This window comes from Notamacropus eugenii, chromosome 2 (assembly GCF_028372415.1).
Source record: "Notamacropus eugenii isolate mMacEug1 chromosome 2, mMacEug1.pri_v2, whole genome shotgun sequence".
Taxonomy (NCBI): domain Eukaryota; kingdom Metazoa; phylum Chordata; class Mammalia; order Diprotodontia; family Macropodidae; genus Notamacropus; species Notamacropus eugenii.
Genome location: NC_092873.1, coordinates 217787780 through 217859868, shown reverse-complemented (window position 1 = coordinate 217859868; position 72089 = coordinate 217787780). Strand labels below are relative to the sequence as shown.

Below are 72089 nucleotides of genomic sequence, written 5' to 3'. Positions count from 1 at the left end.
AATGGTAAATATGTTTTATGAAACATCAACCTTGAAACTGGGATTTGGATTGCATGAAGAGGACATGTCTTCATCTCATACTAATTGGCTTCGTCCATTTTTAACTTTTCCCCCTATTTCATCTTCTTCAATCTCAGACCTTAGCTTGTTCAGAAAACAAGTCGATGGTTGAAGAGTGCCCTCTGAAGACTTTCCCAGTGACAATCAGTGTAATTGCTCTTTGAAACCAAGGGTAAAAGAAAGCATAGATAAGAGGGTTCATGGCTGAGTTGTAATAGCCAAACCAAACTAAAATCTCATAAATATGTGTTGGGGTGATGAACCCTAGAAATGCATCAATTATTGATTCAATAAAATAGGGGAACCATGAAATCAGAAATGCTATCACTGCAATACCCAGAGTTTTTGCAGCTTTTCTCTCCCTCTTAGACACTCTGGCTTTGTAACTCTCTGAGGATGATTCAGTTTTGCTGCTCATACTTTCTATCTTTCTAGCCTGTTCTTTAGCTACTAGAAAAATCTTACAGTAAAGAATGACCATGACCAGAGTGGGAATGAAGAACAACAGAAAATCTATCAGTACCCAGGTTTGATTCACAGCAGCCTGACAACCTCCCACACAGGTCAGGGCACTTACTAATTCCTCCAACCCATCATCATTGGCACCTATGTAAAAAAGTGAAAAACTAAATGTAATGGCAAAGAGCCAGGAAAACACAACACATATTCCTGAAACTGAAAGAGTGAATTTGGTTGGATAGACCAGAGGGTCAGTGACAGCAATGTATCTATCAATGGAGATGAAGCTCAAATGAAAAATAGAAGAATAACAAAATGAAAAATCAAAACAAGAGTGGAATTTACAGTAACTCTCCCCAAAATACCAGCAACTCTCCACTGACCTCACCATGCTAAAGGGCATCACAGTGGCTCCCACCAAAAAGTCAGCACAAGCCAAGGAGGCAACGAGAAAGTTGGCTGGAGAGTGCAGCTGCTTGAAGTGAAGGATTGAAATCATCACCAAGAGGTTTCCCAAGACAGCCAGCAGAGCTCCAGAGCCAAAGGCCAGGTAGAGGATGACTCTGGGTGCTGGGGAGTAGGAGGTTTTAATGCAGGACCCATTGATGTTGTCATAGCAGAACTGTACAGCTGCAGGCTGGGACTCATTACTGCTGCTCATCATTCTTCTCTCTCTGCTTATAATTATCTTTGCTTTTCTTCGTAATCACCGAAAATTATTATTGACATTTTCAATATTCCTGAACAGAAAAGAGAAAAGCATGCTTGTACCAAATCAAGTGCTATCCTTCACTGAAATATTTGTAAAAGAAAACACATTGCTGTGAGAGTAGGCAGTACATAGATGCTTAATTCCTTCCCCCTTTCTTACAAACAATAACACCCCCATTGTCTTTAAAACTCAGTTTTTGTCCATTGAACTCAGTAGAATTGTTTCCCTTGATCTAAATTCCACTAAATAAAAAACTTTCAATAATTATACTAAGGATCAGCATCAAGACAGTCAGTGCTTTTCTGTCTCCTAACATTTCCCTCTCACCCTCTCATTCTGCACCTCTGAGAAGCTCCTCTGCAAGGTTCAGTGAGATACTGAAGGACTCCTCAGTTCGAGTCACTTTTTATTACTTCGGGTTTATTTACATGGCCAGTTCTGAATTAATGCAAAAGTATAGCACCCTTTCTGGAACTCAGCCAAAGAGCCAGAAAACTCCTAAGATACAAACCCTCTGGGGTTCTGTGTAAATCAGAAGAAACTTTTTTTCCACAATAATCATCAGTAAGAAATTTATTCTGCTATACTACTGCTTACTCCATAGGAACATAAATAATGCATTTTATTTTGGGAGATTTGCACATTCAGTGACATCTTTTGATTTTATGGGGATTTTTTGATGATTGAATTTATAGTGAATATACTGGTATTTCATGCGTATGTGTGTATAGAAACACACAGATGCAGGTATATACATATATGTGTACAAATATAACTCTATATGTATACATACATACATATATATACACCTACACACATATATACATACATATACATATATACATACATATACATACATACATATATATATATATATGCTGGAAAAAGAAATGGCAAGCCAGTTCAAAATCTTTGCCAAGAATACTTCAAATGGGGTTATGAAGAGTCATACATGGCTGAAATGACACAATTTAAAAAGCTTCTGATTAAAAAGAGCACAGTTTCTAAGTAGCACAGAACTTTCTCAGAACCAATAGAAGGGAAATTATTCAAGGCAGGGTCACTGTGGATGCATCTAGAATGGTGTATCTCAAGCTGACTGGGAAGTGAGTAGTACCTCTGGACATACAGTATTTATAGTTCCAGGTCATTTTCCTTTGTTCTTCTAATATCCAGTAGGGGCATGAACTTATCCTATCAGCCTATTTTTATTTCAAATACCAACAGTGATTCAAGGGCACTGGATGGGTATATTCAGGGTGCTGGGGACACTGTGGACATACAGTGATACTTTTTCAGCTACCCCCACACCCTTGGCAATATCATACCTGACTGCTACCACCTTTAATATTGGAAATAGAGTCACTTTTTCCACCTGACTCTGAAGAGTATTGGAATAATTGTGGAAGACAGCAGGAAGGGAAAAGAAAAGAAATCAAATCAAATCATGAGAAAGAAAAGCTCTCTGGAGTAGGTACTTAATAAATGCTTATTGACTGACTGACTTACTGACTGAAGCTAAACCTGCTTCTTCCAGTCAAATCAGATCATCTGTTCTTGGTCATGCAGTCCCCTTCTAGGATCCAATGTAGAACCTCAGTTCCTACATTCAAAGGGAATAGCAGCAGCTAGGTATAGGTAACTGATAGATTACTGGACGTAAACTGATAGCAAATTCAGGTAGATCTGAGTTCAAATTTTGCAACTTAATAGCTCTGTGACTTTAGGCAACTCACTTAACCATTGTCTGCCTGTATTAGTAAATACACCAACATATACAGGGAGGTCTGCTATCACAGGTTCTTGGATCTGCATTCATAAAAGGAAAGCAACTTTCAAAGGGTTAATTTAATCCAGCACATGTATCATTCCTTTAGCCAAGTACATATATCCTTGAGTTAGTTCAGGGAGTCAGCACTCTGAATTTCAAAGAAAATACAGAGAAATTGTAAGATCAACAGACATGGCTTCCTCTGCCTGAATTCAACAGACAACTGGACCCCAATTGTCTGATCATTGTTACCAGAGAGGGAAGCATGACATCTGGGTGCTCAAAGCCAGATGGCTTCTTAGTGGCTTCCCAGAGTCCTCACCTGGTCAAACAAACACTTCTAGTCAGTAAGCCCCAAAGTCAACAACAGACATGGCTTCCTCTGCCTGACCATAATTTAACAGACAGGTACAGCTGTCTGACTATTGTTACCAGAGAGGGAAGCATGACATCTGGGTTCTCAGAGCCAGGGGCTTCCTTAGTGGTTTGCTAGAGTCCTCATCTGGTACTCAAACTTTCTTACCAAAAACTAAGCCCTAAAGTAAAACCTCAACTCAAAGTCTTTATACCTTTTTTAGAGCCAGAGGATAATCAGTGCCTCATTAACTAAAGACTGGATCTTTCCCACAAATCTTCCCTAATCAAACTCCCCATAATGGGCAGACCCATCAATGGGTGGGGAAGATCTTTAATCACATTAAAATAATTAAAAATACAAGTACATATACCATTCCTAGTTATAGAAACTCTTTTTTTTTGTACTTTACTACTTGTAAAGATTCTTGATTCATAAAGGCAAGATTTAATCACAGGCACTTGATTTGTACTAAAACAAAACCAGCAAAAGATCCTGTTTTGATTGTCATCACACTGCCTAAGTATATAAAAGGAATCTAATACTAATATATATATATATATCTCCCAGCATTGTTTTGAGGATAAAATCATATTTGTAACTGGGTATATAAATGCTACCTGGTTATTATTGTTATTATTATCATTATGGCTCTAATTAAAGTAATTGTGGTTCTCAGCTAACTGAATTCAAGGGGGCAAATTGGTAGGGGTGGGATACTTTCTCTTGATGGATGTCACTATGCCTCCCCTGAAGCAGGGATCACTGGTGAAATCTTGGAATGTAAAAAAGATTTTATATCTCATAATACAAATAATAATATCTAGCACCAATAGGGTGCTTGAAGGTTTGTCAAGCAGTTATCCAGGGTCACACAGCTATTAAGTATCTGTTGTAGGACTGGAATTTGGGTCTTTCTCTCTCCAACTCTATTATTGTCTTGCCAATTACACCAATCAGCTGCCTCTCCCTTGCAAAGGAAGGGTTGGGCCATAAAGCTTGGATCCTAGCAAGAGGATGCATGAGTAAGAACAAATACATAAATTGGATGTTGCCTATGCATCTCAAATTGAGCATCTCAAAGACTGTTTAACACAGACTTCAGTGTCCTTTATCTCAAGCCCACTATCCTCTGAATTTTCCTGTGGCTATTGAAAGCATCTTTCTCCTTCTAGTTACCCAGGTTTACAACCTCAATTTATCAGTAAGAATTTATTAAGTGTCTACTATGTGCCAGGCACTATGGACCTCAGAATTATTTTCAGCTCTTCACTTTCACTCATCCTACATATTCAATGAGTTGATATAATTATCTTCTATTTCTACCACTTTGCCATCTCTCAATTTGACCCACTTTCTATTCACATAGCTGTGTGATAGGTGTGTCCAGGTTTCTGGGGCCACTCTGGACCTATGAGAAGATATCTTCAATTCCCTCACATCTACCCTTGGCAATATCATAACTTATCATCTCGTACCTATTATGATAATGGCTCCAAACTGCTCCACCTGAATCAAGACTTTTCTTTCAAAACAATCAAGACAATCCATTTCCCACATAGTTGTTAAACAGATTTTTCTAAAGCATAGGTCTGACCATGTCTCTTCCTACTCACCATTGCCTCTATGGGCAAATAAAATCTCCTGAGTTTGTATTTTAAACCTTTGTAACAGAACTCCAAACTACTTTTCTAGTTTTGTTTGTTACTATTAGTACTCTATGGTTTAACCAAATGGACTGTTTCCCTTCACTGAAGGCTATATGCTCTTCCTCTTTGCATTTGCATTAACCTCCCTCCATGCCTAAAAGGCAGTTATTCCTCACCTCTTTCTTTAAGAATTTCCTTGTTTCCTTTCAAATTCAGTTCAAGTGTCACTTTCTACATAAAGATTTTCCCAATGCCCCTCAAATGCAAGTGCCCTCCCCTCTAAATTACCTTGTAGTTATTTGCTTTATGTTACTTTATGTGCATGTTGTGTCCCTTGATAGAATAGAACCTTCCTGAGGGCAGAGACTGTTTTAATTTTATCTTTTTATCTCTGACACATTGAGGTAGTACCTGGGACACAGTTTTTAATAAATTCTTGTAGACTGATTACAATCTTAGGTTTTTTTAAATCATCATCACCCTGCTGAAATCCTTTGGAAGGGGAAATGGGAGATTATGGAGTAGTATTGATTTATAAGGCAACAAGAAGCAGGAAGGAAACTTGACAGGTGAACTACTTTAGCCAGATCTTCCCAAGAGTATTAACAAATAAAACTGGGAGGCAACAAATAAAACAAAGGAAAAAAATGGAGAAGAGCTGTCAAGATTTCCATAGACTCATAACTGAGAGGAGAGCCACCATATTTGACCTCTAACATCATAATCTTGACTTTATTTCATTTTTTTTACATAAGAATATTTTAAAAAGGCAATTAAAGAAAAGGATGATATGAAGAGCATCCAGATTAGACCAATTATACACTTAAGAGATTATTGCTGGAGGAAATATAACCTCTAGGATTTGGGAGATTTAAAAAATCAGACTTATTACAAAACAACAAAGTAAAACATATCAGTAACTGCTGAGTTACATACATCCTTTCTAAACTTTTGAAAATGTTTACTACAATAAATTGTGCACATATCAATCAATCAACAAGTATTTATTAATCATATATTTTATGACAGGTCATTCTTGATCAAGGTAAGATAAAAAAATAAGCAACCTATTGCAAATGACATTCTAGAGCAGGCCATGTCTTGAAGTCACACAACTGTATGAACATGAAGAGAATACAAGATCCTACTTTGCAAAAATAAATATTTTATTTTGTAGAACAAAATGACACCTTAAAGTCTTTCCTTCAACCATAGAAATGTTAAAATCATAAAAGATTCTTTTGTTCAGTGGCCCTCTTTAAGACCAAGGAAGATATAAAGCAAGGGAATACATACTCCTCAAAGGCATTTTCCTCTGATATGGATGATGTCTAGTGGAGAGTTCAAATGAAAGATCAGTGCCCTAAAGGTGATAAAATCTACCAAGTGGTCCTATTTGCTGATGGCAGTATAATGACTACAAAAATACCAGAAATATTCAGGTCTTTAATTTAATATTATGTATCAAATAAAATCCATTGGAATCATATTTTTTCAGTGTGTTGTTCACTTGCTAAATCTTTTTGAGTTGTCTTTACAATGTTGTCATTATATAAATTGTTCTTCTGGTTCTGTTCCCTTCACTATGCATCAGTTCATATAAGTGTTCAAGGGCTTCTCTGAGACCATTCCCTTCATCACTTCTTATAGTATATCATTAGTGTTTCATCACACTCATGTACCATAACTTGTTTATCCATTCTTCCAACTGATGGGCAACCTATTAATTTCAAATTCTTTGACATGACAAAAAGAGTTACTATAAATTTTTTATACATATAATTATTTTTCTCTTTTTTTTATCTCTTTGGTCTCTTTTGATCTCTTGTATAACAATAGTAGTGGCATTGGTAGGTTAAAGAATATACACAATTTCATAAATTTGGGGCCATAGTTCCAAATTGACTTGCAAAATGGCTGTACCAGTCATAGCTCCATCAAAAGTGCATTAATGTATTTAATTTCCCACACACTGTGCAACATCTGTCATTTTCCTTTTTTGCCAATTTTGTCAGTCTGATGGAATCTCAAGGGTTACATTAATTTCCATTTCTCCAATCATTAGGTCTTAGTATTTTTTTTTTAATTTAGCTACTGAGAGCTTGAATTTTTTTCCTTTAAGAACTTCCTATTCACACTCTTTGAGTATTAACATTTGGCCAATGGCTCATTCCTATAAATTTGAATCAGTTCCTTATTTTGAAAATCAAAGTCTTACTAGAAGACTTGCTACAAAATTTCCCCTCTGTTATCAGTTTCCCTAGTAATTTTAGTTGCATTTTGACTAATTTTATGTAATCTCAATTTTCTACTTGTTTTCTATATTCCTTTTTATTTTTTCCTAAAGGACTCTTCTCTTATGCATTGATCTGAAAGGTAATTTCATCTAAATTGTTTGTGATAATTTGCTTATTTCAAAGTCATGTATTCATTTGTTCCTTGTTATGTGTCTTGAAATGTTGATCTACACCACCTTCTCTCCTACTGTTTTCCAGTTTTTCCATTAGTTTTTGTCTAATATTGAATTTTTACCCCCTAACTGGGAATTTTAGTTTTATTAAGTACTGGGTTATTTAATTGTCTAGTATTCTGTGTTGTATACCTAATCTGTTCATATTTATTCATAACATTCTTTCTTTGTTTTGACTCACCATCAATTATTCTGAATCAGAGAAGGAATTTATTAGGATTCCTTGTCATACGTGTTTAAGCAGTGCATTTAACATGGGAAGTAATTGATTTTTGAATGTTTGATTGAATTCACTTGCAAATGCATTTGATTCTGTTTCTTTAAGGTACCTGTTTGTGGCTTGTTCAGTCTCTTTTTCTGAGGTTTGGTTATTTAAGTTCTCTATTTCTTCTTCTGTTAATCTGGTCATTTTATGCTTTTATAAATATTTATGTCCTAAATTTAGGTGAGTGGTTTTATTAGCATACTATAAGGCAAATCTTTCAAAATAATTTTCTTTACTTCTTCATTTTTTTATTAATTCACCTTCTTAATTTTGATAGTGATAACTGGCTTTGTATCTCATAAACTTTGCTGTCTGCGCTTTCATTATCTTTAATGCAAGTGTTTGTTGTTTCTCTTTTTTTTCCTTTGATCCATCAATTCTTAGGGATTGTTATTTAATTTTCAATTAATTTCATTTATTTGTTTAGTGCCTTTTAACAGAACATGAGTTTTATTGCATTGTGGTAAGTAAAGAGTATGTTTTGGAGAAAATGTGAAAAAATTGGAACACAAATGCCTTTGTAGTAGAGTTATGAACTAATCCAACCATTCTGGAGAGCAATTTGAAACTGTGCCTAAAGGGCTATAACCTGTGCATACCCTTTGATCCAGCAGTACCACTTCTAGGTCTGTATCCCAAAGAGATCATAAAAAGAGAAAAGAACCTGCATGTACAAAAATATTTATGTCAGGTTTTTTGGGGGGTTTTTTTGTGGTGATCAAGAACTGGAAATTGCGGGGATATTCAGGGAATACCTGAACAGGTTGTGGTATATGAATGCAATGGAATACTGTTGTGCTATAACAAATGATGAGCCGGTGGATTTCAGAAAATTCTGAGAGACTTATATAAACTAATGCTAAGTGAAGAGAGCAGAACCTGGAGAACATTGCCCACAGTAACAGTGACGTTGTGTGATGACCAACTTTGATAAACTTAGTTCTTATCAGCAATTCAGTGGATCTAAGACAATTCCAAAACACTCTTGCTATCCACATCCAAGAAGGAATTATGGAGCCTGAATGTAGATCTAAGCAGATCTGAATGCAGATCTCCTTTTTTGTTGTTTTTTGTTCTGTCTAGAGTTTTTTCTCTTTAGTTCTGATTCTTCTTTCACAGCAGAACCAATATGGAAATATGCTTAATATGATGGTTCATGTTTGGCCCATATTAGACTGCTTGCTGTCTTGCGGAGGTGGGAGGAGAAAGAGGGAGGGAGAAATAAAATGAAACACAAAATCTTATAAAAGTGACTGTTAATAACTATTTTTACATGTAATTGGAAAGAAAATTTTTTTAAAGTTACCAGTCTGTTAAAAAATGTGTTTAATTTTTCTTTATTTGTTAGTGAAGTTTATGCCCTGATCCAAGGGGAATTTTTACAAATATCATGAATAGCTGAGCAATACCTATACTACTTTCTGTTCCTACACAGTAATCACCAGAGGTCTATCATCTCTAAGTTTGCTGAAACATTCTTCAGACCCGGAAATTCTTTCTAGTTGTTTTTGTTTTTGTTTTTTTTTTGGTTATATTCGTCTAGGTCTAAAATGAGTACATAAGTATAGTTTTACTGTTTATTTGTCCCCATAACTCATGTAGCATTTCTTTCAAATATTTAGATGATATTCATTCCATTTAGTATTATTATTATTAATTTATTGTCTTTGGTACCTTTCAGCATAATGAAGTTTCTCTCCTGAATTTCTTTTAATCAGCCTATTTTTTGTTGTTGATTGTATAAGGTCATGACTACTACTCCTACCTTTTTAACTTCATGTGATTCATAATAGAGTTTGCTCCCACACTTTAATTTTAACAAGATGTAAATCTTTATATTTCAACTGTGGTTCTTATATATTGTTGGATTCTCCTTTCTAATTCATTCTGTTCTCTTCTTCTGTTTTATGAGTGAGTTCATCCCATTCCCATTTTGTGATCACTAATTACCTATTTCTCTCCATCCTATATTATTATTATTTTTTCCTACCTTTGCTTCCTGGCCCCTCTTTACAAAGAAGTAGGTGAGAAATGGAAAATATACTTAGCACTAGTGTCTGTGCTAAATTAAATCTGCTTCTACTCCTCTGTCCCTCTTTTCCTTTCCATTAACAGTAAACACATTCTTAACATTTCTCTCCTTTCAAACATCTTTTCATAAGGAGCACTTCATGCTTAGATTTGTATTGCTTATGATTTATTTCTTCCTGAATATATTCCTGAATATACCTTCCCTCTACTGCCCAGCTCCCTTCTCCCTGTTCATTCAATTCCCTGTAGAGTCAAATGCATTTCACCACTGAACACTGTGTTGGTGTATATTCTACCCTACCTTGATTACTTGAAATGAAAGTGAGTTTCCAGCAATGCCAAGAGGAAAAAGAAGTTACATGAAGGATAGATAAGAGTAGTTAGTGTCCCCAAGCAAGGTGATTCCATAGGAAGCTGTTGTTGGAGGGTGTAAGCCTCAACGTCTATCTCAAAGAGCATGTGTCCAAAGAAAGAATGAATTGTGGAGAAGAGACTCATTCATTACTGTTATGGGAGACGTCGTCTCATAGACCAATCTACCTTCATTGCTGACCCTCCAAAAAGCATTTATTAAGCACCAAATGTGTCAGATGTTGTTGGGACTGGGAAATATGAAGAAAGGCAAAAACAAAAATACAAACTAGAGCTTGCTGCTGAATGGTGTGCTCTTTGTTTGCAAATTACATCATACAGAAAAGAATTATGCTAACTAGTTCTGCTTTTCCTTCTAAGAACCTCAGAACAATGACAGCCTAAATCTTCCAGAGCATCTCCACTCTGAATGCCCACCAGATAATGCCCGGGTTTTTTTTTTTTTTTAATTATTTTTCAGAATGATCATATGGTCATAGATTTAGAGTATGATTCAGAGCTGTAAGTGACCTTAGAAATCACTGAGTCCAATCCCCTTGGTGAAGTTGAGTTCAACTTCCCTTTTTGTTATTTATGCTCAAAGTTCAACTTCACTTTTTTGATTATTCATGTTGAATTTTTTTATTCCCTCCAAGTTGCAAAAAATCAAGAAACTAAATCTACATGTCAATCAGATGAGTTATCCCAATTGACCCTTCTAAACAGTGTAAAATTTTTAGCTACTAAACCTTAGCTACATCTTTTAGTATCCCCCAGCAGCAAATGTGAGATTCCTGTACTCCTGCCCCATTTTTCACCCATTAGCCATCACAATAATTGTACCTGAAGAAAGGTGGTTCTCCAATACATTTCTGTACCTCTGCTCACATTTTTCCTTTGGGGGATAGCTTGAAGGACAATATTCTATCACTGTTCCAACATCCTGTCAGTAGGAAACTCTTCGCGACTTTTCACATAGTTGTTCACTACTTTCATGGCCATGTTTGCAATGTGACCTCAACCAACATATCCACATATATACACACACATTTACTCCTTGCATTATGTTTCTCACAGTCAGTGCCTACCTGGTGGCAGAGGTTACTGATTCTGACTTGAAACATACCCTATTGATAGTCAAAGTTGATTACAAGCATGGAAATAGTTAAAACTGTAACCTTGGGGTATTTTGGAGACCAGAAATGAGTTGTGAAGAGCTTTACATGCCAAAAGAGGTTATATTTGATCCTAGAGATAAAAGGGACCTAATGGAATATGCTGCACAGGGAAGAGCTGTCTATATTGACCTGTTCTTTAAGGGAAATAACATTTGCAGCTGTGGGAAGGACAGATAGGAGTAGGGAGTGATGTCAAGCAAGGAGATCATGGAGGAAATCTGTGCAGTAACCCGAGTGAAAATTTATAAGAGCCTGGACTACAGTCAAGGTAGCATGAGTGATGGGGAGAGTTTGGGAGAGATGTGTACACATCCTTCTTTACTTGTCCCTCCTTCACCCAGATACCCTCAGTGGGTCCCCCTGGTTTAATATACAAATTCCAAAGCCTGATATGGAAGATCCTCAATGGTCTAACAACAATAGACATTTCCTTCCTTATCTCAGACCTTTCACCTCAGTATATTTAATCCTAGGATCAGAGACCTAGGGCTGGATAGGACCTCAGGGGTTATTAATTCACAGTTGAGGACAATATCACCTAGAAAACTTTAATGACTTGTTCAAGGTCACACATATCATGATAGAGGCAAGGTTTAATCCCAGATCCCCTGAATCTCAATGCAGGGTTCTTTATTACTGGAGCACACTGCTTCTGACCAGTTCCTGGTCCATTCTTACTTCTTCTGTTTTCCTGTCTTTGCTCATTCTATCCAGTTGTTCTTGGAATGTTTATTTCCCCCCTTTTCAACCTATTGAAGTACTTTCCTTCAAGGACTAATTCAAGCACCATTTTATCCTTCAAGTAATTCCAGACTCCCACTCCCCACCTTCCTGAATGAGACCAATCTCAACACTGTGCCACCCTTGGCCAAACTGCAAAGGTAGGCTGATATAGTGGATAGAGCATTGGACTTGGACTTAGGAAGACTTCAGCCCTAATTCTGGCTCAGGCCTTTACTAGCAGTGGAAAGATATTGAGCAATCACTGGACCTCTCCAGGCCTTAGTGTCTTCCTCCATAAAATAAAACTGTTGGACTAATAATCTATAATTTCTGAATTAAGTATCTTATTCTCATAACTTTTTATCTAGTTCCCTTGCTTTCACTTATTTAATTCTCTATATATTATAGTTGAAGGTGTATATAGCTCCCTCACAGATAGATTAAAAAATACATTTTCAATATACATATATATATGTATGTATTTAAGTGTGTGTATGCCTCTGATACAGTTATTGTTCAATCATTTCCATCTTTTCATGAGGATATTTGGGGTTTTCTTGGTAAAGATACTGGAGTGGTTTCCCATTTCCTTCTCCAGATCATTTTACAGATAAGGAAATTGAGGCACTGGGTCACACAACTAGTAAGTGTCTGACCCTGGATTTGAATTCAAGTCTTCATGACTCCAGACCTGCTCTTCTCTGCACTATATCACCAGCTGTCCTATGTATGTAAATATCAATCTCTCTTTCTAATATTTGTACCTTTGGATTTTGACACAGTGCCTATCAAATAAGTATCTTTTCAAAAGAAGTGTTTGTTAAACTTACAAATGATCTAATATGTTTTCATTGTCATGAATGACAAAAATTTATTGAGCCACAGTACCACATCTACGTGGGCTTGCTGCTAGGGGTTGTTGAATGAAGTCACAGGGGCTAGAAGTTTAATGGGTACACCAGTCTGAATTTAGGGGAACTACCAGCCTGTTCAGATTTAACCAAACTGATTTTTCTACCTGTAAACCAACAACTACAAAAGGAACTTAGGTAATGTGCAAAGCTTGTGAACTTCCACTTTATGTTTTGATTAAATAATTCTTAAATTTGCAAACTTAATGAGTCAATACAGTACAATATGTAATTGTAAGAGAACATTATTTTCCTGGTGCAGGTATTCAACCATGCCTTTTCCAGAGAGAGGCCTATAATCTAAGGGATATATACATAATTAATAGGTCATATGACATTTTCTTCTTTAAAGAGGCATTCAGTATGCCATACGAGGAGAGGAAATAGTCATGGAATGGGTTGGCAAATGAACTCTTCTTTCCTGTACGATTTTCTTAACTTGTATATGTATCCTATGTCCTCTATTTTTAAGTGTATGGGAGGGACCATTTATTATATATCTGTGTATTACTGAGGTTAACAGCCTGAATATCATGGTATCATGCACATAATATGTACTTTGTACTTGTTGAGTGAAAATACTCAGTCTTCAGACTTGCCATAGCAAAACCAAGAAAAACTCTTTAGTAATTTATAACCACATGAACAACAAAAAGCATCAGTAATCAGTTGCAGTTAAGTTTTATTGTATGAAAAGGAAAAACTCTAGAGACACAAAATCAGTCAAGACATTTTGTGAATGAGTTGATAAAAGTGGTTCTGGGAAGCATCAGCAAAGCACAGGGTAGAGGGAAAAGTGATATCAGGTAATACACAATCCCTGTGTCTCAGTCAAGCTGGTGAAGGGGGTATTGATATAACAGCTGGAGAACAGAAATAGTGTCACTAAGACAATCTCTAATAAAAACTGTACCCCATACCTCACACGCTGGAGCTTAGTCTCACTCAGCACCCAATAAAAACTGCTCCACTGGGAGTTTTTTTCGTTAATATCACAGGGAAATACTAAATAGTGCTTTTTCCTTAGGCAGTGAGAGAAAGAGAATCAGGCTCTTCCCAGAGGCTGCCCATGTCTGTGGGTAGTCAGGGACAGCTAGGAAGCAGGGAACACAACGGAATATTGAATAAATAGGGAGGCACAGCATGGTGAGAGCTGAGATGTTTCACAGGATCCTGGGAAATTTTGGAGACAGAAAATGAAATAAAGAAGAACAGTTCAAGAATGCATATCAGGGAAATAAAAGAATAGTGGAATGAAAGAGTGAGAGAGACTCAATAAACCAACATTGTAAAATGTTTAGAGCTGAGGCACTAATAATAATCCTTTGTGATGTGTCAGGAATTTTTTTATAGTAATGTCAGAGAGATATAAAATTGCCAAAAGAGTGAAAAGCACTGACCAGTCTAAAAGAAATAATGATTCTTTTTCATCTCCTCTAAGAAGTTTTGCTACTTTCCATTATTTGGCAATTTTAAATTAATAAAAGAATACTTTAGAAAATTATAAATATCAGGAGAAATGCATGATCAGTGTTCATCATACTAACCTTTATTCACGTTCAGAAAACAAATTCATGGTTGAAGAGCCATTCTGTAAGACTTTGCCAGTGACAATGAGTTTTATAGCTTTACGAAACCAAGGGTAAAAGAAAGCATAAATCAGGGGATTCACAGCTGAGTTATAATAAGCAAACCAACAGCAAATCTCATAGACATAGGCAGGGGTGATGAAGCCAAGAAATGCATCAATTAATGAATCAAGTGAGTAGGGTAACCATGAAATCTGAAACGCAATCACTGCAATGCCCAGGGTTTTGGCTGCTTTTCTCTCCCTCTTGGACACTCTGGCTTTGTACCTCTCTGAGGATGAAGATGCCCCTTTGCTACTTATGTTTTCAATCTTTCTAGCCTGGAATTTAGCTACAAGAAAAATCTTGGAATAAAGAATAATCATAACTAGACTGGGTATGAAAAATAATAAAAAATCAATTATGATCCAGTTTTGATTCACAGCAATCTGACAGCCTCCCACACAGGTGAGAGCACTTACTAATTCCTCCAGCCCATCATCATTGACACCTGTGTAAAAAACAGACCCACTGTAAGATAGCGTGATGATCCAGGAGAAAGCAATGCACAGCCCAGAGACAGAGAGGGTAAACTTGGTTGGATAGACTAGAGGATCTGTAACAGCAATATATCTATCAATAGAGATGAAGCACAGGTGAAAGAGGGAAGTATAACAAAATCCTGCATCAAAAGTGGTATGCAGTTTGCAGTAGCTCTCCCCAAAGTACCAGCAGCTCTCCACTGACCTCACCATGCTGAAGGGCATCACAGTGGCTCCCACCAAAAAGTCAGCACAAGACAAGGAGGCAATGAGAAAGTTGGCTGGAGAGTGCAGCTGCTTGAAGTGAAGGATAGAAGTCATCACCAAGAGGTTTCCCAAGACAGCCAGCACTACCCCAGAGCCAAAGACCAGACAGAGGATGACCCGGGGTCCCAGGGAGTAGGGAGTCTGAATGCAGGACCCATTGATGTTCTCATAGCAGAGCTGTACAGCTGCAGGTTGGGACTCATTGTTACTGCTCATGATACTTCCCTCTGAACCTTGCAGTGTTTAAATTGCTTCTGACTGCACAGAGCCTACCATTGAAATCTCCAATGCTTTTGTAAGAAAATATTAAATTAAGTTGATGTCCATACAAGAGATATCAGTTATATCTTCAAAGCATTATAAATTTTTTTCCAGTTTAGTTCCCAATGATCTTTTTAGAGACAGAAGTCGATATGGCTCTGAGGGTAACATAAGTAACTTGGCAAACAGCAAGCAAGTAATTAGTTTTGACCTGAATATTTGAGAAACATTCTGCTTTGTACCTCTGAGAAACTTCCTTTCGTTAACAGCTAGAAATTGTGATAATACCCATTTCAAGGGGCATCTTTTATTAACATCCCTCTCCCATTGTGTCAGATCCAAGTTATATCCAAACCTCCTGAGCTCTGAGGAAGTCAGGCAAAGACACCTCACACCCCTGAAAGGCCCTTAGAAGAATTCCCAGTAGTGTACAGTGTGAAGTGTGAGAAGAGATTACTTTTTCCTCCTCCAGTAACCATTATTTAGACAGTTATTGTGAATTGAGGCCAGAGGTCTCAATTTAAAAGTATTTTCCTATATCCTGGCCCTCAAAGATGTGGTATGAACTAAAGTGATTTACATCATCTATGATGCTTTAAGTATATAAAAATGTAATTCCTGACAATCTCCAAATATTCTGTCTGTCAATGTCAGTCTCTTCATCTGCCCTATTAACTACAAACCAGTGGTAAACAAGGGCCTAGGAGGTCACAATTTCAATAAAAATTCATAATTTAATATCCAGTATTTTATTGCCATGAGTGCTTCCTTAACTAATCTGTACCTTCCTTGTGAAATTCTTGTACATTTCTCTGAGGTCCAATAATAAGAGAACTAAATATATTCATATGTATTAAATTTGAAGTAGGCATAAAACTAGGTATAAGTTATATTATTAAAATTTATTCAGCACTGAAGTATACAATGAACTTTACAAGTGTTGTCTCATTTGACCCTTTCACTAACCCCAGGTGTTAGGTTCTATTATAATCCCCATTTTTCAGATAAGGATACTGAGGCAGAGAAAGATTAAATAATTTTCCCAAGGCAATATAGCTAATAAGCGTCTGAGATTGAATTTGAACTGAAATCTTCCTGAGACTGGATCTGCACTCAGGTTTATCCAGACTCTTGGTTCAACACCCTACCCACTGTGTAACCTGGCCCCTCTAATTTACTAGGCATGTCACTGTTGTTCTCTGTGTCCTGATTTCCAAGCACTACTGAACTCAACTGTGGTCCACCCAAAACATGAGCCCCTGACTTCCTTACCTAGTTATCTTGAAACCAGGGCAATACTCTGTCACATTAGTTTCTTGGCACTTTACCTATTGTCTTCTCACCTTTCTCACCAGTCACTCTATTATTTTTCAAAGGATTGGCTATCTGTTCAAAGTTTTAAGGGCTATTACTAAAAAATAAAAACGTCAGTATTGCTTTACATGGCAGTTGGTATTGAAACACTATAAAATTACAGTTTCATTTCACTGAGCACCTAGTGGTTCACTATCCTCGGTCGCATTGTCCATTTATATATATATATGGACTGATCCTCCCTCCTACACAATATTGCAGCATGTCATGGGGTACACCACCTTCATTTTTAAGTGAAACTTTCACTCATATTGAAAGAATATCAAGTTTGCATCATGCAGTCTACCAGAGCTCATGTGGAAATTAAGCAGATAATATCTTTTCTGAGAAAGTAAGAGATGTCAGAATCAATTATCTCCAGGCAGCATATTCTGTTCTTTGATTACTTCTCTCATAAGTGGGCACCCAGGTGGTACAGTGGATAGAGCACCAGTGCAGGAGTCAGGAGGACCTGAGTTCAAATCTCACCTCAGACACCTGACACTCACTAGCTGTGTGACCTTGGGCAAGTCACTTAACCCCAACTGCCTCATCCTGGGTCATCTCCAGTCATCCTGATGAATATCTGGTCACTGGATTCAGATGGCTCTGGAGGAGAAGTGAGGCCTGTTCACCCCTCCCTCACTCAAAATTTCATCATTTCTCTAATGGCATGGTCTTCTTCAGCAACAAGGAACTAACACACACACTTCTCTTATAGCATGTTCTGTCTCTCTTGTACTACATGGGAACACCTGTCCTGTTTTGAAATTTTCTCCTATCACTAGCCCTGTGGAGAAAAGGCATGCCACCACCTACCAATTAAATTTTGCCCTTAAAAGTCTTTTAGGCACAGTTCTCACAAGTGACCTATAGTTTAGATATGTAGATCACTGAAATTCATTGTGCATTAAGTGGTATCCAGGAAACAATATTTTACTACTTCTATATTCAATGAATCTTAACTATGGATAAGAGGGATTAAGAGACAGAAATCTTTCACTTATGCAAGGGAGGAAAATTATTAATTTATCTTTATCTAGAAATATAAAATATCAATTATTATTAAAAGTTTGTTATTTAAATTTATATTTTATAGGAAATATATCATGCCACTTCTAAAGCCAGTTTGAAAAGATACATATAAGAAGAACGCAGAATTCTTCAGAAAAGATGGGATGTCATTTGGGATTTGGGGATTATTGTAGTATGTACCAGCTAGAGCTAGATTATTTATTTTATAAAATAAAAGGCATGATTTTATATTTAATTTGTAGGCAGTTTCAGTTTTAGGTAGGTAGTTTTGTAAGTAGTTTTAGTGTCCCCAAGGAATATAATTTTAAATGTCACTGTGAAACATGTTATTTTGAGTATTATCAAGATTTAGGTAAAGTAAGAGAAAATAAAGAAATTTGATATCTGAATTTCATAAATAACAAAAAGTATTTACAATAATCCATAAAGAGAGTGAGTGCAGTAAAAAAAATTGTATTTCAGAAATCCTAACTAAATATTCTAAGTGTTCTAGTGAAGGTAAATCTGTGAATGAATATGGTAAAAAAAAATTTTGTACTGAAAAATTTAAAACTTTTCAGAAGATTTTATTATGAAATATTATTGGGAAAAGAGTTAGTATAAATTGCTACTAATATCAATGGAGAACAAATCACATAGCACACACAATATAAACATCTGTAGAAGAAAATTAAAAGGAATCTCAGTTCTGTCACCCCACCTGCCTATTCAGTCATTCATTTCTAAAATGTTTAAGCCATTAGTATTTGTACCACAATGATCTCCAGATAATGGCAATCCTCCTTCACCATGCTTCCACATTTGATCTATCCATATTAAGAAAGAAAAACAGCTAAGCAAGAAGACAACCAATAAATTAATTATTTCATTTAATACATGCAACATTCCTGGCTAAGAAGAGGAAAGTATATTTAATTATGCACTTCAGGACCATTATTGACTCTTCAATAATTTAGATTTCATGTAAAATGGATAATTTTGATTACATGAAATTGAAAGGTTTTTGTACAAAGAAAGCCAACGCAGCCAACATTGGAAGAGAAGCAGAAAACAGGGAAATAGTTTACAAGTAATGTCTCTGATAAAGGACTCATTACTAAAATATATCAAGACTAAGTCAAATTTATAAAAATACAAGTCATTTCCCAATTGACAATGGGTCAAAGAATATGAACAGGCAGTTTTCAGAGAAAGAAATTAAAGATATCTATAGTCATATGAAAAAATGCTTTAAATCACTATTGATTAGAGAAATGCAATTCAAAATAACTCTGAGGCATCACATCACACCTATCAGATTGACTAACATGACAAAACAGGAAAGTGAAAAATGTTGGAGAAGATGTGGGAAAGTCGGAAGACTAATTCATTGTTGGTAGAGTTGTGAGCTGATCCAGCCATTCTGGAGATCAGTTTGGAATTATGCCCAAATGGCTATAAAATGTGCATAACCTTTGACCCAGCAATACCACTTGTAGGGCTGTATCCCAAAGATATCTTCGAAATGAGAAAATGACCCACATATACAAAAACATTTATAGCAGCTCTGTTTGTGGTGCCAAGATCTGGAAACTGAGGGGATGCCCATTCATTGGGGAATGCAGAATAAGTTGTGGTATATGAATGTAATGGAATTCTATTGTGCTATAAGAAAAGATAAACAGGCAGAATTCAAAAAACCCTGAAGTTACATGAACTGATGCTGAGTGAAGTGAGCAGAACAAGGAGAACTTTGTACACAATAGCAGCCACAGTATGTGATGAATGACTTTGATAGAGTTAGCCCTTCTCAGCAATGTAAGGACCTAAAATAATTCCAATGGACTCATGATAGAAAATGCCATCCACATCAAGAGAAAGAACTATGGAGTCTGAATATAGAGAGAGGCAGACTTTTTTTAAAAAAAATTCAGATTTCAGTTGATTTTAATAATATTTGCATTTATATTATCTTAGATATTATAAAATTAGTCTTCTGGTTTTCTTCATCAAATCATAAGGCCACATCCTCAGAGATTCCATTTTGTCTCTTAGAAAAGATCCAGACTCCTCTGTTTGTAATTTAAAACCCTTGACAACCAAAATCAAGCATACATTTCTAGGCTTTCTATACATTGTTCCTTTGAAGCATACTACAGTCTATCTTTTGTCCTATTTTGTTTTTTTTTTTTGCACAGATGACATTCAACTCTCTCTCCACCTCCTCCCCATACTCTTTACACGCTTTGTCAGAATGTTTGGAATGCATTTTCTCCTTACTTCAACCTCTTAGAATCCCCAGCTGCTTTCAAAATTTATCTTAAGCACCACCTCTGACAAAATCTTTCCTAATATCTCGCAGTTATAAATGCCTCCAGATCTGTAATATTACCCTGAATTTATTTTATTTGTGCATAGGTTCCCAAATTGGATGATGCTGCCCCTGGAGGGCCCTGGAATGATCCAGGGGATGGTAGTAGCCTCAGGTGCAATTAGGAGGAATTGAAAAATAATAAGGGGGTGATGGAACCTTAAGAAAAAAAGAGAAGATAAGAAAATTTTGAAAAAACCTACATTTTAGCCATTGTGTAACTGAGTTAAAGTCAGAGTGATTACAGTTATTTTTCCCAAATAAACACTCAAAATGCAGGTTATAACCTCTTAGTGGCCAGGTCTGCCAACAGGTCTTAACAAACAAGTGTTGGTAGATGAGCATTGTGCATTGTCAGGAAGTCTAGCATGCATTAGCAGGAACATGTGCATGCAATGACTTGTTTATGATACAATAGAATACAATTATCTAACACAATATTGTCTCATCAAAATTTCAATGCAGGAAAGACCTACAAATTTACAATTAATTGTTAAATTTAAGAAGAATCATTTTTAAAAGAAAGACCATATTTTTTTTTTAAATGAAGCAAGCAGTGAGTAATATTTTTAAGGGGGCATTAGGTCAAATAAGTTTGGAAACCTCTGATTTAGAAGATCATAGATTTATGAGATATTTTACAATTCATCTCATTTAGTCTCCTTATTTTATACATGAAGAAACAGATAAGGAGAAGTGAGGTGAATTTCCCAGAATAAAAAAGATTGTAAGGGTTAGAACTCGTATTTGATCTCAGTTCTGTGGACTCCCAAATTCACTTAATTCACTTTTCTTTCCCCTACTTCACATTGCCTTCACATAAGCAGATGGGCTAAACCAGGTTGAGGGTAACAAATAGGCCTCAAACATTGGTGAATTACGGGTGTGTTTACCCTAAACATGTGAAGACTTTCATTCAGAGGAATGGGTGGATGAAAACAATTTGTTCTAACAGCCATGAAAGTGGCAGAAATAGACACTGTGGAGAGCTTAGTCAGAAACTGAAAATGCCAAAGTCACCCGCTGTATCCTGGGTCATCACTTGTCACAACTTTTGTTTTGCCACCAGATTTCCATGACTCTAAAACAGAGAGTGTGACTAATAGCTTTGTGCAACTCTGCCTCACTGAAATCAAGACATCACACTATAATAACTCTGGTCATCTTCAAAAATGAAAGACAAGCAACAGGAAAGGGAGCAATGATGGACAGGGGAAGGGCAAGTCCTTTGTCATCAAAGACCCTCTTTCTATTACTTTTTCTTCCACTTTCTATGACTTTAGGCAAGGCATTGAATGTCTCTGAAACTCAATTTCCCAGTTTAAGCAGCAAAAGACTGAATCAAGTAAGGAGTAAGCTTTGGAGTAGACAGCTCAGTTACCTTCAAAGTACTTAGAAATAATCTCCATAGTATTTAGAAATAGTCTTGCTAGGTGTTACTTTATCATTTAGCATTGTTCAGATTTTTCTTTTTTTTTGTTTTGTGTGACTCTTTCTGATGCCATTTGGGGTTTCCTTTGGAAAGATACTAGAGTGACTTGACATTTTTTCTCCAGATCATTTTACAGATGAGGAAACTGAGGTGAAGAAGGTTAAGTGACTTGCCTAGGGTCAGACAGTTAGTGAGTATCTGAGGCCAGATTTGAACTCAAGAAGAAGAGTCTTCCTACCTCCAGGCCTGATATTCCATCCAGTGCATCTAGTTGCCTCCATTTAGCATTGTATTGCCACTTTATTTTTATCAGCATTTTATCTCAGGAAATAGAAAAGAAAATGGACCAGCTCCTGAAATGGAAATTCAGCTGGATTCACTGGGCCAATAAGGATACTATCTCCAAAGAGGCATCAGGAATGTCCAGTCAATCTAAAGAAGATTTAGTTTTAAGGTATCATAGAGTTCATTTTGAGCAATTTCTGTATTTAGTATAAAAAAAATGAGATCCACGTAGGTTGTCTGAAGTCATACAGTTAGTAAATTTGGACCTCAACATATCTGGACTGACACATGACATTTAGGGGAAAGGAGAATGGAGTGAATTTTGTGAAGATCGGTGTTATGGGAGGAGATTGAGATGTTTCAGATTGTGAAGTCCTGTATCACCAAGGAATGTTGGAATGTGAGTAATAGGTAATTAGTCAAAGTTATTTGGCATCAGTAAAGTATTTTTTAAAAATCTGGTGCTCTGTCTTATTATGGATGCTGCTGTTTGTCCTTTGTTCTCAAAGAGGACCATGACATGAGGAAAGTAATAGCAAGTGAGGGAGGGCTGTCCAAAGTCACCAGCCTTGATTTCCCCTCTGGAGCCATTTGGGTTCAGTGACCAGACACAGATCAAGATAACTAGAAATGGTCCTCCAAAAAAGTCAAGATTGGGGAAGGACTAGAGGGCAACATAGTGATTTTATGCCCTAGGAAATAAACCATTTAGATTTTTCTCATGCAAAAGAGGCATATACTATATACTTTACCTTCAGTAAAGATGCAGGGGACTTCTCAGTATCAGTGTTATCAGCCAGAGAACCAGCCCCCAAGAGGACAGTGTAACCAAGCTAGATGGGAAGGCTTTAGAAACATCAATTTGGGAGTGAAGCCTTTGTAATCTGGGCCTACTCTCAACCATTAGATAGCTAAGTGGCAAAGCCTATAGACTTCTGGATGTAGAATTGAGAAGACTTGAGTTCAAAACTTCTCTTAGACATTTGTGAGCTGTGTGACTCCTGCCAAGTCACTTAAGCTCCCTAACCCTCAGTTTCCTCATTGTAAACTCGGGGTCTTAGATGTGATGGCTTCTAAAGTCCCTTCTAGCATTAAATCTATGATCCCCCATGTTCCATTTGAATGTCTTTGTTTTCTTTCATTGCCCCTAGACCTGCCTAAAGCATAGAACAAGCTCTGTATGTATATTGGACTTTCTAACAAAAGTGTGAATTGTCTCAGATTTCTCAATAGAAGCTGAGACTATAGGGAATGACACTCCTGACAGATGAGCCCCTTGACCATTATAATAACCTGAACTAGATTATCTCCTTCATGGCAAATGCCATTTAGAAATGTGTTGTGAAAAATCTAAAGTGTAAAATTCTTCTATACCCTTTGTACATTCCAAATAGGGTATACAACCAGCCCACACCCATTTGATCTAATCAAGAAAGTACAATAAAGACTGGAAGCCTCTTCTGACCATTTACTAAACAATGCTCAAATGTTGAACAACAAAGGGTAAGAAAACTTCCAATTTCCCCAGAACGATAGGAAAGACCCTCTATGAAGAATCTGTGTTCTAGTGGAAGCCTAGGCCTATAAACTGTAGGATCTGATTCCCACCAGGGGGACCTAAGACTGATATGAGCCAAAGTATTAAATTAGAAGGAAGACACAGTTTGTCTCATATTTTAATATTCAATTTACAAATCACAACACAACAGAATCATGTTTTCTAATGGGTCTGCAGTACATTGAAATACAAAAAAATAATTAAAACATTTCAACATTTTTTCATATACATCTCCAATTTAGTTTCTAACGATTTAAAATATATACATTTTTTAAAAAAATTTCATGTGCTTTTTACTTAAAGGAAAAAGAAAACTACGTTCCATGTAATTGATGACTATACGGCAAGTAGTAACAAAAACTATAGCATACATAGTTGCAACATATTTGATGGCATGTGGGGGCAAAAGCATTTTGTGTGTGTATATATATGAGTGTATATGGACATATACAGGTATGTGTATATATGTGTATGTATATACATGCATATATGCATTGTGTATATGTATACATATATATATGTATATATATATACACGGATACATACATATATACAATTTGTAATAGTAGCTTAATATTGGGGCAGCTAGGTGGCACAGTGGATAGAGTGCTGTGCCTTGATTCAGGAAGACTCATCTTTACGAGTTCAAATAAGGCTTCAGACAATTGAGTAGTTGTGTGTCCTTGGACAAGTCACTTAACCCTGTTTGCCTTAATTCCTCATCTACAAAATGTGTTTGAGAAGGAAATGCAAACCACTTTAGCATCTTGGCTAGGAAAACCCCAAAACGGATCAAATATAGTTGGACCCAATTGAACAACAACCTAAAACCAATGTTGCCCCATATTAAATTTATTCCTTTTTTAGGTAATTGAAGTAGCCTCTTATATTAATGAAATGAGCAAAACGTTGTAAAATCAAATTAAATTTTGCTGTAACTGTTGGTTTTACAATGTTACAATGTATTGTGTTATTAAAACACAATGTTGCTAATGAGGCAGGGACTTAGTATAGTGGATATAATTCTGGGCCTTGAGTCAGGAAGACCTGAATTCAGATCCTGTCTCAGATATTTCTAATCCTGGGCAAGTCTCCTCAACTCTGTTTGCCTCAGTTTCCTCAAATGTAAAATGGGAATAATAGCACCTACTCCCCAGGGTTATTGTGAAAAGCAAAGGAGAAAACATTTGTAAAGCACTTGGCAGAGTGCCTGGTATGTACACTATTTTGGGATTTCTGATTATTTTTATTAATGAAGTAATGGTAGAAGAAAGAATGATAAAATAGACTTAAGTTCCAAAAACAAAATAAAAATATTTCTATAGGGCTAAATCCTCTCATTGTCTACAATATAAAGGAAGCCAAGTACTTTGGCTGCAGAAAACCATTGTTATTGTATGAACTCCTTTTACTGGGAGGCTCACTTTCATTATTAGCTGTAGGTACAACTGATCTCCTCACTTCACTTTCTTTTGTTTTAAAAAAAAATGAATAAAGAAAAAACAACAACAATAATATTCTATAATCCAATTTATGGCTAAAATCTTTTCAGGTCTGCTGATTTTAATATGTACAATTATTAACTACACAATAGAAAATTATTCAGATTTATTATAAGTGAAATTTAAAAACTTTTTAAAAGAAAGAAAAGATATCAGAGATGTTCTTGGAATGAATCAGAATAAGTAAAATAGGTTCCTTACCTGCTGCAAATGAAAGGCTAACAGAAGGAGGGATTTGGATAAAATTGTAAGATGTACATTAGAGAAACAGACCCCCTTTTTATCTCTTAGTCCAAAAGAAGAATAATGAACAAAAACAAATATCAAATGAGGAAAGACAGGAGCAGCAGTGCAAGTGTGAAAACAGCTGGGAAACATTATTCACATGCAATTTGATATGGTAAATAAGTTTTATTAAACATCAACTTTGAAATTTGGAGTTTGAGAGTATAGTTTCATCTCATAATAATTTCACCTGTTCCATTTTTAACTTTGTTCCATATTTTATCTTCTTCAATCTCAAACCTTAATTTGTTCAGAAAACAAATCTATCGTTGAAGAGTGCCCTCTGAAGACTTTCCCAGTGACAATCAGTTTAATTGCTCTCCGAAACCAAGGGTAAAAGAAAGCATAGATCAGAGGGTTCATGGCTGAGTTGTAATAGGCAAACCAAACTAAAATTTCATAAATATATGTTGGGGTGATGAACCCTAGGAATGCATCAATTATTGATTCAATAAAATAGGGGAACCATGAAATCAGAAATGCAATCACTGCAATACCCAGAGTTTTTGCTGCTTTTCTCTCCCTCTTGGACACTCTGGCTTTAAAACTCTCTGAGGATGATTCAGTTTTGCTGCTCATACTTTCTATCTTTCTAGCCTGTTCTTTAGCTACTTGAAAAATCTTACAGTAAAGAATGACCATGATCAGAGTGGGGATGAAGAACAACAGAAAGTCTATCAGGACCCAGGTTTGATTCACAGCAATCTGACAACCTCCCACACAGGTCAGGGCACTTACTAATTCCTCCAACCCATCATCATTAGCACCTGTGTAAAGAAGTGAAAAACTAAATGTAATGGCAAGGAACCAGGAGAATGCAATGCATATTCCTGAAACTGACAGAGTGAATTTGGTTGGATAGACCAGAGGGTCAGTGACAGCAATGTATCTATCAATGGAGATGAAGCTCAAATGAAAAATAGAAGAATAACAAAATGAACCTTCAAAACAAGAATGAAATTTACAGTAACTCTCCCCAAAATACCAGCAACTCTCCACTGACCTCACCATGCTAAAGGGCATCACAGTGGCTCCCACCAAAAAGTCAGCACAAGCCAAGGAGGCAATGAGAAAGTTGGCTGGAGAGTGCAGCTGCTTGAAGTGAAGGATAGAAGTCATCACCAAGAGGTTTCCCAAGACAGCCAGCAGAGCTCCAGAGCCAAAGGCCAGGTAGAGGATGGCTCTGGGTGCTGGGGAGTAGGAGGTTTTAATGCAGGACCCATTGATGTTCTCATAGCAGAGCTGTACAGCTGCAGGCTGGGACTCATTGCTGCTGCTCAACATTCTTCTCTCTTAGCTTATAATTATCTTTGTTTTTCCTGATAATCACAGAAAATTATCATTGACATTTTCAATATTCCTGAAAAAAAAGATGAATTAAATGCATACTTGTACAAAGTCAAATGCTATCCTTCATGAAGTATGATTCATTTCACTGAGATAATTGTAAAACACTTAACACATTGCCTGGCAGAGTAGGCACTACAAAGATGCTTAAGTCCTTCCCCCTTTCTTAAATACAGTAAAGCCCTCATCTTCTGTCAAACTCAGGCTATGTCCATTGAACTCTGTAGAACTGTTTCCCCTGATCTAAAAACCACTACATAAAAAGCTTTCAATAAGTTTACTAAGGATCAGCATCAAGACAGTCAGTGCTTTTCCGCCTCCTAACATTTCCCTCTCACCCTCTTATTCTGTACCTCTTACAAGCTCCTCTGCAAAGTTCAGTGAGATACCAAAGGATTCCTCAGTTCAAGAGACACTTTTTATTACTTTGCATTTATTCACATGCTCAATTCTGAATTAATGCAAAAGTATATCAACCTTTCTGGAACTCAGCCAAAGAGCCAGAAAACTCCTAAGATACAATCCCTGTGGGGTTAGGTGTGAATAGAAAAAACTTTTTTTCCAATAATCATTAGTAAGGAATTTATTTTGGTACATTACTATCCTATTACTTAAAAATGAAATAAAAAATATCAGGAACTACAGAGTTACATACATTCTTTCTAATCTTTACAAAATCTTTATTAGAATAATTTAGGCACACATCAGTCAATCAACAAGTATTTATTAATCACATATTTTATGATAGATCATTCTTGATCAAAGTATGATAAAAGAATAGGTAACCTATTGCAAATGACATTCTACAGCAGTCCATGTCTTGAAGTCATACAACTATATGAACATAAAAAGAACACAGGATCCTACTTTGCAAAAATAACCCTTTTATTTTGTAGAATAAAATGACATTCTCTCCAACTGGGTAACTCCCATACATATGCTACAATCATAAAAGATTCTTTTGTTCAGTGTTCCTCATTAAGATCAAGGAAGGCATAAAACAAGTGAATACATACCCCTCAAAGTCATTTTCCTCTGATACGGATGATGTCTAGTACAGAGTTCAAATGAAAGATCAATGCCCTAATGTAGTGGACGGCCTGTGTCCCCACATGGCTCGGTGATATGGTAAAGAAGAAAGACACGAGAGGTGGAAGAAGACACCAACTCCTTTTATTGATCTGAGGGTCAGGGTGTATATATAGACAGAAACTGCAAGTCTGTGTGGCATTCTGCTCGTCTCCTGTCCTAGTGATTTGGTCAGTCTTATTGTCTTAAAGACTGTTAGCCTAGAGGGCATCTATTTTACATACCCCTTGTTTTCTGTAGTTCTCTTGTTTGTCTCATGGAGACAGTAACATCTGTGGGGCATGGAGAGCCATTCCAAATGATAATGAGCACAGTTTCAAAGAACAGTTTCTGGGAAGGTCTATCCTGAACTTGTCAACCGCACTCCATCCTGGCCCTCAACAATTCCCCCTTTCTTTTGTTGTAACCGGAGATAAGGCACTTGGGTTTGAAGACCTTACACATGAGAGAGAAGGCACCTATAAATAGGTGACTGATACAGAGAAACAAAGGGATAGAGGTAATATAGATATGAGCCAATGGAACAGGGATGCAAAGGGATTTGTATTAGCAACATAATCCCAAATCATACTTGCAGCTTCCTTGGGGTCAAGATTTCCCTTGAAGGCCTGATCTATAAATTATATATAGTGGTATTATAATAGACAGGAGTAACACAAAAAGAAATGAACCTATAATCATATCTTATGAACAATCTTGTTTCAAAAACATCAACTTTGTTTCCCACCACAATAGTTTCTCTTAAAGTATCCATTAAATTGTACGTACAGATAAGCCAATTGATACAGAGAAAGCCAATGCTGCCACAAAGCTTACAATGTCTAAAATAATGCAAGTTATACATCTTTTCTGTCCTACTTTCAACATTAACTGATTAAAAGTTTGATCAGATACAGACATATACCAGCCTTCACTTTTGATAAGCATTAAAGCAGACCTAGGACACATAATTACAGATATAATGCTAGTGTTAGCTATATGAAAACCAAAGTATTCAGTGATAGTACAATTAAAGCATCTTATTTCCCAATCATAAGAGCAAATATTCTTATCTATATCAGTTTGTTTTCCCGAAAACCTTAGACCCATGTGCTACCATAATTACCTCCTCTACCTTCCCTACCCATGTTACCACCTGTAACCCAAGGTGGATTATGTACAAAAAGTCCATCTATTTTCCTCTTGATCAGTTCCTTCTGGTGCAGTGATCAGCTGGAGGGTGCCCAGAAGCACAATGAGTGTCTTCACTGTCCTGTCATTCCAATGACCGTGGCTTCTTTTTCCTCAATCCATATCTTCTCCAATATATGACAGAGGTCAGATGTTTCTTTCTGGTATCCAAATCATTTCTTCACCATTTTCTGTGGAAATACAAACATACCCTTGCTCCCACGTTAAGAGTTCCAAGGGTTCATGCCACAAGCCTGTTTTCATGTCCCTCCATTCCACCTTCACTTTTTTCCAATCAGTGAGTTGTGTTTTGCCTTTTTGAAACTGTTTTTAAGCAGGCGGAAGCTCCTCTCTATCTGGTGTCAGGAATGCAACACCATGTCAACTCTTCTCCTTATTCTTTTACCTTCTTCTCCCCCTTTCTTTTGTTTATGGAGGAGAGTTTTTATGTCATGAATGGGACTTTCTACAATGGCCTGACCAGTAGGATTATATGGGATGCCAGTTTTATGCTGTATTCTGTATGACAGACAGAACTTAGTAAAAGCTTGACTAATTTAAGCTGGATCATTATCTGTTTTTATAATTTGTGGAAGACCTAGAGTTGCAAAACTCCTAAACAGATGATCAATAACAAATTTTGTTGATTCCTCAGTCAGTGGGGTGGCAATAGTATAATCTGAATATGTGTCCATAGTCACATGAAGGTATTCATTCCTTCCAAAGTCTGGGATGTGTGTGATGTCCATTTGCCGTACTTCAAGAGGAATGCATCCTTGAGGATTGATAGATGTATTTGATGGAGCTGGAAAAAGCGGAATGCAATGTGGACAAGACGTTACTACGATGCTTCTTGCTTGCTCTCTAGTAATATGACATTGCCTTCGAAGCATGGAAGCTGACTGATGAAATTGATTGTGGGAATGCTGTGCTTCTAAAACTGTCAGTGTGAGCAAGCTGTCTGCTTGTCTATTTCCTTCTAAAATAGGCCCTGGCAGTTGTGTATGGGATGGGACCCAAGATCTTTTGGAGTAAGGGATGAAAGTCTCAGCTTCTGAAATTGCTTCCTGCTGAGATTGGATGTAGAGCTGTCCCTCCCTCGATGGATCCTGTTCAAGAGATATATAGCCTGAGCAGTTATCTGGAAGTTGATGGCTTGCACTATGGAAAAGACAAACCTGGCATGGAGGTTAGACAAAGACCAAACAGGCACAAAAGGAATATAAATAAAAGATAATTTCCCTGGCATAACAAACAAAGGAAGGCCAGGATAGGCCAAGGGCAACAGATTTGAATATGAAAGGCCAGATTAAGTGGGAAGATTCAGGAAGACCTGGATACAAATTTGAGTATGAAAAGCCAGGTTAAGTGGCAAGATTCAAGGGGAGTTCTGGGAGGTTGCCAGAGTCTGAACCCCATCATTCAGACTGCTTCACTCTCCTTTATATTTCTACCATAGCCAAGATAGCTCACAAGTTATCACTCTTCACTAGCATGTATTGTCTTAAATAAAAGAGATTTCAGACTTGAACCTTACAACTGAATAGATGTACATCATTGTTTCACAGGTTAGTTTCTCCTTCTCTGATTACATTTACTCTGGAAGAAAAACTTTAGAAAAGTTGTTAATAAGTTCAAACACTAAATTTAACTTTTGCTTAGGCCATGGAATGACAACTTCAGATTAAAAGAGCAAGATCTTTTCTGCTTTATAGATCTTTACATATTAATTTATAAATACATTGTCTTGAAAATGAAAATTTAGCAGGCTTTACAAGAGATTGTTTTAAAATATTTCTTCTAAAAGTGTTTTCTTTTGTTTTAAAACTGTTTAAAATTTGTCCTGATGTTAATAGTCACTAAACTTTTATAAAGAAAATTAGTTGAAAACCTTTAAAATGATAGCTCTCTTTTTACTTTGAAACAAAAATAAACCTTTAAAATTAAAATTCATTAAAGCTTAGTTGGTATGAAAATGTCCTTAAGTGATATGAATGCCCCAAGTATTAAAACAAACCAAATTCTTAATTATCACAGAATTCCTAGATAACAAAATGCTTTAGTCAAAAAGGGGAAATATAATCTCACAACAGTAAGAGACTGATTACAAACACTACTGTTTATAAAATCCTTTTAAACAATGGGGACATCTTAGGTGAGTCTTAAGTAGTTCACTTAAATTGCTGAACATGTTCTAATTTCAGATAAAAATAATATTAGATTCCTCAATAAGATTACACAAAAGTGGCTCACATATTTTGTTGGTCATTTGCTATTGATCATAGAAATTTGCTATAGAAAGAGAAAACAGGGACATGTGACATAGCAAATACGACAGAATAAAACATCCTTGACTTTGTTTGAATTCAGATAAGAGTAAAATTCTCCAATTATGTAGTATCTGTTTCATAGCCAGACTCAGGAATAGTCAGGTGGGAAATACTTCCTTTGAATAACTTGTGGTATTTCTCTCAGAAACTGATTGCAAACAACCACACCCAAATTCAAACTCAAAACAAAAATATTTATGGTCTCAAATGTCTTTCATCTTAAACAGCAAAATTTACTAATCAGCTCAGAGCCAGATAGTCATTTCTATTCTCATGGAGTTACAGTAAGCAATAAAGATCTATCAGGACTCATAAGGGAATTCCATTAAGATCTTTCCTTTTCAAATTTAAAACTTGTCCAGATGTAAAAGCCAACTGCCAAAAATCCTCTCCATATATTACAACTTCTGAGCAAGTCCTATTCATTGTTTATAATTTGCATAAGCCAATCAAGTTTCTTTCTCAGGGTAGATGACTGTACCTATAGGGATGGTTTCCTAGGGGCCTTAGCAATTTTTACAAAATAAAGGAGACTGATACACCGCACCTAAGGCTGCCAACCCCCAAGCATACAGGACTGTTCTGAATGGGCAGAACTAATCTAAATAAAGTTTCCATTCAATTCCTTTCTTTCTACACAGTAATCAATTAACAATTTTAGGTTTAGCATTAAAATAGTAACTCCAAATAACTTAGTTAGCAACCCTACAACTTTTGAAATGATAGCCAAATTGTTTTTAACTGAAACTTCTTTAACAGGCAAAGGTGAAAATACCTGGTTTTCTAAATGACAACTGCAAAAACCAAAACATTATAAGACAAGGTTAGCAGGACTGATAAAATTTAAAATAACATAACCAGTTTTACACATTTTTCCCAGTACCTTTTAGTTTCAACAAAATTCAGATTAGAAATTGGTTTCTCTAATACTGTTTCTGAATTATAGGGGTTACTCAAGACTATCACAATTTAGAAGCACAGCAGTAACACAAATAGTGAACCTTAGGTGTCATTAATTACATTTCCAAACCATCACATAAATATTATTAATAGAAGACTGGGCTTACTAAATGCAGGGGTTGGTTGGCTTGTGATCTCATACTGCTGTGACTGCAGCATCAGGGAGTTCCCTTACTCTGGGGGAGGGTAAATTAAGTTCCCTACTATTCTTTAGCATTCTCTTCCCTTGATCTAATCTGGGATGATAAGAGTTACAATTCACTGTAGTCCTAGCTGGATGATGAGTTGGGACTGCAGGGCAAAAAAAATCTTAATGGTTCTAACCTTTACTCAAGTAAATTTTACTTCTGTATCCACTCCTTAAGAACTTCTTTGAAAGAGAGAGCTTTTGAATCTTTTAGCTGAAGTTAGGGAGACTTCTGGACAACTATCCAGTGGCACCAAGTCCCCTCTGTTCTGCTGTAGAGTTCAAAAGCTTTATCTCCGCTGAGATGTCTCTTTTTTTTTCAGATCTATGCATTTTTCCAATTTGCCTTGGTGCCAAATAACATAACAAATTCTGACCTTTCTTAAGCATCCAATTAGGAGTGACATGTTTCACTTAAAATATGACCAGAATAGCTACTTTTTGGTTATTTCCCATTATACAAAAACTTTTCTTTTTTAGATGAGGCATGAGATAATTAAAATGCTAGTCAGTCTGCCTCTCTGATATGAGGAAAAAACTTCCCTGATTTCTTCTTGTCTTTCTCTCCACCTTCACAACCTGGCCAGGGTTAGAAGGTAGAAAGAGAGAGAGAGTTTTACCAACAACTTTCCAAAACTTTTATACTTTCCTTAAAACTGCACATGCGTTATTTCCTTGTATACCTTATCTGAAACTGCCTTTAGCAATATAAGATTAGTTTCTCTCTTTCTTTTTCCCATACTCCTCCCTGATGATGCAGTCATCAGAGAGAAGGGACAAGGGGGAAGGAAAGAGAAGACATGGGAAAGAGATTAACACACAAACACACTCACACAAAACATAGAGACAGAATACACATATAGACAATAAAAAAGAATTCAAAAACTGAGAAAAGATTGTCAGAAATCTTCTGCACAAATTAGACCTATGGCTTAATTTCTTTTACTTTGTTCCAAACATACTTTATGAAATTCAGATTTCCACATTAAGTAATCTCCTCCAAGAGTGGCTTTATCTAAATTACACCAATCAGTGGAGCATAGAGCTGTCTGAGAAATGCTGTCTAGAAGAGACTGAATGTAAGGATTACTTGGTCCAGAATCGATTGTCCCTTGTTTTAATTCCTTTAAAAATTTAGACTCCAGGGCAGAGCCAAGATGGCAGAGTAGAAAGACGCACATACGCTACCTCCGAACCCACTGCCGATAAAATACCTGTAAAAAAAAAAGAACCACCAGCGAATTCTGGAGCAGCAGAAGCCACAGAATGGAACGGACAAGATTTCTGCTCCAGAGAGCCTGAAAACCTCTCGCAAAAAGTCCCTTACACCCCGGACCCAGAGCAGAACCCAACCCTGCCTCGGCGGCGCCAAAAGGAGCAGATCCGAGCAGGCTTCAGGGATGGAATCTTCAGCAGCCACGTGGGTCCCTCCACCCACAGGAGACAAGGGTTGGTGACAGGGTCTCTTTGGTGGGTCAAGAGGGGAGTGGGATGCCCCCATAACTCAGGGCCCCTAGGGAGGCAGCACGGAGGCGGGAGCAGACCAGGGCTCCCCAAGCAGGCAGGAGCCGGGATCCATTGGTCTCTGCATAAACCCCCTGAGGGAATGGAGCCCGTGAGGCAGCCCTGCCCTGACCTGAGCACCTGAACTTAATCTCACACTGAACAGCAGCCCTGCCCCCGCCTAAAGCCCTGAGGCTGGGAAGCAGGATTTGAATCTCAGACCCCAAGTGCTGGCTGGGTGGATCTGGAGGCGAGGTGGGGGTGGAGAGGACACTCAGAAGTCAAGTCACTGGCTGGAAAAATGCCCAGAAAAGGGAAAAAAAATAAGACTATAGAAGGTTACTTTCTTGGTGAACAGGCATTTCCTCCCTTCCTTTCTGATGAGGAAGAACAATGCTTACCATCAGGGAAAGACACAGAAGTCAAGGCTTCTGTATCCCAGCCCACCCAATGGGCTCAGGCCATGGAAGAGCTCAAAAAGAATTTTGAAAATCAAGTTAGAGAGGTGAAGGAAAAACTGGGAAGAGAATTGAGTGACATGCAAGCAAAGCATGAAAAACAAGTAAACACTCTGCTAAAGGAGACCCAAAAAAATGCTGAAGAAAATAACACCTTGAAAAATAGGCTAACTCAATTGCCAAAAGAGGTTCAAAAAGCCAATGAGGAGAAGAATGCTTTCAAAAGCAGAATTAGCCACATGGAAAAGGAGATTCAAAAGCTCACTGAAGAAAATAGTTCTTTCAAAATTAGAATGGAACAGATGGAGGCTAATGACTTTAGGAGAAACCAAGAAATCACAAAACAAAACCAAAAGAATGAAAAAATGGAAAACAATGTGAAATATCTCATTGGAAAAACAACTGACCTGGAGAATAGATCCAGGAGAGACAATTTAAAAATTATGGGACTACCTGAAAGCCATGATCAAAAAAAGAGCCTAGACATCATCTTTCATGAAATTATCAAGGAGAACTGCCCTGAGATTCTAGAACCAGAGGGCAAAATAAGTATTCATGGAATCCACAGATCACTGCCTGAAAGAGATCCAAAAAGAGAAACTCCTAGGAACATTGTGGCCAAATTCCAGAATTCCCAGGTCAAGGAGAAAATATTGCAAGCAGCTAGAAAGAAACAATTCAAGTATTGTGGAAATACAATCAGGATAACACAAGATCTAGCAGCTTCCACATTAAGGGATCGAGGGTGTGGAATAGAATATTCCAGAAGTCAAAGGAACTAGGACTAAAACCAAGAATCACCTACCCAGCAAAACTGAGTATAATACTTCAGGGGAAAAATTGGTCTTTCAATGAAATAGAGGACTTTCAAGCATTCTTGATGAAAAGACCAGAGCTGAAAAGAAAATTTGACTTTCAAACACAAGAATGAAGAGAAGCATGGAAAAGTAAATAGCAAAGAGAAGTCATAAGGGACTTACTAAAGTTGAACTGTTTACATTCCTACATGGAAAGACAATATTTGTAACTCTTGAAACTATTCAGTATCTGGGTACTGGGTGGGATTACACACACACACATGCACATGCACACGTACACACACATAGAGACAGAGTGCACAGAGTGAACTGAAGAGGAGGGGATCATATCTTAAAAAAAAAAATGAAATCAAGCAGTGAGAGAGAAATATATTGGGAGGAGAAAGGGAGAAATGGAATGGGGCAAATTATCTCTCATAAAAGAGGCAGGCAAAAGACTTTTTAGGGGAGGGAAAAAGAGGGAGGTGAGAGAAAAACATGAAGTTTACTCTCATCACATTCCACTAAAGGAAGGAATAAAATGCACACTCATTTTGGTATGAAAACTTATCTTCAATACAGGAAAGGGGGGGATAAGGGGATAAGCAGGGTGGGGGGGATGATGGAAGGGAGAGCATGGGGAGGAGGGAGCAATTTGAGGTCAACACTCATGGGGAGGGACAGGATCAAAAGAGAGAACAGAAGTAATGGAGGACAGGATAGGATGGAGGGAAATGTAATTAGTTCTTACACAACACTACTATTATGGAAGTCATTTGCAAAACTACACAGATTTGGCCTATATTGAATTGCTTGCCTTCCAAAGGGAAGGGGTGGGGAGGGAAGGAGGGCAGATTGGCAGACAGGGGCAATTAGAACGCTCAGTGTTTTGGGGTGGGGGGAGGGGACAAAAGGGGAGAAAATTTGGAACCCAAAATTTTGTGAAAATGAATGTTAAAAGTTACATAAAAATAAAAAATAAAAAAATAATATAAAAAATTTAGACTCCAGAGGGGTGAATTCTCTTGCAACTTTTCCTGGCTTACTGGGATCTGGGGTTTCTGTCACTGGCAATTTAGGAGGCTGTTGCTGTATAGGCGGAAGATGAGCCTTGGATAAAGGACCTGCTAGTTTCTCCTTTCTGGAAGAGTATAGAATGATGGCTTTGTGGGAGCCAAGGGTTCCAGGGGTGCTGAGGCTTCCTCTGACCAGGAATCCACCTCTTCTCTCCCTTCCTCCTTCTCTGCATCCACCTCTACCTGAGTGTTTCTGCCCTTTAAAAGTATCTGACCCATTGTTAACCTTACGTTTGCTATTTACCTGTCAGTATTGATTTCTTATGAACAGAATCTGCCTTTTGATTCTGTTAACACAGTAAATTCTCCCCGTAAGCCTGTAAGTGCTGAGATTTTACCGTGCCTGCGTGAACCTCGGACAAAGTGAAATGCCCCCACAGGGGTTCTTCGAGGCTTCTCCTTACCTTAGTTGCTTTGTCACAACTCGGAATTCCTTTCCAAGGGGGCCACTATCACCAAAAGACTCTTTCCTGGATCAGGTCCCTGTTGAGGCGCCACCCTAAAGATGATAAAGTCTACCAAGTGGTCCTATTTGCCAACAACAGTATAATGACTATACAAAGACCAGAAATATTCAGGGTTCATAAATGAGATTTATAGTTATGCAGAAATATTTCAGTGTAACAATCTAAAAAGTAAATAAAGAATGCCTATTGACCAGTTTATTTTATGTGGGTGAACAGACAAAAGATTGGACTGGTTCATGTATGTGTGTATATGCACACGTGTGCTTTGGGTAATCACTGTGGATAGATAAAGAATTGATCCTATGATTAAATATGAATAGGATGTACAAGATTGCCTTTGTGAAATTATTTGGCATTTCTAATGATATTAAGTCTCACCATGAAACAAAGACTAATCTCTTTTATATAAATAAGTTTCTGATGATGAAATAACCATGTGCCAGGCACTGAACTAGGTTCTGAGGATAAACAGGCTAAAAACGAAAATATTCATTAGTCTCAAGGAGCTTACATTCTATTTGAGAAAACAACATGTTCACATATGAGTATTAAAAATGCATACAAAATAAAAACAATGCAATTTTGAGAAAAGAGGCAGTCAGAAAAATGCTAATTGTAGTGTCAGAGAACCTACATTCAAATCTCTGTTATTCAGAACTTTTGTGAGTCTGGGCAAATTGCTCAATATCTATGCCTTGATTTCTTCATTTGTTAAAAAAGGGGGGGGGCTTGAAATAAGTGACCTCTGAGGTCATTTTTGGCACTAGTTTTAAAATCCTTTGAACAATTTGGGGGATAATGATAGCCCCCTCTCTGTAAGATGTCACTGAAAATAAGCTTTGAAAGATGTTAGAGATTCTAAGAGGCAGAGGTGATAAGGAAACACATCCCAGTACTGGGGGACAGTCTAAACAAAGGCATTGTGTGGATGGAATTTTGTGGGTGAGAAAAAACAAGGACAGCTTGGCTGATGTTAGAGAACACGAAAGGAAGTAATATATAGTACGCCTACAAAGGTTGACTGAAACCAATATGTAAAGAACTTTCATTACCAAATGGAGGAATTTGTATTTTACCCCAGAGATCATAGGAAATAAATGAAGTTTGTTGAGAAGCAAAATGATGTAGTTCTTTAGGAATGTCACCTTGGCAGTCAGTCTTCAGCAACTTCGTCGAGGATGAATTTGAAACAGAAGAAGCTTGAGGAAGGGAGCCCAATTTGAGGGCTGTTGCAATAATCCAGGTTATTGGTGAAGCAGATTGACATATGAGTAGGGTAAGATGGATGAAGGGGTGGATACAAGACATGTTCGATAGTAGAACCAACTAGACTTGCCAGTGGATTAGATTTGTAAAGTGAAGACTTAGAGATGACTTCAGTATAGCAAACCTGTCTGATAGAACTGGACAGAAAAAGGTAAGTTCAGAAGAAGGGTGGTTTTGGGAGCAAAGATAAAGAATTTTGTTTCAGATATGTTGAATTTGACATATTTGTTTCTTAAGTTTTATCTATATGTCAAGCACTATGCTAAGTTCTAGGAATATAAATATTAAATTAGGAAAGTTTCCACTCTTGAAGAGTTCTCCATATAAAGGAGAGTTCAGTTACACAGAGGATGGAGAGGCTTGTACTTCTTAGGATTCATCATCAGGGAGGATGGCAAGGTCTAGAAGTTCTTAGGGTGCACTGTAAGGAAGGGGTTGACTTTCTCATCACTGGAGAAGTAGGATACCCAATGCTCCAATTCCACCCCCACTTCAGATTTCTGAGGAACAATTGTATTTCTGACTGTGGTTCTAGTGGTCCTCCCAAGAAGTGGGGTAAGGAAATAAAAAGGGCACCCAGAGAACAAACATAAATCAAGCATGAGTCCTTCCATCATACAACCCTCAAAGGAGTTCTGTTTGTCAATAATAGTAAAAGATAATTCTGCATTTATTACTTAAAAATGTCTCAGTCAGTACCATGAATTCATCACTTATTTGTCAAAACATGAGTAGCATGCTTCATCATTAGTCCTTTGGAATTTGTTCATTGTGTTGTTCACTTTCCAAGTCTTTCTGAGTTTCCTTTACAATGTTGTCATTATGTAAATTATTCTTCTGGTTCTATTCACTTCATTCTGCATCAGTTCATACAAGTCTTCAAAGGCTTCTCTATAACTATTCCCTTCATCACTTCTTATAGTATATCACTGATATTTCATCACACTAATATACCATAATTTGTTCATCCACTCTTCCAGGTGATGGGTGACCCATTAATTTCAAGTTCTTTGACATGACAAAAAGAGCTACTATAAATATTTTATACATATAATTGTTTTCCACTTTCTTTGATCTCTTTGGGGGTAAAAAATAGTAGTGGTATTGGTAGATTAAAGGGTACACACAGTTTCATAAATTTAGGGCCATAGTTCCAAATTTATTTGCAGCATGGCTGTACCAGTCATACCTCCATCAAAAGTACATTAATGTTCTTAATTTCTCATAGACTTTGCAAGATCTGTCATTTTCCTTCTTTTTAAATTTTGTCAGTCTGATGGAACCTCAAGAGTTACTTTAATTTCCATTTCTTCAATCATTAGTGACCAGGATATTTTTTTAATTAAGCCATTGATAGCTTGAATATTTTCTTTAAGAACTATCTGTTCATATTCTTTGACTATCAACATTTGGGTAATGACTCATTCCTATAAATTTGAATCAATTCCATATTGTGGAAATGAAAATCTTACTAGAAGACTTGCTACAAAATTTCCCCTCTGTTATTAGTTTTCCTAATAATTTTAGTTGCATTTAAACTAATTTTATGTAATCCCAGTTTTCTATTTGTTTTCTATATTCCTTTATATTGTTTGCTAAAGGATTCTTCTCTCATGCATTGATCTGAAATATAATTTCTTCTAATTTGTTTATGTCAAAGTCATGTATTCATTTGTTCCTTGTTACGTGTGTTGAAATGTTGGTCTACAACTAGTTTCTCTTAAACTGTTTTCCAGTTTTTCCATTAGTTTTTCTCTAATACTGAGTTTTTACCCCAGTAACTGAGATTTTTAGTTTTATTAAATACTAGGCTATTGTGATTTTACTATTCTGTGTTGTATACCTAATTTGTTTACATTTATTAATAACATTTTCTTTGTTTTAACTCACCATAGTTTATGTATCAAAATTGTAACTGTATCTTAGAATGAATTTATTAGGATTCCTTATCATATTTGTTTAAGCAGTGCATGTGACATTGGAAGTAATTGCTTTTTGAATGTTTAATTGAATTCATTTGTAAATCCTTCTGATTCTGTTTCTTCGGGGTACCCATTTGTAACTTGATCAATCTCTTTTTCTGAGGTTTGGTTATTTAAGTTCTCTATTTCTTGTTCTGTTAATCTGGAATTTTATAGTTTTGTAAATATTTATACCCTTAAAGAAGGTGAGTGATTTTATTGACATACTATAAGGCAAATATTTTAAAATAATTTTTCTTTATTTTTTATTCTTCATTTTGATACTGATAATTGGCTTTGTGTCACATAAATTTTGCTGTCTTTGCTTTCATTATCTTTACTGAACGTATTTGTTGTTTCTCTGTTTTTTCTTTGACCCATCAATTTTTTAGGATTAAGTTATTTAATCTTCAATTAATTTCATTCATGTACTTAGTGGCTTTTAATTGAACGTAAATTTTATTGTGTTATGGTAAATAAAGACTATGTTTTGGAGATGTAAAAAAATTGGAACATGAATGCATTGTTGGTAGAGTTGTGAACTGATCCAACCATCCAGGAGTGCAATTTGGAACTGTGCCCATAGGGCTATAAACTGTGCCTACCCTTTGATGCAGCAATACCATTTCTAGGTCTGTATCTCAAAGAGATCATAAAAGGAGAAATGACCCACATAAAACGTGAAGGACCCACAGGTGCAAAAATATTTATATCAGGTTTTTGGGGTTTTTTTTGTGGTGGCTAAGAACTGGAAATTGAGGGGACATTCATCATTTGGGGAATGACTGAACAAGTTGTAGCATATGAACATAATGGAATACTGCTGTGCTGTAGGAAATGATGAGCAGGTGGATTTCAGAAAAACCTGAAAAGACTTATATGTACTAACACTGAGTGAAGTCAGCAGAACCTGGAGAACATTGCCCATAGTAACAGTGACATTGTGTGATGACCAATTTTGATACATTTAGCTTTTCTCCACAATACAGTAATCTAAGAAAATTTCAAAAGACTCAAGCTATCCATATCCAGAGAAAGAATTACGGAGTCTGAATGCAGATTGAAGCATACTTTTTCTCCTTTTTTTCTTTGTAATGATTTTTTCCCTTTTGTTCCAATTATTCCTTTACAACAGGACTAATAGGGAAATATGTTTAATATGATTGTCCATGTATACACTATATTAGATTGCCTGATATCTTGAGGAGGGGGAGGGGGAAGAGGAAAGGAGAAAAAAGATTGGAACTCAAAATCTTATAAAAGTGACTGTTGAAAACTATTTTTACATGTAATTGGAAAAAGTTTTAAAAAATAAACTGTGAACAGTCCATCAAAAAATATGTTTAATTTTTCTGCATTTATTTGTGAAGTTTATGCCCTGATCCAAGGTGAATTTTTGTAAATATCATGAATAGCTGAGAAATACCTATACTCCTTTCTATTCCTATACAATAATAACCAGAGATACACCATCTCTTACTTTGCTAAAATATTCTTCAGATCTTTAAATTCTTTCTGGTTGGTTTTTATTTTTTTGGTTACATTAGTCTAGGTCTGAAAGGGGTACATAATAGTTTTATTGTCCATCTGTCCCTGTAACTCATTCAGCATTTCTTTTAAATATTTAGGTGATATTCAATCTATTAAGTATTATTATTAATTTATTGTTTTTGGTACCTTTCAGCATAATGAAGTTTCTCTATTAAAGCTCTTTTAATCAAGCCTATTTTTTATTGTTGTCTTATATAAGATCATGCCTACTCCTACCTTTTTTAGTTCATCTGAATCATAATAGATTTTGCTCCCACACTTTAATTTTAACAGTGTGTGAATGTTTATATTTCAACTGTGTTTCTTATAAACAACATATTGTGGATTCTGCTTTCTAATTCATTCTGTTATCCTCTTCTGTTTTATGGTGAGTTCATCCCATTCCCATTTTGTGATCATTAATTACATATTTCTTTCCATCCTATATTATTACATTTTTTTCTAGCTTTACTTCCTGCATCTTCTTTACAAAGAAGTAGGTGAGAATTGGAAAATATACTTAGCACTAGTGTCTGTGCTAAATTAAATCTGTTTCTATTCCTTTGTCCCCTTTTCCTTTCCATTAGCAGTAAACACATTCTTACCCTTTCTCTCCTTTCAAACATCTTTTCACAATGATTACATTTGCTTTGCTTATGATTCATTTCTTCCTGAATATACCTTCCCTCTACTGCCCAGTTCCCTTCTCCCTGTTCATTCAATTCCCAGTGGAGTGAAATGCATTTCTATACTTAACACTGTATTAGTGTATATTCTACCCTACTTTGATTATTTGAAATGAAAGTAAGGTTCCAGTGATGCCTAGAGGGGAAAAAAAAGGATAGATGAGACTAGTTAGCGTCCCCAAGCAAGGTGATTACATAAGAAGCTGTCATCGGAGGGTGTAAGCCTCAGCCTCTGTCTCAAAGAGCATGTGTCCAAAGAAAGAATTAATTGTGGAGAAGAGTCATTCATTATTGTTATAGGAGACATCTTCTTACAGGCCACTCTACCTTCATTGACAACCCTCCAGTGTTAAATCAAGAAGCATTTATTAAGCACCAACTATGTGTCAGATAATGTTATTGGGACTGGGGAATATGAAGAAAACAAAACAAAACAAAATTAGAGCTTGCTGCTAAATGGTGTGTTCTTTGTTTGCAAATTACACCATATAGAAAAGAATTACGTAAACTACTTCTGCTTTTGGTTCTAAGAACCTCAGAACAATGACAACCAAATGTTCTGGAGCATCTCTACTCTGAATGCCACCAGATAAAGCCAGGGCTTTTTTTTTTTTTCTTCAGAAAGATCATGTGGTTCTAGTTTTAGAGATCATGATTCAGAGTTGGAAGTGACCTTAGAAGTCATTGAGTCCAACCCCTTCATTTTCTCATTTTACTAATGAAGAAAATGAGTCTGGTAAAGGTTAAGTGACTTGCCTAGAGTCATCTGGCTAATAAGTGTAATAGACAGGATTTCAATGCAGGTGTTCCTGAATTTAAACAAGCACTCTACCCACTATGCCCCCTAGTGGGCTAAGATTCAATTTCAAGTTTTATTATCTATGTTCAAAGTGCAACTTCATTTTTTGATTATTCATGTTGAATTTTATTATTTGTTGTAACTTGCAAAAAATCAAGAAACTAAATCCATATGTCAGTCAGATCACTTACCTCAGTAGACACTTCTAAACATTATAAAAGTTTTAGCTACTAAACCTTAGCTACGTCTTTTAGTATCCCCCAGCAGCAAGTGGGGGACATCTGTACTCAAAGCCCCATTTTTCAACCATTAGAAGTCACGATATATGTACCTAAGGAAAGGATATTCTCAGATGAATTTCTGTACCTCAACTCCCATTTTTCCTTCTGGTGAAAACTTAAAGGGCAATATTTTATCTCTGTCCCAACATCCTGTCAGTAGGGAACCTAGTCAAGACTTTACATATAGTTGTTCAGTACTTTCCATGGCCATATTTGCAATGTGACCTCAAACAATATATTCAGTCATGGGAAATAAGTGATCAAGCCAAGGATTTAGTGGGTGTAACCAGTAAACTTGCTGTAACCTCAATGTTTTCATTTAATGTTCAGGTAATGATAAAATTTTGTATCATAATGGGAATTACATCATAATGCCTAGGGGGCAGAGTCCTGCTGTCATTTTGTTAGTAGAGAATACCCTAAGATGGCTCATTTCTTCTTCTTTGATGGACTTTTTCCAATAGCCAAAGACACCTACTAGTTTCTGAAGGAAAATTTCTGTCTTTGCTTCTCTTGTCTCCAATTAGAGTCATCTATTTCTCTCATCGTTTTGGATGCTACTATTTACTGATTGAGAAAAAGATTCACCTTTCTTTGATCTATCATCAAACAATCTGATGAACAGAGAGAGTGCAAATCAAATTCAGGAGTAGGTTCTGTTCTCTTCTCAAACCAGGAAATAGAATCTGTGGGGTTATACATGCTACCATCAGGTTGACCAAGATACCTACTGACTACTATATATATGACATATTCAATGCAACTAACCAAAGCTTTTTATAGGAACATCCATGATGTCACACACACACACACTTATTCCTTGCATTATATTTTTCACAATCAGCAACTACCTGGTGGCAGAGGCTACTGATTCTGACTTGAACCATACCCTATTGATAGCCCAAAGTTGGTTACAAGCAAGGAAATAGTTAAAACTGTAACCTTAGGATATTTTTGAGCCCAGAAACTAGTTGTGAAGAACTTTACATGCCAAAAGAGATTATATTTGATCCTAGATATAAACAGAAACTACTGGAAAATATTGCACAGGGAAGAGCTGTCTACATAATCAGACCTGTTCTTTAAGGGAAATAACATTTGAAGCTATGTCAAGGACAGACTGGAGTAGGCAGTGGTGTAAAGCAAGGAGATCATGGAGGAAATCTATGCAGTAATCTGAGTGAAAATTTGTGAGTCTGAGCTATAGTCAAGTTAGTGTGAATGATGGGGAGACTTTGTGAGAGATGGGGACACCAGTCTGAATTCCTAAGGGGAATACCAACCTATTCAGATTTACACAAACACTGATTTTTCAACCTGTAAAGCAACAACTAAAAAAGGAATTCAGGTAATGTGCAAAGCTTGTGAATTTCCATTTTATGTTTTGCTGAAATCTTCTAAAATTTGCAAGCTTAATTAATCAATACATGTAATTGTAGGAGAACATGATTTTCTTGGTGCAAGTATTCAATAATGCCTTTGCCAGAGAAGGGCCTATAATCTAAAGGATATATACTTAATTAAAAGGTCATAAGACATTTTCTTTTGCAAAGGGGCATTCAATATGCCATATGAGGAGAGGAAATAGTCATGGAGAGGGCTGACTAATAAATTCTTCTTTCCTGTATGATTTTTAGAACTTGGGTATGTAGCCTATGTCCTCTACTCCTAAATATATGGGAGGGACTATTTATTATATATCTGTGTATTACTCCAGTTGTTGAATAGTATTATAATACATATATGGTATTATATACCATAATAATGGTATTATAATTCACATAATACATGTTTTGTACTTGTTGAGTGAAAATACTCAAAGAATCTTCAGACTTGCCAAAGCAAAACCAAGAAAAACTCTTTAATAATTTATAACCACATAAACAACAAAAAACCTCAGTAATCAGTTGCAGTTTAGTTTTATTACATGAAAAGAAAAGACTCTAGAGACATAAAATCAGTCAAGTTATTTTGTGAATGAATTGATGAAAGTGATTATGGGCAGCATCAACAAAGTACAGGATTTTCAGAGTAGGAAAAGTGATATCAGGTAATTCCCAAAACCTGTGTCAGTCAAGTTGGTGAGGTAGGAACTGATATAACAGCTGGAGAGGAGAAATAATGTCAGTAAGACAATCTCTAATAAAAACTATCCCCCACACATCACATGCTGGAACTTAGTCTCACTCAGCACCCAATAAAAATTACTCCAGTCAGGGTGCTGTTTGATTAATGTCACAGGGAAATATTAAATAGTGCTTTTTCCTTTGGCAGTGAGAGAAAGAGAATCAGACTCTTCCCAGAGGCTGCCCACATTTGTGGGCAGTCAGGGACAGCTAGGAATCAGGGAACACATATGAAAATTGAACAAATAAGGAGGCACAGCATGGTGAGAGCTGGGATGTTTCACAGGATCCTGGGAAATTTTGGAGACAGAAAATGAAATAAAGAAGAACAATTCAAGAATGCATATCAGGGAATTAAAAGAATAGTGGAATGAAAGAGTGAGAGAGACCCAATAAGCCAACGTTGTAAAACGTTTAGAGCTGAGGCACTAAAAATAATCTTTTGTGATGTCTGTCAGGAATTTTTTTATAATAAAGTCAGAGAGACATATAACTGCCAAAACACTGAAAAGCATTATGACCTGGCCTAAAGGAAAAAATGACTCTTTTTCACCTCCTCTAAGAAGTTTTGCTAATTTCTTAAATTTAGTTTCGGTTATTTGGCAATTCTAAATTAATAAAAGAATACTTTAGAAAATTATAAATATCAGGAGAAATGCATGATCAGTGTTCATCATACTAACCTTATTCACGTTCAGAAAACAAATTCATGGTTGAAGAGCCATTCTGTAAGACTTTGCCAGTGACAATGAGTTTTATAGCTTTACGAAACCAAGGGTAAAAGAAAGCATAAATCAGGGGATTCACAGCTGAGTTATAATAAGCAAACCAACAGCAAATCTCATAGACATAGGCAGGGGTGATGAAGCCAAGAAATGCATCAATCAATGAGTCAAGTGAGTAGGGTAACCATGAAATCAGAAATGCAATCACTGCAATGCCCAGGGTTTTGGCTGCTTTTCTCTCCCTCTTGGACACTCTGGCTTTGTAACTCTCTGAGGATGAAGATGCCTCTTTGCTACCTGTGTTTTCAATCTTTTTAGCCTGGAATTTAGCTACAAGAAAAATCTTGGAGTAAAGAATAATCATAACTAGACTGGGTATGAAAAATAATAAAAAATCAATTATGATCCAGTTTTGATTCACAGCAATCTGACAGCCTCCCACACAAGTTAGGGCACTTACTAATTCCTCCAGCCCATCATCATTGACACCTGTGTAAAAAACAGACCCACTGTAAGATACAGTGATGGTCCAGGAGACAGCAATGCACAGCCCAGAGACAGAGAGGGTAAACTTGGTTGGATAGACCAGAGGATCTGTAACAGCAATATATCTATCAATAGAGATGAAGCACAGGTGAAAGAGGGAAGTATAACAAAATGCCACATCAAAAGTGGTATGCAGTTTGCAGTAGCTCTCCCCAAAGTACCAGCAGCTCTCCACTGACCTCACCATGCTGAAGGGCATCACAGTGGCTCCCACCAAAAAGTCAGCACAAGCCAAGGAGGCAATGAGAAAGTTGGCTGGAGAGTGCAGCTGCTTGAAGTGAAGGATAGAAGTCATCACCAAGAGGTTTCCCAAGACAGCCAGCACTACCCCAGAGCCAAAGACCAGGTAGAGGATGACCCGGGGTCCCAGGGAGTAGGGAGTCTGAATGCAGGACCCATTGATGTTCTCATAGCAGAGCTGTACAGCTGCAGACTGGGACCCATTGTTACTGCTCATGGTTCTTCTCTCTGAACCTTGCAGTGGTTATATTTCTGACCAAGCAGAGCCTACCATTGAAATCTCCAATGGTTTTGTGAAAAATATTACATTAAGTTGATATCCATACAAGAGATATCAGCTATACCATCAAAACATCATAAATTTTTTCCAGTTTAGTTCCCAATGATCTTTTTAGAGTCAGAAGTCGATATGGCTCTGAGGGTAACATAAGTAACTTAGCAAACAGCAACAAGTAATTAGTTTTGACCTGAATATTTGAGAAACATTCTGGTTTGTCCCTCTGAGAAACTTCCCTAAGTAAGCAGCTAGAAATTGTGATAATACCCACTTCAAGGGGCATCTTTTATTAACATCCCTCCCCCATCGTGTCAGATCCAAGTTGTATCCAACCTCCTGAGCTCTGAGACACCTCACACCCCTGAAAGGCCCTTAGAAGAATTCCCAGTAGTGTACAGTGTGAAGCGTGAGAAGAGATTCCTTTTTCCTCCTCCAGTAACCATTATTTAGCTACTTATTGTGAAAACCAGTGTGTATCACTTGAGGCCAGACACTTCCCAGTTTCCCTACGTCCTAACCCTCAGTGACATCATGGGTATTAATTATAAAGATTGCATCATCTACAATGCTTTAAGCGTACAAAAATGTAATTCCTGAACGTCTCCAAAGACTCTGTTTGCCATCATCAGCCTCTTCATCTGCTCTGTTAACTACAAACAAGTGTAAAACATGGACCTCGAAGGTCACAATTTCAGTAAAAATTCTTAATTTAATATCCCGTACTTTATTGCTGTGAGAGCTTCCTTAACTATCCATACCTTCCTTGTGAAATTCTTGTATGTGTCTCTGAGGCCCAATAATAAGAGAACTAAATGTATTCATATATATTTTAATTTTTATTTTATAGGAAATATATGTCATGCCAACTTCAAAAGGCAATTTGAAAAGATCCATGTAAGAAGAACACAGAATTCTTCAGGAAAGAGACAATGTCATTTTGGTCTGTGTGGATTATAGTAGTACCTACCACCTAGAGCTATCTTGTTTATTTTCTAAAATAAAAAGTATGATTTTATATTCAATACGTAGGCACAGTTTTAGTGTCCCCAAGGCATGTAATTTTAAACATCACTATATATTAGCTCATTTTGAGTATTATCAATACTTAGGTAAAGTAAGAGAAAATAAATAAATTTGAAATCTGAATTTCATAAACAACAAAAAGTTTTACAAAAATCCATGAAGACAGTAAGAGCGTGGTAAAAATATATATATATATATTTTCTTTTAGAAATCCTAACTAAATATTCAAAGTGTTTTAGTGAAGCAAATTTGTGAATGAGTATGGTTAAAGCCACTGAAACTCTTTGTCCTGAAAAATTTAAGATGTTTCAGAGCATTTCATTATGAAATAGTATTGTGAAAACAATTAGTATAAATTGCTACTAACATCAGTGGAGAACAAATCAAAATTGGAAATATGCCTGACTTGTGATTGTGGTGGATGTAAGTATGGAAATTAATGTACTGGCCCAAGCAATCTCATTTATTTATGAATGTAATAAAAATCTTGCTGAGTAAAAATTTTCTTCTTAATGACACTACAAATGAAATTTTCAATGTCTATGGACTTTTAAAAAAGTATAATCTTTCATCATCAAAACTAGTATGCAGCTACAAATGGTGCTGCAGAAATGACAAGGAGAAATAGATTTGTAGATCAATGATTGACTAAGCAGAATTAAATTGCTGCTAATGATGTTTTATCCTATTCACTACGTTACATATGAGGAAATGTTGCACTTAAAAATAATGAAAATGGAACACATGCTTTAAGTTTGTTGAGAAAACGGAATATTGTATCTTGTCAAGGATTGAATCATTAGTAGTTTTCTTTATTTCTCTTAGAAATGGAAAGTTAGCAGGAAGGCTTACTTTATAAAAAAAAGCATCAAAATGCTTTTTTTTTTTTAAATGAGAGTCAACAGAAAAGCTTAGCAATATGAATTGGATTCAAGATTGAGCTTTCATTACAGATATCACTGGCCATTTCCATGAGTTGCATTTAAAACTTTAGGGTCAAAAGAAGGTTATAACATTTATGCATGACTGCATTAAAGCATATATAATAAAACTTGACCTTTGGGAAAGACAATGAAAATTGGTATTTGACCTATTTTCCTACATGTGTAAATTATCAAGAGTCATTTGGTCCTTTCAGTAAGAATGTCTCAAAATATTCAATATTTGAATCCGAAAGGTGATTTGAAGTATTCAAAGTGTATGAAAACAATTTTTTTTGCTCTTTAGCATTACATTTTTTTCTGATGTTTGAAGCAAAAAGAAACTTGTTGAAATCCAGTGTAGCAGTGCTACAAAAAATGCTCTTCAATATTGTCAGTTTTCAGAGGGGTAAATGTTCCAAAAGGAGCATTTTTTTAAATGAACAAGTATTTTCACAAACCAATAATCAACTATATGAAAGGTAACATTTATTAAGACATGTATTTGCTCTCATTTCCAATTCCTAAAGCATGGGGGTCCCCTATACACTGTTATTTCTGCTCTATACCAACCTACATGTGACAGGAGTTTAGGAATGAGAGTGGCATGATAAAAATGATATCTCATCTTTGGGGAAAGATTCCTCCCTATTTCTTGTTTTTTGGCAGTAGTACTAGGGCACCGAGAGGAGACCTGGTGAGTAGCAAATTTTAGTATTGAGACCTAACTTAATAACCTTTGCAAGTAGATATGATACAAAGTAGGTGGCATGAAAAATAACTTGAATGTAGTGGTACAGAAGGCTAGGCAATGGTTGCAGTTCTAGTACTAGGAGTCTGGACCATGATGCAGTAGGGGGATTGGATGCAGAATATTCCATCAGCTAGAATGGGGAAAGAAAAAGTCATCAAGGGCAAAGTCTCGAGGCCCTTGATGACTCCAGATGTTGACCAAGAGCTCCCTAAATGTCATGGTATACAAGTGTGTCAAGGACTCTACTTGTGGAGATATTGTAATAACGGATAATGATACTTGCCACATCTAGAATGCCAAGTTAGAGACTGTAAGGAGAAACAGAAAGAAGACAGGATTTGGAGGTAGACAACCTTGAGCTCAGTAAAAGTGGTGTCCATGTTGGTACAATAACACAATATGCAAAAGACAAAGTGTGCTAAGGGCTTTATTAGCTTTCTTTTCCAGTTAATTAAGGATGAAATTAAAACAGTTTTATTTTTAAATCTCTGTGACAGCTGGCCACATGACTCTTAAAGAACATCTTGATGTTTGGTAAAGCAGTCTTATTGATGAGTAGTAGGACAGGTCCTAAAATGATGGAAGAACAATTTGCTTTGGGTCAGCTTCCATGCATAAAAGAAAATCCACATTTTCAAAAACAGCATATTCTAACGTGCACAGTCCAACTCAGGGGTAAGAGAGTATTGCATAGTCATTGTAGGAAGGAGAATTTAGACAGAAACATACAGATGATTTCCAAAAGCAGTTCCGTGTATTGTTTAAAATATACTTTTAGCATAGAAATACAAGTAGACATGAGGAGGAACAAGAAAATGAATATTCTGAAGATTTTTCCAACCTACCACAAATTCATTGATATGTATATCCCATATATTCCAATTTTGTAGAAATAATTCTCCTTTTTGTGGGTGAGGAAATAATTATTAGAGAGGTGATGCAAATAGATTTACTTGAAAATGAACTATTTTTTTTAACTTTTTCTCTCTCATCTAAGTCCCTGAGGGACACTAGTTTATACTCTAGGAGAAGAGGGAAAATATATACTAGAGCATGAAAGAGAATTTATAAAGTGCGTTTATTTGAAAAGCACAGAAGATAGAGAATAGTACATTATTGATGATACTACCTGATTATTTGAAACCTATTTATTTTTTTAGGAAAGTTGTCAGTAGTTTTCAAGCAATGAGGTGGTAGAATGGATAGAGCACAGGTAGACCTGCAACCAAACCCCAGCCTCAAATACTTCCTTGTTGTGTGACCCTGGGCAAGTTACTTAATCTCTTTCTGCCTTGGTTTCCTCAGCTGTAAAATAGGGATAATAAAACCTATCTCCCAGAAGTATCTTGAGAATAAAATGAGATAATATCTGTAAAGCACTCTGCAAAGTTTCAAGTGCTATATAAACGCTATCTGCTGCTATGACCTTTATTTGGGGTACAACATTGATAAAAATGCTACAAAGATAAAATATAAAATTTTAAGTTATTTGAAGAAAGAAGCAAAAGACATATACAAGATTCTGTCTTTTCCAACTCTAAATCTATCTTCTTATCAAGTGCCTAAGTACTGATGAGGAAAAAGACTAGTTTAATCCCTTCATTGAACACAAGATTTATTGGGGCCTTCTGCTTTTATATCACTGACAATTCTGTTATATCCCTTTCATCACACCTCATTTCTCCACCCAGAATTAGACCTTCTCTGGTAACCAAAAAAACCAAACAATTAAATATCCCCCCCCCCAAAAAAAACCCCAAACCCGCACACTAATACAGTAACTATATTTGACATTGTAGCAACCCTTCTACCTTCATAATTTCTCACCTCTTTCTTAAGAATGGAGAGTTATATGCTCTTTGGGATTATTTTTAATTTTTTGATTATTCAGGGTTTAGTTTCCATTTCATTTACCTTTTCATTTACATTATTAGAATAATTTTGTATGTTTTTTTCTAATGCTGCTATTTTACTGTGCATTAGTTCATACAAATCTTCCCAAGTCTGTCAAATTCCAAAGTCATTTCTTTCTAAATAATATTCCATTTATGTGCAACATATCCTTTGACTCTGCAATATTGCTGCTAGGATTGCATCCCAAAGAGATCATAAAACAGGAAAGGGTCCCACATGTACAAAAATATTTATAGCAGCTCTCTTTATGGTGGCCAAGAACTGGAAATTAAGGGGATATTCATCATTTTGGGAATGGCTGAACAAGTTGTATGTGGTATATGAATGCAATGGAATACTATTGTGCTCTAAGAAATGATGAACAGGAAGACTTCAGAGAGACCTGTGGAATGACCTACATGAACTAATGCTGAGTGAAAGGAGCAGAACCAGGAGAACTTTGCACACAGCAACAACCACAGTGTGCAAGGAACTGTTCTGGTAGACTTAGCCCTTCACAGCAATGCAAGGACCTAAAAAATTCCCAGTGGACTCTTGAGGCAAAATGCCTTCCACATTCAGAGAAAAAATTATGTAACTGGGTTGCAGAATGAAGCACACCATTTTCTCTCATTTCTTTTCATGGTTTCTCCCATTCATTTTAATTCTTCTATGTAACATGACTAAAGTGAAAATGTATTAATAAGCATATATGTGTAGAACCTATATAATATTATAAGCCATCTTGTGGAGGGAGGGGGGAGTGGGGGGGAAAGATGGGGGAGGAAGGGGGAAAATCTAAGATATATGGAAGTGATTGTAGAAAACTGAAAACAAATAAATTAATTTTAAAAAATTTATGCACAACACTCCCCCTTTCATAATTCCCTAATTAATAGGTATCTACTTTGTTTCCAATTCTTTACTATGTTAAGAAAGTTTCTAGGAATAGTTTTGCACATAATGAATCCCTGCTTCTCTGTTTGGTCTCCTTGGATCAGCTTCCTTCATTTTATAACTGACAGTTGTATAGAAATTTTACATTGTCAGTAAACACTATCTACTTCTGATATTAATTTGAAAACAACTGAGTGTATGATGGCAAGAAATGTCTCAGGGCTATCACCAGCTGAATGCAATTTTCTATGAATTTGTCAAAAAAATTACATTTCTTGAATTGAGCATCAGAGATTCTAATTTAACTTTAATTTTCAATCTACATTAGTTTAGAATTCTATGCAAAAACTTTCTCAGTTGTGTATTTCTGCTTTTCCAGAAAGTAAATTTATTACTGAAGAATCATTCCTCAAGACTCTACCACTCACAATCAGCTTTATTGCTTTCCGAAACCAAGGGTAAAAGAAGGCATAGATCAAGGGATTCATAGCTGAGTTGTAATAAATACACCACACTAAGATCTCATAAACATAAGGGGGAGTTATGAAATTCATATAAGCATCAATTAGTGAATCAATGAAATATGGCAGCCAAGAAACAAGAAATACAGCCATAGCAATCCCGAGGGTCTTAGCAGCCTTTCTTTCTCGTTTGGCCACTCTGTCCTTGTAACTCTCTGCAGAGGTCTGGGTTTGATTACTGGTACTTTCTATCTTTCTAGCCTGCTGTTTAGCCACCAAAAAAATTTTGCCATATAAAATAAGCATAGCAATTGTTGGTACAAAGAATAAAAGAAACCCAAAGAGAACCCAGTCTTGATTCATTGGAGCCTGGCAACCTCCCACACAAGTGAGAGCAGTTACCAAATCCTCCAACCCATCATCATTGACACCTGTATAAAAGAGAGAAAAGCTATATATCACTGAACAGCCCCAGGACACAGCAATGCGTATCCCTGAAATGGGCACGGTGAATTTAGTTGGATAGACTAAAGGGTCAGTGACAGCAATATATCTATCAATGGAGATGAAGCACAAGTGGAAGAGAGAAGAGTAGCAAAATGACCCATCAAAACATGTGTGAAATTTACAGTAACTCTCCCCAAAGTACCAGCAGCTTTCCACAGACCTCACCATGCTGAAGGGCATCACAGTGAGTCCCACCAAAAAGTCAGCGCAGGCCAAGGAGGCGATGAGGAAGTTGGTAGGTGTGTGCAGCTGCTTGAAGTGAAGGATGGCAATGATGACCAACAAGTTCCCAAATACTGCCAGCACGGACCCAAAGCTAAAGACCACATACAGAATCATTCGAGGAATGGGAGAATATGGGGTTTTGATGCAGGATCTATTCACATTCTCAAAACAGAGCTGCACAGCAGCAAGATGGTATGAACTGTTCATCCTCACTTCCCTGCGTGAATGTTCAAGTAATTCCATATTCTTTGAATGTTTCTAAAATTTCAAATTTGGGGGGAGAGATAAAATTTGTAAGAAACATAGAAGTATTACAATCAGCACATATAGTAACTACAAAAACCATTGCAAAATAATCCCCAAGTCCTTCATTATTTTTAGACTGATGAAATTTTTCTTGTCATTTTCATATATACCAGAATTTAGTGCATTATTAAGAATTTCTTTTAATTAGATAATGCCATTTGCTATTGATTTGAAAGACTGTCTTTAGTTATTTACCTTCTGAACTCCTCCTTTAGTGCAACAGCCAAGACTTGGTACTTTCTCAAACTCCTAATGGCACGTGTGTTGCCTGGCATGTTAGATGACCAAGAAATGCTGATCAGTTTATTGACTTAGGAAGTTGCCAAAGGATTCTCTTATTAAGTTATAGTTCCCCAAGGAGTCGTAGGAGAACTAATCATGAAATATACTCTCAAGAAAGAAGAGCATATTTTAATTTCTCCCAAACTTTTATAATGAAATCCCCAAGGTAGGAAGTGTGAACCATAATAAGATGTTTAGATATCTTAATAATGTTGATATGAATCATGGAAAAGTGGGTAAAGGACTAGCCTTGAGTTGAGGGAGACCTGACTCAAGTCCTATTTCTGACATCTAATAGTTGTATGACAATGAAAAAGACTCTAAGCTTTCAGGGCCACAAATTACAGAATTATTTCATTTGAAGTCTATAGTGTTATGTGATATAGGAAAGGAATCCTGGTCCTAGACGCCAATCCTGGGAAGATAGCACACTGCTTGAGTATTCTTGTCAGATATACCACATGGCTATTTCTGCAGATCTGGGCTTCTCCAACCACCAAATGTAGCCTTGTTTCTATGGCTTAAAAGCAGTATTTTTCCTTTGCTAGTTGCACCTATGAAACTTCATCATTCTTATTTAGAATGTGGGAAATCCCTTCCTTTTTCAGAGACTTTAACTCTACTGTCTATGGAAAAAGCCTCAGATTTATTAAGGTTCCATGGTCCTTTCCTTCCTTAATTTCTGCATTATGTTCTTTGACCTTCCAAACCCCTTACCCAAGCTTGAATTCTTGGCTTCTTCTGACTCTTCTTCTCTCTTGTGATTTAAAGCCCTACACAGTCTGGATCCAATCTGTCTTTCCAGGTTTGTTATAAATTATTCGCCTTTATACATTCTATCTTCCTTCTGAAGTAGCTTTGCAGTTCTTCACCGACATCTTTCCCTCTCCTATCTTTATGCCTCTGCACACGTTATTTCTCATGGTAGAAATGGATTGTCCTTACCTCCAACTCTTAAAATCTCTTATTTCCTTCAAAATTCTGTTCAAGAACCACTGTGTCCCCTCCCACCAAAAAAACCCATTTACATTTATTTACTACATATTTCATATATTCTCATTTATGTTCATGTTATCCCCTCTTCTAAAATGTAAGATGTCTGAGGACCAAGACCCTTATTTTTGTCTTTTTATCCCCAGGAGCTAGCTTGGTGAACACAGTAGGGCTTGATTGATAAGAAGCACTTCATTTTCTCCAACAGATTGGTGAGTTTTGAAGAATTCTTCCAGTCCTTTTATTCCTTCCTCCACTAGGGAGATTAATCTGCATTTTGTGCATGCATATTTATAGGGTATGGGTGCCCAGGCATTGAAATAGACGTGATGAGAAATTTGTTCTGGTAAAAGATGTTTTCCTATATAAGGAGAATTCACAGGGCGTGAACTCAGGCCTCTGGGGACTGGGAGAAACCTATGCATCCTCATATCACCCCATTCCCACTCAGGTGGGAATTTTGGGTCCTGGAGATACCAGCACTGGAATAGTCCGCGTGGCTGAAAGAGGAAAGTTCCTGGAGGCAGGACCAACCAGTAGAATGTCTAGACCACAGTGTCCTGAATACCAAGGGGAAATTCCTAGATAATACCAATTTCCTGGACAAAATCTCCTGGAGTAAAGAGGAGGATTTCCTTCAGCTTGTTAAGGGTGTTGACCCCATTTGTCAACAGCAAAAGATTTCTAAATGTTCAATGACCAAAAATAAATTAAAAATCAAACATAATGAATCTGAAGTATTTCTGGCAGCACTTGCCCATGTTGTATCAGGCAACTTCACTGCAGCATTGGTTTTGAACACAAAGCATGACACTTCGTGCAGTGTATTTCTGTCAGGCCATGCAATCAATGCTGGTGAATGCTGCTGAAACACAAAAAGGGGTCTTGAATGGAAAAAGCTTAAGATAATGCTGAGTTCCTGGACCAAGATGGGAGTTCCAGGACAAGCAAGAAACAAAGCTACCTAGCAGCAAGGGATAAAGCTATGATGTGGAGGAGCATTCCTAGTCCTTGTCCTCCCCTTGGCACTGTGACTTATTCACAGTCTGCAGTTGTAGGGTAAAGGAATCAACTCTAATGATTTCAAATGTTTCTCTGCATGTATATTATGTATGTGTATGTGTTTGTATTTGTGCTGACCATATCAGGGCAGTACTTTAAATAGGAGGGAGGTAAGGAAACAGACAGAAAACTTAAATGACTTGTCACATAATTATGAAGTGTTAGAGGCTGCAATTGAACCCAAGTCTCCTGACTCCAAATCTAATCTCTTTCCACTAGACCATGCAGTACTATTTTTCTCCTTGGACATTAGCAGTGCAAGCCAGACAGTTCCCTTTCTCATCTGGGCAAGCATTCTAATTTTTCCAGCAGAGCTTACAAATTAGACAAATATGGATTCAACTTTTTCAGCAGAGTTCACAGATTAAACAAGTAGGAATTCAGATAAAATACTTCCTCCTCTTGAGGTTTATCCTGGAATATTTACATTTTACTGAGACTCACCCAGGGAAGGGGATTTGCATCCACACACCTCTCTTTTCTTTAGACAGCAGCTTCTGCACTGACATACCAAGAGCAAGTAGCAATGACGTCAGTTACAGATGAGGTGAGGGAAAATTCATTCTGAGATCTCTGACCTTCCCATTTCTCATCATGTTCCCCAAAGCAGCCTGGTACAGTGAAAAGATCTGGGTTCAACTCCTGACTTCCCACTTACTACCTTTTTTTTAACTTGGCCAGGTCTGTCCATTTCTGTGTGCCTCAGTTTCCTCATTTGTATGAAGAAGTTGCACTAGGTGATTTCCAAGATTTCTTTCAGCTCAAACTCTATGATTCTATGACTTCCTTACATTTCTAGGTCTAGCAGTTATCCCAAAGGTATCTCTCCTTCCCCTATTCCATTACTGCCCAACTAACTCAGTCACTGCATAACAATATTCATCTCTGACACTTACTAGCCACCTGTACATTCCTTCTCTTCACAGAAGCAGATAAGACCTTAAAATCTATTGGTCTGCATTCAATCTCCCTCAGGGTGGAGAGAGAGTAGGTCAGTACACAGAATCTGGGGTTTCACTAAATAGGATTACATGAATAAATACTTGTAATGAGATACCCTGACTAGTTTCAAAGCGATTTTGAAAACAAGTAAGCTTTAAAATGTACAGAAGGCCATTTTTTGGAGGAAGTAAAGCATTGTGACTACTTATTGTTCTCCTTTCCAGTTCATAAAATAAAAAGATTTATTTTACAGTACAGCCTACAGCAGAGGGGACAAACAGCCCCATGTGACCAACAACTTACCCTTAGGGCAGCTGAGGTAGATTAAAACATAATTGGGAAATGCTTTTAAAAAATCAAAACAAAATAAAACATAGCCGATGTTAATATATGAGTTTTCTAAGTCATTATGTACCTGCAGAGAGCCTTATGTATGGTTGGATGACTCCCATTTCAATTTATATTTGATACCCCTGGTCTACTCTATGCACATAATTTGCATAGGTGTTTGGCAGGGAAGTGAAGGACCTATTTATTGTTTTGTTCATTTTCCTCCCTCTTGCTCCATTTGAATATATCACATAAATTTATCTTGCAATTAAGCTGGGTTAAATTAATTTTGTATTGAGAAATGCACATTATATCTTGAGATAATTGAATGTTGAATAGTGAAATGTTTTTTTGAGAATTTTTGATTGATTTATCATTGAAGTAGCTCTTTGTAGAATAGATACTGAATTGAAAAAAAACAAAAACTTCTTCCACACACACCCATTTTCTCTTTCTACTAAAACAAATTTTGCATATTCTCAAAAAAAAGTATTATGCAATATATAATGCTTACAACCCTACAGTGTATCAGCAGTTAGACCCAGAAAACATAGGCTATTTCTAAACATGGCATCATAGTTGAGCATTTTTTTAAAAAAGTAATAACAGAGTTCTTTTAATATTTGAATTCTTCCCAAACCAATTGCTGTGAAATCTCATAGGCTAGTCTTAATATGAAACTTTGGGGATTAAAAAGAATTTCTAGAACTAACACAGGAATGGTAATAATTCCCAAGTGTATATAAAGCACGTTAAAGTTGTAAAAGCATTTTATTCCCAACAACCTGGTAGTTCTACCTATCCCAGTTTTAAAGACAAGGAAATTGAGCTTCAGAGAAGTTAAATGACTTGCTCATGGACCTCAAATTTATCTGAAACTAGAGTTTATCAGAGTCTTACATATGAAAGTTTCAAGAGGAGTTGTTTGCTGCATATTTTGGAGGATATTATACACCAGGTGTCTCTGAGAGAAAAGAATAAAATTTCAAATTACTTGAAGAAGTGGAGGGAGGTGTAGAATTCAGCTGATTGTAATTGATTAGTAATTGACGTGAAAGAGGGCAGAGATATAAGCAAGCAAGAATACATACAGAAATGTCATACCTACATATGAGCCAATTTTGTAACTCAGTACATATGCAAATACTTGTTCCAAAACCACTAAGGGTTGAATGTAATTTCCATCTAATTGGACAGATTATTTCCAGACATATGCTTATATTTTGTTCTTGATCCATATAAATTGGATTTATTGCAATGTTTTTCAATCTATTTCTGCTTCCTCAGAAAATAAATTCATTGTTGAAGAATCATTCCTTAAGACTCTGCCACTCACAATCAGTTTTATTGCTTTCCGAAACCAAGGGTAAAAGAAGGCATAGATCAAGGGATTCATAGCTGAATTATAATAAACACACCACACTAAAATCTCATAGACATAAGGGGGAGTTATGAAATTCATATAAGCATCAATTACTGCATCGATAATGTATGGCAACCAAGAAACAAGAAAGGCAGCCATAGCAATCCCGAGTGTTTTGGCAGCCTTTCTCTCTCGTTTGGCCACTCTGTCCTTATAGCTCTCTGCAGATGCCTGGGTTTGACTGCTGGTGCTTTCTATTTTTCTAGCCTGCTGTTTAGCCACCAGAAAAATCTTGCCATATATAATGACCATGGCAACTGTGGGTACAAAGAATAAAAGAAAACAAAGTAAAACCCAATTCTGATTCAGTGGAGCCTGACAACCTCCTACACAAGTAAGTGCAAGTACCAAGTCCTCTATGCCATCATCATTGGCCCCAGTGTAAAAAATAGAAAAGCTGTATGTCACTGAAAAGAACCAGGAGAGGGCAATGCATATCCCTGAAACAGAAACCGTAAACTTTGTTGGATAGACCAAAGGGTCGGTGACAGCAATGTACCTGTCAATGGAGATGAAGCACAAGTGAAAGAGGGATGCAAAACAAAATGATGTGTCAAAACACGTGTGAAATTTACAGTAACTCTCCCCAAAGTACCAGCAGCTCTCCACAGACCTCACCGTACTGAAGGGCATCACAGTCACCCCAACTAAAAAGTCAGCACAGGCCAAGGAAGCAATAAGGAAGTTGGTAGGTGTGTGCAGCTGTTTGAAATGAAGTATAGCGATGATAACCAGTAAGTTGCCAAATACTGCCAGCACTGCCCCAAAACCAAGCACCGCATACAGGATGGCTCTAGGTCCTGGGGAGTAAGGGGTTTTGATGCAAGATCCATTGACATTCTCATAGCACAACTGTACAACTGGTAGTTGAGACAAATTAGTGGTCATTACTTTCCTGGAAGAATCCTTCTTGATCCTGGAAAAGGAGGAAAAAGTCTCTTAAATGTGAAAGTTAGCATGATTTTGTTTTGCAACTTATTACATTTTCATATCAATTATGAATTATTACACTTGAAAATGATTCCCAAGTCTTTTGGTATATTTAGAAGTTAAAATTCTACTAGCAATCTATCATGAGGTAAGTAAACTAAGTAAATGACTAAATAGCTAGAAATACTTTTAAAAGTAGTAGAAAATGTCATTTACTATCCATGGGAAATGGTCCTTTTTCATTATTTACCTTTTGAAAACCTTGTTCAGAACAGCTGTGACTTGAGATGCACATGAGTAGGCTGCTCAGTATCAGAGTTTTATTTAAGAGGTGATTTCCCCTGAGTTGTCCCATCAGCATCAACGATCTCATGCTCTAATGAAGAAAAAAAACAACTTCCCCTAACGACTACAGAGAAATCCCTATAGTATAAGGTGTTAAGACTAAGTTTATTCTCAGCAGTCATTTTTAATAAGTTTGTTTTTTCTTAGAAGTAAAAGCCAGGTATTCTGTCATTGTTTGACCAGTCTAGTTCAGTGACATGATTTACAGAACTATATGTCAAACAACAAAATTAAAATAAGCACAGAATCTTAGTGTTACTTCAAAAGACCACAGTGACCCTCCTGCAAAAAGACCATCTACAATTTACCTATCAAGTAGTCATCCAGCCTATCCTGGAAGACCTGCTTTTGGGGGAAACTACTGTCTCCCAAAGCCACCCCATTCTACTTAGGTATACTTCTAATCATAAAAAAAAATTTTCCTTACTCGAATCCCATATTTGTTTCTTTGTGACATCCCCTCATTGTACTCACCTCAGTCTGAGGACAGACAAAACAAATCTGATTCATTTTTCTGAATGATACCCTTTCAGATCCAGAAAGACAGATATCATGTCTCTCTCTGAACCTTCATTTCTTCAAGCTAAACATCAGCTTCTTTAAAAGATCTTCCTTTAACAAAGATATACCATAAATTTGAGGCTCTTTACCATCCTCCACTGGATGCCCATCTTTTGTTCCAATTCTTACCTAGCCCTTAGACATCAAATGGCTGTGGCCTCAGACAAACTGAGACCTGGGAAAGATCTTAATCTAGAAAGACAATGGTCACCCACTGCATCCTGGGTCACCAGTGTCTCTCTTGACCTTCTTCTTGCCACTGGACTCTAATAACTCTGAAAAAGAGTGAAGCTGTCAGCTTTGCCCAACCCTCCCTCATTCAAATCTAATTCACCTGCAAGTCAAGACATCGTCCTCTTCAACAACAGCAATCAGTTTATCATTCTAATATCATAGGAAACTGCAGAATTTTATATTCACCTTTTACTCCTTCAGTGTATTCCTTTCACTTGAGAAGACTGACACAAAACTTAACCATGGAAATGGGTCTCAATTGGGATAGATTGGAGCAAAATTCTTATTTCAGCACTATTTCCAATGATCTTAGACTGAACCTAACAGTACCTTCTCTCCTCCTACTTATACCATTAGAAGAAAGTTCCTAATTGGTTTTCCTACCTCCAACATCTGTTTTCTATGCTTGCATAGAAAATACATGCCTACACAAGTAGGTGCATTACTCTGCTCATGTTATGGTCAAACATATATTCTATAAATGTCCAAGAAACAAATGTTACTCAGTCACTGTATCAAAATAGTCATTTGGATAGTAATACTTTTACTATTAAATCCTGGTCACTATCTCTCATCCCATTTAAGATGACACTATATCCTTAGCATCCTAAAGCTAACATGTCTTGTTAATCTACCTTTGATTCTTAGTCTCCTTGTCCAGGTCTTTGAATTCCTGGTTTTGATAATCAGAGAGGAGATATGCCTTTCCAAAGACTACAGAATATAGAGGTCCAACCCCATTTTACAGACAAGGTTCAGAAGTGAATTGACTTGACAAAAGTTAATGTGCTGCTGGTTAATGTGAAATCATAATATTTCCTTACTCCCGGTTCATTGACTTTTATACTATGTTACACTCCCTTCTATGAGTACATTCTAGGACTACTGGATGATTTTGGATTGGGTCTTGATTAGTCTAGTATGAATCCTACTGGCTAATCATAACGCTAGATTTCTTTCTTCATTTAACCATGGCTTTGTATAACTTTATAGATTACTAGTGGTCTGGAAAGAGTTATATTGGGAACTTGGGTTCCTATCTTCTTTAAATCATTCCTTTCATTTCTCCTGTATCATATATCTAACTTTTAATGTATAGAACTGTTTTGTTTTTATTCTGAACTTAATGCATGCATACACACACACACACACACACACACACAAATCCATGAGGATTTCCGTATTCAAAGGAGAACGTAAATGAGCATTGTATATGAAACTGTGAATCTCTATTCAGTGTGGTTGGTAAAAAAAAAAAAAGTATATAATAAATTCAAAACATTTTAAAAATTGTTTTGCTTATTAGTCACCTTCTTCTGACCTTCTATTTGCTTTTATACATATTTTAATGATCCTCTATTTTTTCCCTTCATATTAGAGCCAGATTGATTTTCCTTATGCATAGATCTGGTCAGGTATAAATAAGGAAAATGTTCATTTTTACCTGGTCAGTAAATAAAAGTTATGTAGAGTAGGTATAATGGTTAGTATTTTAGGATAAAACTTAGCTGAGTTTGAGTTCCCATACAGTCTAACACTATTTTGACCTGGAAGCTTTGGATTTTGACTATAATTTTCTTTGGAGTTTTCATTATAAGGTTTCTTTCAGAAGATGACCAGGGGATTTTTTTTCTAACCTTTCCTTCTGGTTCATAGAGATGCTGGATAGTTTTCATTTATGACTTTTTGAAATATGATGTTTAGGCTTTTGTTTTTGGTCATGACTTTTAGGTAATCCAATGATTCTTAAATTATATGTCTTTAACTGTTTTCCTAGTTAGTTGTTTTTGCTGTAATATACCTTATATTTTCTTCTGTTTGACTTTATTTTACTATTTCTTGTGTCATAGAGATATTAAGTTTTATTTGATCCATTGTAATTTTCAGGGAGTTTTTTTCCCCTTGGGTAAAGTATTATACCTCATATTCTGAACTGTAAATTCTTATTCCAAATTTTTGTTCTGTAGCTCTTATTCCTTTTTCCCATGTTGTCTCATAGCATTTTCATTTGATTTTAAAAATCATCTTTTGATCCTTAAAACAAGCTTCAGCTCTTCCCTGAATTCTGCCTGGACTTGTGTCTAGGCCTGGAGTTTTGCTTGTTAGTGTTTTGGGGTCATTTTCTGTTGGGTTTGAGTCTTGATCTTCCCTGTCTCCATAAAACTCTTTAAGCCGGGAATCTATCTTGCTGTTTGTCTCTTTCCTGGCTTGATTATTATTCTCCCTTCTTTCCTAACTTTATACTTTTTGTTATTCTCTTTACATCTCTGAGGAGAAATATGGGCTCAGCTTCTGTCCCCTTGAGACCATCCTCTCCTTTCTTGGAGCTGTTGAGGATTATGAGTATATTGAGTATATATGAGTATAATTTAATAATTAGAACTATCCAGAAGTGGAGTTGCCTCAGTGTGATGATAATTTAAATGGAGAGAACTTTCCTATTCATTAATAGGCCCATGTGACCTGCTTGGACTACAGGGAAGCCTGAGTCACATGGAGCCTGGGGTGGGAGGAGTTTGCTGAATAATATCATGGTCATTTAAGATTAATGGTGGGTGGGGGGAAGATTTACAGATCTTCCCTGCCCATTAATAGGCCTCAATAACTTTTGTTAATTTCTATTGAGGCACTGGGTCAGAAGGTCCTGCCCTCCAGCTCTGAAAAATGTATAAATGAGGTGAGGTTTTACTTTGGGGCTTACTCACTGGAAGTGTTTATTTGGCCAGAGGAGACTCTGGGCAGCCACTAAGAAGCCCCCCGGCTTTGAAAACCCAGATGTTGGTGCTTCTCTGTCTGGTAACTATGTATGTATGATCAGACAGTTGGATCTGTCTGTCAATCTGTGATGTACATATTGCTTATGGTCAGACAGGTGGAAGCCCTGTCTGTTGGTCTTTATTTCTGCATTTTCTCTGAAGGTTAGGGTTCTGACTTTTCCCCCTGAATTAAGTGAATGATATATGTGCTTGATTAAATGATTGTTGACCCCTCAAAAGTTGCTTTCTTTTTAGAAAATAGACCTAAGAACCTGTATAGGAGGCCCTCCTGCATATGTCGAGGTCCTTGCTGTTACAGATGATAGGACCACGTCAACAGGGTTAGTCTTTTTTTTCCCTGAAAGGTGACAGTGCCATCTCTAGAACTTTAATGGCCCAGGAGCCAGTAAGAATCAGGCTGTTTCTCCCTCAGTGAAGTTTCCTAGTAGCTTCAACCATATTGATGTGGCTTCATGGTCACCTAAGAATATAAAAACATTCATTCACATAGTGTCAAGGCCCTTCAGACATGGTTGATGTTCCAAGGTTTCTGGAGTCCCTTGCTGACCAGACTCATTTCTACATAAAGGTAAAAAGGAGTGGTGATGATACATATACCAGCTCTAAGCACTGCAGTATCTTTGTTGACTATCCTTCCTATGTTAATTGGTGGATGACTTCTGACCTGTTTAGTATGTTGTTTCATTCTAATGTTAAAGCTAAATAGATCAAGTGCCAGCCTAAGTCAGTCCCCTGCCTCCCATTAGCTTTCCAGATTTACCTCACACAGTGCAGTCTCTTGCAATACTTTATGTTTCAGCCAAATGGGATTTTTTACCCTTCCCCTTTACCCCGCCCCAAACACAAGACTTTCCCACACTGTACCTTCACTCATTCTATTCTCTCTGCCTAGAAATGACTCTCCATTCTTGATTTTTTAAATCATACTCATCCTTTGGAGCCAAGTGAAAACATATCCTTATGAAGTCTTTTTTGTTCCCCTACTACCCAGTAGTGATCTTTCCTTCCTAGAATCTTACACAGTAATTTGTTGGCATCTCTCTTTTGCACTTATGATATATTGTTTTATATTAGAGTGTTCATATTGTAGTTGTTTTGTATAGTTATGTTCCCCTTTCTCTCCCTTCCCCGTTAAATTGTAAACTACATGAAGTCAGAGTTCAGATCTTACCCAAATATTTTAATCTCCTTAGTGCTCTGTCAAAGTAGGTGCCTCGTAAATACTTGTCGAGTTATTGTTTCTCCAATGAGTTACAGAAATAAGATGCTTTTGAATAAGTTTCTGGTGTAGATTACATGACCAAAAAAGTTTATTCAGGGTACAAGGTTTCAGAGATCTAAGTTCCTTTTTTTTTTCACCCTTTTCTGCAGGGTTTCCATTGAAAAGCAAGAGAAAAAAACATAACCTGCTAACAATTTCTTACCTCATGTAAAAATCTCACAGTGTGGGACAGTGTCTTAAGCTTAATTTTTTTTTCCATAGCGTTTTGAAATATTCTGAGTCTATAGTATTTACTCCACAAATGTTTTTAGAATGGATGAGGTTTTGTGGTTTTTAATCACCATTTCAAGGAAGCAGGATAGCAAGAAGGTGGACACGTATGTAAAAGGTAGCCTCCAAATACAATGTGATTATCATGCTTTTGTTAAGCATACCATAAATGAGGAATCTTAGGTGGCTTTAAGAGGTATCATGCTTCCACTGAACCAGGACTCACAAGGCCACCATGGACTACTTCCAAATGGTGATAGCTTTCTCCAAACCCTAGCATGGCTGCTTCATTGCAAACACAGTCTCTGCTAACACCTTCCTTTTCCCTTAGACTTTAGCCTTCTGTAGCTGTATTAGTGAGGGACTAGTCTCATAAATAGCAACAATTATTGCATTGTGTAGATTAGCTGCATGTTGCCTTTGTGTGAATAGAAATATTTGTCTCCCAAGGCAACCAATACACCATCAGTGTGATACCAATTCCCATCAGTTATATTATCTCCCCCAGGGTAGAAACTCTGATAATGGTCACAATTAGAAAAGGGCTGAGATTCTCTTTTCTCATCATGAACCAGGATGCTAATCTACTTTTACTCTTATGGTCAGGTAGCCAGATGACACACCAGACATTGAGTCAGGAAGACCTGAGCCTAAATCTGGCCACAGATATTCACTAGTTGCCTCAAATTTCTCATCTGTAAAATGGGAATAATAATAGGACTTAGCTTTCAGGATTTGTTGTGAGGATAAAATGAGATAATAATTGGAAAGTTCTTAGCATAGTGTCTGACACATATTAAGCCCTACATAGATGTTAGCTTTGTTTATCTTCCCAAACTGATAGACCTATAATCTTCTGCAACCATATATTACTTACTGTAAACTCTGAATTAAAACCAATTAACTTATTAAACATGAACCATGTGTGGAGTACTGTGCTAGACATTAAGGAAGGCACAAAATGTAGCCTGTCCCAGTGGGCTTATAGTCTAGGAGGAGGGTAACAAATAACATTAAATAAAAGTGTATTAGCAGGGTACAAAAGACAGTTTTATATGAACTTCAGTAGAGGAATATGACAATGAACAGGGGAGATCCAAGATCACTTCATGGAGTAGGTAGCATCCAAGTTTGTCTTCTAAGAATGAGAAAAATTAAAGAGGTTAAGAGGATAATAAAGGTCATTGTAGACATAAAAAACATAAGTGAATGAACAAGGGCACAGAGCTGTGAAAATGCAGTTAGTTTTCAAGGAAAAGACTTCTGAGAGTATTAGGAATGTTATGAGATAATAGTGGTGAGGTAAGGAGTACCAGTTTATAGATAGACTTGAGTGGGAGCTAAAGGAGTTCAAACTTTATTTGGTAGGCAGGAAGAAATTACTACATATTTTTGAGTAGAAGATTTAACATGACTAGATATATGCTAATGAAAGACTAATCTGCTAGCAATATGAAGGATGGATTGGAGGGGAGGGATAATAGAGAGAGATCTATTAAGAGGTTTATTATTAAGAGGTCCAAGAAGGTAGCAATAAGTGCAATTGCTAGGGTGATGACAATGGAAATAAAGGGAAAGGTATAAACATATGAGACTGTGTTGAGGTAGAATTTAATAGGACTTCCTAATTGATTGGTTATAAGAAGCAAGAAAGGGAAAAAGAGTCAAGGATAACTCCAAGGCCTCAAACATGGAATACTTGGTAAATGATAATGCCATAGGGAGATTGGAATAGAATTTACTTGTTGACTTCACTTCTAGGCAATAATTATAGAATATATTAGTAAAGAGATTTGTATTAAGCATCTAAAGAAGAAGGCACAAATATCCAGAATACTTATGAAGAACGGATCATTTAGGCCAGACTAAATTTACTTCTTTTCTTTGACAGGGGAACTGACAGATCAGGGAACAGTGTAAATACTATTTGTCTAGGTTTTACCAAAGCACTTGCACATCTTTCATTTTGTGTATTTATGTGTGTGTGGATCAGAACATAAGATAATTGGCTTAGAGCTAAAAGGAACCTTAATGGTCATCTAGCATAACTTTCTCATGTTACTAAGAAGGAAGCTGATGTCCCAAGAAGTGAACAGTGGTAGTCACTTAAAGCACAAGTGGCTGGGCTGGGATTTGCTCTCATTCTAAATCCAGCACTCTTTCCATTTTACCATCCTGCCTTGGTGAAGGGATATGGGACAGAAAATAGTACAGTGAGATAGACTAAGAGCTGGTTGAATGGTTAGACTCAGGTATTGATCATTAATGGTTAAATATCATCTAGGAAGAAAATCTACAGTATCCCAATAATCTGTGCTTGGCACTATGCTCTTAAACATTTTATTAATGACTTGCATAGGAGCATAGATGGTATCTTTATCAAATTTATAGGTAGCACAAAGCTGGAAGGGGGAGCTAACACATTAATGACAGACTCCATTAGGATCTTAGAACCCTAGGACCCTGGCTTGAATCTAACACCAGAAAATTTAATGGGGAAAAAATGTAAAATATAACATTTAGGTTCAATAAATTTGTCTTCCCACCCACAACATTAGGGAGAAATGGTTAGAGGGCAGTTTTTAATTTATATATTAGTCAAAATGTAACCCACATGCAGCCAAAAAAATCCAACATAATCTTGACCTGCTTTAAGAGACATAACTTCCAGCATTAGGAATAAATGGCTCCTCTGAACTCTGCCTTGGTCAAATTACATCTGGAGTACTTTGTTCAATTCTGGATGTCATATTTTAGGAAGGATGCTGGTGAGGTAAAGAGTGCCCAGAAAAGAGGCAACCAGGAAAATGGGGGGGCCTCAAGATCATGCCATGTACAGGTTAATTGCATGAACTAAGAATGTTCAGCTTGCGGAAGAGAAGACTTGGGGGGATAGGAAGCTTTCTTCAAATATTTGATAAACCATGCTGTGGAAAAAACTGATCATACTTATTCAATTTGATACCAAAAGGCAGAGCAATAGAGAGCAATAGAACATATAAAGACATAAATTTAGATTTCATAGAAGGAAAAAGTGTCCTAACAAATGAGCTAACCAGAAATATAGTTGCCCCAGGATATAATTTGATTGTCCATACTGAAAGTCTTTAAGAAAAAGCAGAATGACCACTTGTCAGCATGTTTTAGAAGTCATTTTGTAGGAGGACTAGGGGAGGTGAAGTTCCCTACAACTCCGGTATTCTGAGAAACAGTGACTGCAGATGGAAATACAATTTTTATGGTAAAAACTAATTACCTGACTTTTAGATGTATGGAATGTGAGGTTACATTGAGACATCCTTGCTCTAAGAGAACATTGCAACAAGCATTACAATAACCCCGGATATTATGGCCACTCACTATCTTTATTTTGTGGGTGACTGAATCTCTTATACCTAATAGCTAATATTTACCCATCTTGCTCTCTCTTTAACCCTTTAAAGAAATAATAACTATGTAAGGATAGATGAGAGGAAATAGAGAAGGATCTCTATTCCCTACTCAGTGCACATGGGCTAGGAAAACAAAAACATCCTGTAGAATTTCTTACCCACATAGGAAGGAAAAAGTTTCTTGTGTGTGTCAGAAGCAGCAGGACTGGAGTATCACTATATTTCAGTCATGGAACAAATGTATTGCTGGAAATTTGTCCACCACCAGGCCACTTTCCATATGACAAATACTTTTTTTTCCTATTGACTCCTATTATGTTATTCAAAATGTGTTGGTATTACTAGATAGTTACTGGCAGTGTGGTATATTAAATAGACCACTGGTGTTGGAGTCAGGAGAACTTGGATTGAAATTCTATCTCGGACACTTAGCTTTGTGGTTCTGGGCCAAGTCACTCAACCTCTCTTGGCCTCAGTTTTTTCATTTGTAAAATAATGGATTTAGATGCAATGATCTCTGAATTTCCTTCCAGCTCTAAATCTATTACCATCATCCTAAGTTAGAAGGAAAATATGAGCACTCTTTTCTGAAACTGATTTTCTTCCTCCTTTACTTTCCTTTATTTCTCAGTCTTGTTCTGCTAATACAAAAGGCATATTCCTGAATTCCCCCATACTCCTTTGCTATCTACTGTTTCTCTGCCTGAATCCAGAGGATAAACATTTCCAAAGGCAATGATATTCAGCTGCTGACAGAGCTTTAACTTTATAAATTATTCCAGGGAATATGGGACTTCAGAGTGATCTACACAGATAATAAATGGCATAGACAGGATTCTAAATGAAGAACTTCATTTCTGACTTTGCTCACTGATATACTAGAATACATCTAAATCCTTAATTGATTTGCTGACACTAAAACCAGTATTCCTTTCCACTATGTCATTGGTCCCCTTTTTTTATGCAGAGAGGTCAGGAAACTTGATCCAGGAAAACAAAAACAAACTTGAAAATCTTTGCTAGATTAATGTATACTTTGGCTTCATTGCTATCAAATTCTGTGTGCAAGAATCCAAAGTAACATGAGTGTGTGAAATTGCTGAAGATGGGAATGTAGCAGGATAGTCTTTTCATCCATAAAAAGCAGCCAATCCTTTTATGTGGAAAAAATAAATTAACTGAGTTATTTAATAGTAACCATTAGTAATCAGTGTCATATTATATATATATATATGTAAGCATACATATATATATAATATACACATATGAGTGTGAATGCATACACACATCTGTGTGTATGAAGAGAGAGGAGTTCAGTAAGACAGGGACAGGAAGATTTCATTTTGTACAAAGGGTAAAACTGAAGACAATGTTTATCAATTCAATGACAACGATAATACTGTATGCTTGTCTATTGTACTTTTTGAAACATGTTTACCTCCAGGACCTCACTTGATCCTTTTAAATGTTGTGTTACTTTTTGATGTGAAAAGTGAACTAAAATTTTAAAACACTTATTTCATGCCTAGAAATATCACGTTAATTTTATTAGCATTAACCTTACTATAAAAAAGTAAATGAAGAGAAATCTCACTTTTTATTGACTTTATTCCCTCAAATTCTACAGAATATATTAAAAACCTTAATTAATGCTTTAACAATGATATCCAGCAACAATGAATAAATAGGATTGAAATGATAAATGATATGATACAGTAAGCATTTCAGTATCGTATAATGCAAAAGAAAGTGTTGGTAATTGTTGCCAAAGTTATTGGAAATATCTATAATAATGGTAGTACAAAATCATAACATTTATAGTGATTTAAAATTAACAAAGTGTGTTCATATGGGTGACCTCACAACAACCCTGTGAGGTGAATAAGACAGATATTATAACGTGTATGGGGCAGCTAGGTGGTTCAGTGAATGGAGCACTAGCCCTGGAATCAGGAGGACCTGAGTTCAAATATGGCCTCAGACAATATGTGACCCTGACAAGTCATTAAACCTTGATTGCCTCAGAAAAAAAAATTTTAAATAACATATACTAGGAAAATTCAGTATACTGCGGTGGATAATGAATTACTCTCAAAGTCAGGAAGATCTGAGTTCAAGGCCTACATCTGACACATAGAAAAAATCACTTCAACCTCTCAATCCTACCAGATTGTAAACTATAAAACAGCTGCTGATTTGCAATCTCAGTAGCAGTTCTTCATACAATTAAAGTCTCAGGTTTGGAAAAGCAAAACAAAACAAAATATTTTATGTGAGATATACCCTAAATCATAGAATGTTAAAGCAGTAAAGAACCTTGGAGATCATATGATCCAACTCACATTATAGACGAGGAAACCACAATGGAGAATTTAAATGACTTATCTATACTCACTCGGCTAGTAAGAGATATAGCAAGGATGTGAACCCAGCTTTCCTGACTCCAAACCCAGGGCTCTTTCAACTGAAGTCGACTTTTCATTCTGAAAATAAATTCATGGAGGAGCAATTTATCCAGATAATTTTGCCACTTAAGACCACTTTGATGGCTTTCCGAAACCAAGGGTAAAAGAAAGCGTATATCAAAGGGTTGATGGCAGAGTTTGAGTATGCAAACCAAATCATAATGTCAAAAGCCAGAGGTGGAGTTATGAAGCCAAAAAAGGCATCAATCATTCCAGTAATAAAATAAGGGGACCAGAATACCAAGAAAGCCATTACAGCTATTCCCAGAGTCACGGCTGCTTTTCTTTCTCTTTTTGATACCTTGTCACCCTCAGAAGATGTTTTGTTACCCATATGTTCAATCTTTCTAGCTTGTCGTTTAGCTACAGCAAAAATCTTGCTATTCAAACATATCATGATAAAGAAAGGTATAAAGTAAAGCAGAGAAGATATAATTACCCAAGTTTTGTTAAATATTATTTGACAATTTCCTTCACAATGGAGAGCATGCACTACATCCTCCAGTCCTTCTTCATTTGCTCCAGTGTACAGTAATGAGAAACTGTACAAGAAGGCAGATGTCCAGCTAAGAGCTATAAACACTCTTGAAAGAGATACCGTGAATCTGATTGGGTAAAGCAAAGGATCAGTAATGGCCACATATCGATCAACAGAAATAAAGCACAAGTTAAGCATAGATG

The 72089-nt window shown here is 36.6% G+C and overlaps 7 protein-coding genes across 9 annotated transcripts in view; all 7 read right to left on the bottom strand.

The window, feature by feature from the left end:
- Positions 1-133: 133 nt before the first annotated feature.
- LOC140523805 (trace amine-associated receptor 7a-like) lies at positions 134-7510 on the bottom strand. 3 transcript variants are annotated; one of them, XM_072638454.1, is made up of 3 exons: positions 7480-7510; positions 3819-3828; positions 134-1169 (listed from the first exon to the last, which is right to left on the bottom strand). In XM_072638454.1, the coding sequence occupies exons 1-3, from the start codon at positions 7508-7510 to the stop codon at positions 134-136; spliced, it is 1077 nt and encodes a 358-aa protein (XP_072494555.1). The 3 variants fall into 3 exon arrangements, with proteins under 3 accessions (XP_072494555.1, XP_072494557.1, XP_072494556.1); XM_072638456.1 differs by lacking the exons at positions 3819-3828; positions 7480-7510 and adding an exon at positions 2968-2975; XM_072638455.1 differs by lacking the exons at positions 3819-3828; positions 7480-7510 and having other exon boundaries at positions 134-1183.
- A 767-nt stretch (positions 7511-8277) lies between these two features.
- LOC140522927 (trace amine-associated receptor 6-like) lies at positions 8278-15528 on the bottom strand. The gene is made up of 2 exons (XM_072638090.1): positions 14493-15528; positions 8278-8363 (listed from the first exon to the last, which is right to left on the bottom strand). Exons 1-2 carry the CDS (start codon positions 15526-15528, stop codon positions 8278-8280), a joined length of 1122 nt encoding a protein of 373 aa, XP_072494191.1.
- A 10079-nt stretch (positions 15529-25607) lies between these two features.
- Positions 25608-26657, bottom strand: LOC140523804 (trace amine-associated receptor 7a-like). The gene has a single exon (XM_072638453.1). The coding sequence runs from the start codon at positions 26655-26657 to the stop codon at positions 25608-25610; it is 1050 nt and encodes a 349-aa protein (XP_072494554.1).
- Positions 26658-46080: 19423 nt separating this feature from the next.
- Positions 46081-47378, bottom strand: LOC140523803 (trace amine-associated receptor 6-like). The gene has a single exon (XM_072638452.1). It carries the CDS (start codon positions 47132-47134, stop codon positions 46091-46093), a length of 1044 nt encoding a protein of 347 aa, XP_072494553.1. The 5' UTR covers positions 47135-47378; the 3' UTR covers positions 46081-46090.
- A 5656-nt stretch (positions 47379-53034) lies between these two features.
- LOC140526815 (trace amine-associated receptor 9-like) lies at positions 53035-54244 on the bottom strand. The gene has a single exon (XM_072643356.1). It carries the CDS (start codon positions 54115-54117, stop codon positions 53035-53037), a length of 1083 nt encoding a protein of 360 aa, XP_072499457.1. The 5' UTR covers positions 54118-54244.
- Positions 54245-57753: 3509 nt separating this feature from the next.
- Positions 57754-60692, bottom strand: LOC140526814 (trace amine-associated receptor 9). The gene has a single exon (XM_072643355.1). The coding sequence runs from the start codon at positions 60098-60100 to the stop codon at positions 59054-59056; it is 1047 nt and encodes a 348-aa protein (XP_072499456.1). The 5' UTR covers positions 60101-60692; the 3' UTR covers positions 57754-59053.
- Positions 60693-70704: 10012 nt separating this feature from the next.
- LOC140526813 (trace amine-associated receptor 7a-like) overlaps positions 70705-72089 on the bottom strand; it is a 1759-nt gene continuing 374 nt past the window's right edge. The window contains exon 1 of the mRNA XM_072643354.1: positions 70705-72089. This exon is cut by the window's right edge and continues 374 nt beyond it. Coding sequence (XP_072499455.1) covers positions 71422-72089 — 668 coding nt within the window. The 3' untranslated portion in view covers positions 70705-71421.

Bases quoted from the DNA above. Each gene is read 5' to 3' on its own strand.
- LOC140523805 (XM_072638454.1), bottom strand. From the start codon at position 7,510: ATGGAAAAACTGGAAAACAGTAGGAGAGAAG.
- LOC140522927 (XM_072638090.1), bottom strand. From the start codon at position 15,528: ATGAGCAGTAACAATGAGTCCCAACCTGCAGCTGTACAGCTCTGCTAT. The intron at 8,364-14,492 runs GTGAATAAAGGT...ATACAGACCTAG, and splicing joins CATGAATTTGTTTTCTGAAC to AAGTGGTACTGCTGGATCAA.
- LOC140523804 (XM_072638453.1), bottom strand. From the start codon at position 26,657: ATGTTGAGCAGCAGCAATGAGTCCCAGCCTGCAGCTGTACAGCTCTGC.
- LOC140523803 (XM_072638452.1), bottom strand. From the start codon at position 47,134: ATGAGCAGTAACAATGGGTCCCAGTCTGCAGCTGTACAGCTCTGCTAT.
- LOC140526815 (XM_072643356.1), bottom strand. From the start codon at position 54,117: ATGGAATTACTTGAACATTCACGCAGGGAAGTGAGGATGAACAGTTCA.
- LOC140526814 (XM_072643355.1), bottom strand. From the start codon at position 60,100: ATGACCACTAATTTGTCTCAACTACCAGTTGTACAGTTGTGCTATGAG.